The 71658-nt window shown below is 45.6% G+C and overlaps 4 protein-coding genes and 2 long non-coding RNA genes across 7 annotated transcripts; 4 read left to right on the forward strand and 2 right to left on the reverse strand.

Moving 5' to 3' along the window:
* Positions 1–19425: 19425 nt before the first annotated feature.
* On the reverse strand, positions 19426–20488 carry LOC123411848. Its single transcript, XR_006613340.1, has 3 exons — positions 20166–20488; positions 19907–20002; positions 19426–19828 (listed from the first exon to the last, which is right to left on the reverse strand). It is a non-coding gene; the product is annotated as an uncharacterized LOC123411848 (long non-coding RNA).
* A 1578-nt stretch (positions 20489–22066) lies between these two features.
* LOC123411846 lies at positions 22067–22989 on the forward strand. Its single transcript, XM_045104804.1, has one exon. The coding sequence runs from the start codon at positions 22152–22154 to the stop codon at positions 22851–22853; it is 702 nt and encodes a 233-aa protein (XP_044960739.1). The 5' UTR covers positions 22067–22151; the 3' UTR covers positions 22854–22989.
* Positions 22990–23766: 777 nt separating this feature from the next.
* On the reverse strand, positions 23767–25096 carry LOC123411847. The gene is made up of 3 exons (XR_006613339.1): positions 24616–25096; positions 24385–24464; positions 23767–24270 (listed from the first exon to the last, which is right to left on the reverse strand). It is a non-coding gene; the product is annotated as an uncharacterized LOC123411847 (long non-coding RNA).
* Positions 25097–25247: 151 nt separating this feature from the next.
* LOC123411843 lies at positions 25248–26530 on the forward strand. Its single transcript, XM_045104799.1, has one exon. It carries the CDS (start codon positions 25507–25509, stop codon positions 26374–26376), a length of 870 nt encoding a protein of 289 aa, XP_044960734.1. The 5' UTR covers positions 25248–25506; the 3' UTR covers positions 26377–26530.
* Positions 26531–27732: 1202 nt separating this feature from the next.
* LOC123411845 lies at positions 27733–31176 on the forward strand. Its single transcript, XM_045104803.1, has one exon. It carries the CDS (start codon positions 30331–30333, stop codon positions 31033–31035), a length of 705 nt encoding a protein of 234 aa, XP_044960738.1. The 5' UTR covers positions 27733–30330; the 3' UTR covers positions 31036–31176.
* A 181-nt stretch (positions 31177–31357) lies between these two features.
* On the forward strand, positions 31358–35560 carry LOC123411844. Of its 2 annotated transcripts, none has more exons than XM_045104801.1 (2): positions 31358–33452; positions 33550–35560. In XM_045104801.1, exon 2 carries the CDS (start codon positions 34708–34710, stop codon positions 35413–35415), a length of 708 nt encoding a protein of 235 aa, XP_044960736.1. In that variant the 5' UTR covers positions 31358–33452; positions 33550–34707; the 3' UTR covers positions 35416–35560. The 2 variants fall into 2 exon arrangements, with proteins under 2 accessions (XP_044960736.1, XP_044960737.1); XM_045104802.1 differs by having other exon boundaries at positions 33570–35560.
* The last annotated feature ends 36098 nt before the right edge of the window (positions 35561–71658 follow it).

Below are 71658 nucleotides of genomic sequence, written 5' to 3' on the forward strand. Positions count from 1 at the left end.
TGCAATCTTTGGGTCCTCAATAAAGTTTGTTTTCCTCCAACTACTTATCATTGTATTTTTGTATTTCTTTGCACTCATTTGCTCAGAAGTACACACTTTTTGGAGGACCACCAAATATATTGGCTTTCTAAACTTTTCGTCCATTTTGGCAATCGATGCCAATGGGGGAGAAGTTTAGAGAGTTTAGTTTACTTTGGTTATGTTTAGAGGGGTTTGCTTTTATTGCGTAAGCATAGTTTAGAGAGTTTAGTTTACTTTGGATATGTTTAGAGGGGTTTGCTTTTATTGCGTAAGCATTTACATCTTGCACGCATGCATTATTGTTTTGTATGTGTGCGGTTGGTTATGCTTATTTCCTTATATAAACTCTCTTGAAGTAGTTGTCATCAATTACCAAAATGGGGGAGATTGTTGGAGCATATATCTCCATATGTGGTTTTGGTACTTGATGACAATTCCTATGGACTAATGGTTGCCTTAGGTTACATTTATAGGATTTGTCCATAGGCACTTCTTGAAGTCCATCGGTTGGGTTCAAGGAGTTTATATGATGACCAAGATGGTATTCAAGGTATTATCCAAAGAATGGTCATAGAGACACATGGTTGATCAAGATCTCAGACAAAGAGTAAATCAAGATGATCGACACACAAAGCGTACAAGATGTACCGAGAGGGATCAAGTGATCCCATGGTATGGTAAGCATTGTCCATTACGTGTTTGTGTACTAACCCATGGTCTTCGTGAGAGTTCTATGTGGGGGTTAGGTGTGTTTCCATGGGCTTGCGTCAAAGGGAAGATCTCATACAACCCATGGAGTATGACGTCAAGTTGTGATCGTCATCAAGATTGCGATGTGCAAGTTCAAGTGGATCAGCACGAAGATAGCATGCTTGAAGCTTGTCGTACATTGTGGTGGCAATGGACTTGTGAAGATATGTTGAAGAGTGGCTCACCCATGGTGAGTATGGGGGAGAAATCAACTAGTCTTCATCAAGCCAACACAATCAAGAAAGGAGGTCCATCTTGAGGAAGCCAAGATCATCATCATCTAGCTCAAGAGGACGAGGTGCATGGTATAGGTTTGCCCTTGATAGGTTTTCTGGTTAGGATAGATTGTTGTTCTATCAAGGGGGCTCTCAAGTGAGTAGCTTGATCGTATCGTTCGTTGAGAGCTCAAACCATTTGCATCCTTGCATCATACTTCTTGGTTCTTGTTTGGTGTTTCTCTTTGTGAGTTTTAGAGCTTATGGTCATCTTCGTGACAAGCTCGAGTTCATCGAAAACGGAGTCCATATGCATCTACTATGATGTTTTCGATGTTGGAGTTTTTGCCGGTTCTTCATTCATAGAGATCTCACATCTCTAGATCTTTGGCATATTCATAACCGCATGGTCTTAAGATTTCCTTATTGATATGTTTATGACTTCCTTTTGGATATCTAGTTTGTTCCTTCTTGTAACCATTTCGTGTGTACATTCTTCTTTGTGGATATATATCATCATGATTGTCTTCTACTTAGAAGCTTTTACACATGAGAGAAGTTACATCTCTAATTGATATCCTCTTTTCTTTTACGTCCACCGTTGCATTTCCTTTTTCAGTTTTTGGTGGCTTCGTGAAAGGATTTGTCTTGAGTGCGTATCTTATTTTCCTACATCTTGATGCACTCTTTGGCCGTGAAGATAATTTTTCCTCATGCCTGTCTTGATGAGGGTTTTGCCATTTCGATTGGTATCCCTCCTCTCTTGACAAGATGCACTCTTTGGCCGTGAAGATAATTTTTCCTCATGCCTGTCTTGATGAGGGTTTTGCCATTTCTATTGGTATCCCTCCTCTCTTGACAAGGTTCTTATTTCCTATCTTCACCATGGGTTGTCACAAGCGTTGGTTCTTATTTTGTTTATTAGTAAGCTTGTGAACCCATTTTCTAGTAGGTGTGTGTGGGAATGATATGTCTTGCACTTTGTGTCTCATTTCATCAAGACTATGTTGATGAGTAATGTTCATCCTTATCTTAGTCTTCTCAAGTGCCTTGCCATGACTCACACACATTATTTTGGTTGAGCCTAATCTTAAGTTGCTTCTTTTACATATTGCTCAACCACTTGTTTTGTGCAAGAGATTTTCTTATTGTCTCATCTTTCTTCTTGCACCCGTTGTGTGTTTTTATTAATTTTGGGGGAGCAACGATCCTATTTTGTGCACTTGTATCATATACAAAAATCTCTTATTAGTGCACAAATCATGGGGAGCTTCTCTAGTTTTGATAAAAACACTCCGTTGCTTTTATCATAATATCTTTTATTCATGTGGTTCGAAGGACCATATGATTGTTTGTTCCATCTGGTATCTTTTGATTGCTTGCCTCTATTTTGGTATGTCCTTGTGGCATACGATTCCTTTATTTGCAATCTTTGGGTCCTCAATAAAGTTTGTTTTCCTCCAAGTACTTATCATTGTATTTTTGTATTTCTTTGCACTCATTTGCTCAGAAGTACACACTTTTTGGAGGACCACCAAATATATTGGCTTTCTAAACTTTTCGTCCATTTTGGCAATCGATGCCAATGGGGGAGAAGTTTAGAGAGTTTAGTTTACTTTGGTTATGTTTAGAGGGGTTTGCTTTTATTGCGTAAGCATAGTTTAGAGAGTTTAGTTTACTTTGGATATGTTTAGAGGGGTTTGCTTTTATTGCGTAAGCATTTACATCTTGCACGCATGCATTATTGTTTTGTATGTGTGCGGTTGGTTATGCTTATTTCCTTATATAAACTCTCTTGAAGTAGTTTTCAACAATTACCAAAATGGGGGAGATTGTTGGAGCATATATCTCCATATGTGGTTTCGGTACTTGAAGACAATTCCTATGGACTAATGGTTGCCTTAAGTTACATTTATAGGATTTGTCCATAGGCACTTCTTGAAGTCCCTCGGTTGGGTTCAAGGAGTTTATATGATGACCAAGATGGTATTCAAGGTATTATCCAAAGAATGGTCATAGAGAAACATGGTTGATCAAGATCTCAGACAAAGAGTAAATCAAGATGATCAACACACAAAGCGTACAAGATGTACCGAGAGGGATCAAGTGATCCCATGGTATGGTAAGCATTGTCCATTACGTGTTTGTGTACTAACCCATGGTCTTCGTGAGAGTTCTATGTGGGGGTTAGGTGTGTTTCCATGGGCTTGCGTCAAAGGGAAGATCTCATACAACCCATGAAGTATGACGTTAAGTTGTGATCGTCATCAAGATTGCGATGTGCAAGTTCAAGTGGATCAACATGAAGATAGCATGCTTGAAGCTTGTCGTCCATTGTGGTGGCAATGGACTTGTGAAGATATGCTGAAGAGTGGCTCACCCATAGTAAGTATGGGGGAGAAATCAACTAGTCTTCATCAAGCCAACACAATCAAGAAAGGAGGTCCATCTTGAGGAAGCCAAGATCATCATCATCTAGCTCAAGAGGACGAGGTGCAAGGTATAGGTTTTCCCTTGATAGGTTTTCTGGTTAGGATAGATTGTTGTTCTATCAAGGGGGGCTCTCAAGTGAGTAGCTTGATCGTATCGTTCGTTGAGAGCTCAAACCATTTGCATCCTTGCATCATACTTCTTGGTTCTTGTTTGGTGTTTCTCTTTGTGAGTTTTAGAGCTTATGGTCATCTTCGTGACAAGATCGAGTTCATCGAAAACGGAGTCCATATGCATCTACTATGATGTTTTCGATGTTGGAGTTTTTGCCGGTTCTTCATTCATAGAGATCTCACATCTCTATATCTTTGGCATATTCATAACCGCATGGTCTTAAGATTTCCTTATTGATATGTTTATGACTTCCTTTTGGATATCTAGTTTGTTCCTTCTTCTAACCATTTCGTGTGTACATTCTTCTTTGTGGATATATATCATCATGATTGTCTTCTACTTAGAAGCTTTTACACATGAGAGAAGTTACATCTCTAATTGATATCCTCTTTTCTTTTACGTCCACCGTTGCATTTCCTTTTTCAGTTTTTGGTGGCTTCGTGAAAGGATTTGTCTTGAGTGCGTATCTTATTTTCCTACATCTTGATGCACTCTTTGGCCGTGAAGATAATTTTTCCTCATGCCTGTCTTGATGAGGGTTTTGCCATTTCGATTGGTATCCCTCCTCTCTTGACAAGATGCACTCTTTGGCCGTGAAGATAATTTTTCCTCATGCCTGTCTTGATGAGGGTTTTGCCATTTCTATTGGTATCCCTCCTCTCTTGACAAGGTTCTTATTTCCTATCTTCACCATGGGTTGTCACAAGCGTTGGTTCTTATTTTGTTTATTAGTAAGCTTGTGAACCCATTTTCTAGTAGGTGTGTGTGGGAATGATATGTCTTGCACTTTGTGTCTCATTTCATCAAGACTATGTTGATGAGTAATGTTCATCCTTATCTTAGTCTTCTCAAGTGCCTTGCCATGACTCACACACATTATTTTGGTTGAGCCTAATCTTAAGTTGCTTCTTTTACATATTGCTCAACCACTTGTTTTGTGCAAGAGATTTTCTTATTGTCTCATCTTTCTTCTTGCACCCGTTGTGTGTTTTTATTAATTTTGGGGGAGCAACGATCCTATTTTGTGCACTTGTATCATATACAAAAATCTCTTATTAGTGCACAAATCATGGGGAGCTTCTCTAGTTTTGATAAAACACTCCGTTGCTTTTATCATAATATCTTTTATTCATGTGGTTCGAAGGACCATATGATTGTTTGTTCCATCTGGTATCTTTTGATTGCTTGCCTCTATTTTGGTATGTCCTTGTGGCATACGATTCCTTTATTTGCAATCTTTGGGTCCTCAATAAAGTTTGTTTTCCTCCAAGTACTTATCATTGTATTTTTGTATTTCTTTGCACTCATTTGCTCAGAAGTACACACTTTTTGGAGGACCACCAAATATATTGGCTTTCTAAACTTTTCGTCCATTTTGGCAATCGATGCCAATGGGGGAGAAGTTTAGAGAGTTTAGTTTACTTTGGTTATGTTTAGAGGGGTTTGCTTTTATTGCGTAAGCATAGTTTAGAGAGTTTAGTTTACTTTGGATATGTTTAGAGGGGTTTGCTTTTATTGCGTAAGCATTTACATCTTGCACGCATGCATTATTGTTTTGTATGTGTGCGGTTGGTTATGCTTATTTCCTTATATAAACTCTCTTGAAGTAGTTTTCAACAATTACAAAAATGGGGGAGATTGTTGGAGCATATATCTCCATATGTGGTTTCGGTACTTGATGACAATTCCTATGGACTAATGGTTGCCTTAAGTTACATTTATAGGATTTGTCCATAGGCACTTCTTGAAGTCCATCGGTTGGGTTCAAGGAGTTTATATGATGACCAAGATGGTATTCAAGGTATTATCCAAAGAATGGTCATAGAGAAACATGGTTGATCAAGATCTCAGACAAAGAGTAAATCAAGATGATCAACACACAAAGCGTACAAGATGTACCGAGAGGGATCAAGTGATCCCATGGTATGGTAAGCATTGTCCATTACGTGTTTGTGTACTAACCCATGGTCTTCGTGAGAGTTCTATGTGGGGGTTAGGTGTGTTTCCATGGGCTTGCGTCAAAGGGAAGATCTCATACAACCCATGAAGTATGACGTTAAGTTGTGATCGTCATCAAGATTGCGATGTGCAAGTTCAAGTGGATCAACATGAAGATAGCATGCTTGAAGCTTGTCGTCCATTGTGGTGGCAATGGACTTGTGAAGATATGCTGAAGAGTGGCTCACCCATAGTAAGTATGGGGGAGAAATCAACTAGTCTTCATCAAGCCAACACAATCAAGAAAGGAGGTCCATCTTGAGGAAGCCAAGATCATCATCATCTAGCTCAAGAGGACGAGGTGCAAGGTATAGGTTTTCCCTTGATAGGTTTTCTGGTTAGGATAGATTGTTGTTCTATCAAGGGGGGCTCTCAAGTGAGTAGCTTGATCGTATCGTTCGTTGAGAGCTCAAACCATTTGCATCCTTGCATCATACTTCTTGGTTCTTGTTTGGTGTTTCTCTTTGTGAGTTTTAGAGCTTATGGTCATCTTCGTGACAAGATCGAGTTCATCGAAAACGGAGTCCATATGCATCTACTATGATGTTTTCGATGTTGGAGTTTTTGCCGGTTCTTCATTCATAGAGATCTCACATCTCTATATCTTTGGCATATTCATAACCGCATGGTCTTAAGATTTCCTTATTGATATGTTTATGACTTCCTTTTGGATATCTAGTTTGTTCCTTCTTCTAACCATTTCGTGTGTACATTCTTCTTTGTGGATATATATCATCATGATTGTCTTCTACTTAGAAGCTTTTACACATGAGAGAAGTTACATCTCTAATTGATATCCTCTTTTCTTTTACGTCCACCGTTGCATTTCCTTTTTCAGTTTTTGGTGGCTTCGTGAAAGGATTTGTCTTGAGTGCGTATCTTATTTTCCTACATCTTGATGCACTCTTTGGCCCTGAAGATAATTTTTCCTCATGCCTGTCTTGATGAGGGTTTTGCCATTTCGATTGGTATCCCTCCTCTCTTGACAAGATGCACTCTTTGGCCGTGAAGATAATTTTTCCTCATGCCTGTCTTGATGAGGGTTTTGCCATTTCTATTGGTATCCCTCCTCTCTTGACAAGGTTCTTATTTCCTATCTTCACCATGGGTTGTCACAAGCGTTGGTTCTTATTTTGTTTATTAGTAAGCTTGTGAACCCATTTTCTAGTAGGTGTGTGTGGGAATGATATGTCTTGCACTTTGTGTCTCATTTCATCAAGACTATGTTGATGAGTAATGTTCATCCTTATCTTAGTCTTCTCAAGTGCCTTGCCATGACTCACACACATTATTTTGGTTGAGCCTAATCTTAAGTTGCTTCTTTTACATATTGCTCAACCACTTGTTTTGTGCAAGAGATTTGCTTATTGTCTCATCTTTCTTCTTGCACCCGTTGTGTGTTTTTATTAAGTTTGGGGGAGCAACGATCCTATTTTGTGCACTTGTATCATATACAAAAATCTCTTATTAGTGCACAAATCATGGGGAGCTTCTCTAGTTTTGATAAAACACTCCGTTGCTTTTATCATAATATCTTTTATTCATGTGGTTCGAAGGACCATATGATTGTTTGTTCCATCTGGTATCTTTTGATTGCTTGCCTCTATTTTGGTATGTTCTTGTGGCATACGATTCCTTTATTTGCAATCTTTGGGTCCTCAATATAGTTTGTTTTCCTCCAACTACTTGTCATTGTATTTTTGCATTTCTTTGCACTCATTTGCTCAGAAGTACACACTTTTTGGAGGACCGCCAGATATATTGGCTTTCTAAACTTTTCGTCCATTTTGGCAATCGATGCCAATGGGGGAGAAGTTTAGAGAGTTTGGTTTACTTTGGATATGTTTAGAGGGGTTTGCTTTTATTGCGTAAGCATAGTTTAGAGAGTTTAGTTTACTTTGGATATGTTTAGAGGGGTTTGCTTTTATTGCGTAAGCATTTACATCTTGCACGCATGCATTATTGTTTTGTATGTGTGCGGTTGGTTATGCTTATTTCCTTATATAAACTCTCTTAAAGTAGTTGTCATCAATTACCAAAATGGGGGAGACTGTTGGAGCATATATCTCCATATGTGGTTTTGGTACTTGATGACAATTCCTATGGACTAATGGTTGCCTTAAGTTACATTTATAGGATTTGTCCATAGGCACTTCTTGAAGTCCATCGGTTGGGTTCAAGGAGTTTATATGATGACCAAGATGGTATTCAAGGTATTATCCAAAGAATGGTCATAGAGACACATGGTTGATCAAGATCTCAGACAAAGAGTAAATCAAGATGATCAACACACAAAGCGTACAAGATGTACCGAGAGGGATCAAGTGATCCCATGGTATGGTAAGCATTGTCCATTACGTGTTTGTGTACTAACCCATGGTCTTCGTGAGAGTTCTATGTGGGGGTTAGGTGTGTTTCCATGGGCTTGCGTCAAAGGGAAGATCTCATACAACCCATGAAGTATGACGTTAAGTTGTGATCGTCATCAAGATTGCGATGTGCAAGTTCAAGTGGATCAGCACAAAGATAGCATGCTTGAAGCTTGCCGTCCATTGTGGTGGCAATGGACTTGTGAAGATATGCTGAAGAGTGGCTCACCCATAGTGAGTATGGGGGAGAAATCAACTAGTCTTCATCAAGCCAACACAATCAAGAAAGGAGGTCCATCTTGAGGAAGCCAAGATCATCATCATCTAGCTCAAGAGGACGAGGTGCAAGGTATAGGTTTGCCCTTGATAGGTTTTCTGGTTAGGATAGATTGCTGTTCTATCAAGGGGGCTCTCAAGTGAGTAGCTTGATCGTATCGTTCGTTGAGAGCTCAAACCATTTGCATCCTTGCATCATACTTCTTGGTTCTTGTTTGGTGTTTCTCTTTGTGAGTTTTAGAGCTTATGGTCATCTTCGTGACAAGATCGAGTTCATCGAAAACGGAGTCCATATGCATCTACTATGATGTTTTCGATGTTGGAGTTTTTGCCGGTTCTTCATTCATAGAGATCTCACATCTCTAGATCTTTGGCATATTCATAACCGCATGGTCTTAAGATTTCCTTATTGATATGTTTATGACTTCCTTTTGGATATCTAGTTTGTTCCTTCTTGTAACCATTTCGTGTGTACATTCTTCTTTGTGGATATATATCATCATGATTGTCTTCTACTTAGAAGCTTTTATACATGAGAGAAGTTACATCTCTAATTGATATCCTCTTTTCTTTTACGTCCACCGTTGCATTTCCTTTTTCAGTTTTTGGTGGCTACGTGAAAGGATTTGTCTTGAGTGCGTATCTTATTTTCCTACATCTTGATGCACTCTTCGGCCGTGAAGATAATTTGTCCTCATGCCTGTCTTGATGAGGGTTTTGCCATTTCGATTGGTATCCCTCCTCTCTTGACAAGATGCACTCTTTGGCCGTGAAGATAATTTTTCCTCATGGCTGTCTTGATGAGGGTTTTGCCATTTCGATTGGTATCCCTCCTCTCTTGACAAGGTTCTTATTTCCTATCTTCACCATGGGTTGTCACAAGCGTTGGTTCTTATTTTGTTTATTAGTAAGCTTGTGAACCCATTTTCTAGTAGGTGTGTGTGGGAATGATATGTCTTGCACTTTGTGTCTCATTTCATCAAGACTATGTTGATGAGTAATGTTCATCCTTATCTTAGTCTTCTCAAGTGCCTTGCCATGACTCACACACATTATTTTGGTTGAGCCTAATCTTAAGTTGCTTCTTTTACATATTGCTCAACCACTTGTTTTGTGCAAGAGATTTGCTTATTGTCTCATCTTTCTTCTTGCACCCGTTGTGTGTTTTTATTAATTTTGGGGGAGCAACGATCCTATTTTGTGCACTTGTATCATATACAAAAATCTCTTATTAGTGCACAAATCATGGGGAGCTTCTCTAGTTTTGATAAAACACTCCGTTCCTTTTATCATAATATCTTTTATTCATGTGGTTCGAAGGACCATATGATTGTTTGTTCCATCTGGTACCTTTTGATTGCTTGCCTCTATTTTGGTATGTCCTTGTGGCATACGATTCCTTTATTTGCAATCTTTGGGTCCTCAATATAGTTTGTTTTCCTCCAACTACTTATCATTGTATTTTTGTATTTCTTTGCACTCATTTGCTCAGAAGTACACACTTTTTGGAGGACCGCCAAATATATTGGCTTTCTAAACTTTTCGTCCATTTCGGCAATCGATGCCAATGGGGGAGAAGTTTAGAGAGTTTGGTTTACTTTGGATATGTTTAGAGGGGTTTGCTTTTATTGCGTAAGCATAGTTTAGAGAGTTTAGTTTACTTTGGATATGTTTAGAGGGGTTTGCTTTTATTGCGTAAGCATTTACATCTTGCACGCATGCATTATTGTTTTGTATGTGTGCGGTTGGTTATGCTTATTTCCTTATATAAACTCTCTTAAAGTAGTTGTCATCAATTACCAAAATGGGGGAGACTGTTGGAGCATATATCTCCACATGTGGTTTTGGTACTTGATGACAATTCCTATGGACTAATGGTTGCCTTAAGTTACATTTATAGGATTTGTCCATAGCACTTCTTGAAGTCCATCGGTTGGGTTCAAGGAGTTTATATGATGGCCAAGATGGTATTCAAGGTATTATCCAAAGAATGATCATAGAGACACATGGTTGATCAAGATCTCAGACAAAGAGTAAATCAAGATGATCAACACACAAAGCATACAAGATGTACCGAGAGGGATCAAGTGATCCCATGGTATGGTAAGCATTGTCCATTACGTGTTTGTGTACTAACCCATGGTCTTCGTGAGAGTTCTATGTGGGGGTTAGGTTTGTTTCCATGGGCTTGCGTCAAAGGGAAGATCTCATACAACCCATGGAGTATGACGTCAAGTTGTGATCGTCATCAAGATTGCGATGTGCAAGTTCAAGTGGATCAGCACGGAGATAGCATGCTTGAAGCTTGCCGTCCATTGTGGTGGCAATGTACTTGTGAAGATATGCTGAAGAGTGGCTCACCCATAGTGAGTATGGGGGAGAAATCAACTAGTCTTCATCAAGCCAACACAATCAAGAAAGGAGGTCCATCTTGAGGAAGCCAAGATCATCATCATCTAGCTCAAGAGGACGAGGTGCAAGGTATAGGTTTGCCCTTGATAGGTTTTCTGGTTAGGATAGATTGCTGTTCTATCAAGGGGGGCTCTCAAGTGAGTAGCTTGATCGTATCGTTCGTTGAGAGCTCAAACCATTTGCATCCTTGCATCATACTTCTTGGTTCTTGTTTGGTGTTTCTCTTTGTGAGTTTTAGAGCTTATGGTCATCTTCGTGACAAGCTCGAGTTCATCGAAAACGGAGTCCATATGCATCTACTATGATGTTTTCGATGTTGGAGTTTTTGCCGGTTCTTCATTCATAGAGATCTCACATCTCTAGATCTTTGGCATATTCATAACCGCATGGTCTTAAGATTTCCTTATTGATATGTTTATGACTTCCTTTTGGATATCTAGTTTGTTCCTTCTTGTAACCATTTCGTGTGTACATTCTTCTTTGTGGATATATATCATCATGATTGTCTTCTACTTAGAAGCTTTTACACATGAGAGGAGTTACATCTCTAATTAATATCCTCTTTTCTTTTACGTCCACCGTTGCATTTCCTTTTTCAGTTTTTGGTGGCTTCGTGAAAGGATTTGTCTTGAGTGCGTATCTTATTTTCCTACATCTTGATGCACTCTTTGGCCGTGAAGATAATTTTTCCTCATGCCTGTCTTGATGAGGGTTTTGCCATTTCGATTGGTATCCCTCCTCTCTTGACAAGATGCACTCTTTGGCCGTGAAGATAATTTTTCCTCATGCCTGTCTTGATGAGGGTTTTGCCATTTCGATTGGTATCCCTCCTCTCTTGACAAGGTTCTTATTTCCTATCTTCACCATGGGTTGTCACAAGCGTTGGTTCTTATTTTGTTTATTAGTAAGCTTGTGAACCCATTTTCTAGTAGGTGTGTGTGGGAATGATATGTCTTGCACTTTGTGTCTCATTTCATCAAGACTATGTTGATGAGTAATGTTCATCCTTATCTTAGTCTTCTCAAGTGCCTTGCCATGACTCACACACATTATTTTGGTTGAGCCTAATCTTAAGTTGCTTCTTTTACATATTGCTCAACCACTTGTTTTGTGCAAGAGATTTGCTTATTGTCTCATCTTTCTTCTTGCACCCGTTGTGTGTTTTTATTAATTTTGGGGGAGCAACGATCCTATTTTGTGCACTTGTATCATATACAAAAATCTCTTATTAGTGCACAAATCATGGGGAGCTTCTCTAGTTTTGATAAAACACTCCGTTGCTTTTATCATAATATCTTTTATTCATGTGGTTCGAAGGACCATATGATTGTTTGTTCCATCTGGTACCTTTTGATTGCTTGCCTCTATTTTGGTATGTCCTTGTGGCATACGATTCCTTTATTTGCAATCTTTGGGTCCTCAATATAGTTTGTTTTCCTCCAACTACTTATCATTGTATTTTTGTATTTCTTTGCACTCATTTGCTCAGAAGTACACACTTTTTGGAGGACCGCCAAATATATTGGCTTTCTAAACTTTTCGTCCATTTCGGCAATCGATGCCAATGGGGGAGAAGTTTAGAGAGTTTGGTTTACTTTGGATATGTTTAGAGGGGTTTGCTTTTATTGCGTAAGCATAGTTTAGAGAGTTTAGTTTACTTTGGATATGTTTAGAGGGGTTTGCTTTTATTGCGTAAGCATTTACATCTTGCACGCATGCATTATTGTTTTGTATGTGTGCGGTTGGTTATGCTTATTTCCTTATATAAACTCTCTTGAAGTAGTTGTCATCAATTACCAAAATGGGGGAGATTGTTGGAGCATATATCTCCATATGTGGTTTTGGTACTTGATGACAATTCCTATGGACTAATGGTTGCCTTAAGTTACATTTATAGGATTTGTCCATAGGCATTTCTTGAAGTCCATCGGTTGGGTTCAAGGAGTTTATATGATGACCAAGATGGTATTCAAGGTATTATCCAAAGAATGATCATAGAGACACATGGTTGATCAAGATCTCAGACAAAGAGTAAATCAAGATGATCAACACACAAAGCGTACAAGATGTACCGAGAGGGATCAAGTGATCCCATGGTATGCTAAGCATTGTCCATTACGTGTTTGTGTACTAACCCATGGTCTTCGTGAGAGTTCTATGTGGGGGTTAGGTTTGTTTCCATGGGCTTGCGTCAAAGGGAAGATCTCATACAACCCATGGAGTATGACGTCAAGTTGTGATCGTCATCAAGATTGCGATGTGCAAGTTCAAGTGGATCAGCACGGAGATAGCATGCTTGAAGCTTGCCGTCCATTGTGGTGGCAATGTACTTGTGAAGATATGCTGAAGAGTGGCTCACCCATGGTGAGTATGGGGGAGAAATCAACTAGTCTTCATCAAGCCAACACAATCAAGAAAGGAGGTCCATCTTGAGGAAGCCAAGATCATCATCATCTAGCTCAAGAGGACGAGGTGCAAGGTATAGGTTTGCCCCTGATAGGTTTTCTGGTTAGGATAGATTGCTGTTCTATCAAGGGGGGCTCTCAAGTGAGTAGCTTGATCGTATCGTTCGTTGAGAGCTCAAACCATTTGCATCCTTGCATCATACTTCTTGGTTCTTGTTTGGTGTTTCTCTTTGTGAGTTTTAGAGCTTATGGTCATCTTCGTGACAAGCTCGAGTTCATCGAAAACGGAGTCCATATGCATCTACTATGATGTTTTCGATGTTGGAGTTTTTGCCGGTTCTTCATTCATAGAGATCTCACATCTCTAGATCTTTGGCATATTCATAACCGCATGGTCTTAAGATTTCCTTATTGATATGTTTATGACTTCCTTTTGGATATCTAGTTTGTTCCTTCTTGTAACCATTTCGTGTGTACATTCTTCTTTGTGGATATATATCATCATGATTGTCTTCTACTTAGAAGCTTTTACACATGAGAGAAGTTACATCTCTAATTGATATCCTCTTTTCTTTTACGTCCACCGTTGCATTTCCTTTTTCAGTTTTTGGTGGCTTCGTGAAAGGATTTGTCTTGAGTGCGTATCTTATTTTCCTACATCTTGATGCACTCTTTGGCCGTGAAGATAATTTTTCCTCATGCCTGCCTTGATGAGGGTTTTGCCATTTCGATTGGTATCCCTCCTCTCTTGACAAGATGCACTCTTTGGCCGTGAAGATAATTTTTCCTCATGCCTGTCTTGATGAGGGTTTTGCCATTTCGATTGGTATCCCTCCTCTCTTGACAAGGTTCTTATTTCCTATCTTCACCATGGGTTGTCACAAGCGTTGGTTCTTATTTTGTTTATTAGTAAGCTTGTGAACCCATTTTCTAGTAGGTGTGTGTGGGAATGATATGTCTCGCACTTTGTGTCTCATTTCATCAAGACTATGTTGATGAGTAATGTTCATCCTTATCTTAGTCTTCTCAAGTGCCTTGCCATGACTCACACACATTATTTTGGTTGAGCCTAATCTTAAGTTGCTTCTTTTACATATTGCTCAACCACTTGTTTTGTGCAAGAGATTTGCTTATTGTCTCATCTTTCTTCTTGCACCCGTTGTGTGTTTTTATTAATTTTGGGGGAGCAACGATCCTATTTTGTGCACTTGTATCATATACAAAAATCTCTTATTAGTGCACAAATCATGGGGAGCTTCTCTAGTTTTGATAAAACACTCCGTTGCTTTTATCATAATATCTTTTATTCATGTGGTTCGAAGGACCATATGATTGTTTGTTCCATCTGGTACCTTTTGATTGCTTGCCTCTATTTTGGTATGTCCTTGTGGCATACGATTCCTTTATTTGCAATCTTTGGGTCCTCAATATAGTTTGTTTTCCTCCAACTACTTATCATTGTATTTTTGTATTTCTTTGCACTCATTTGCTCAGAAGTACACACTTTTTGGAGGACCGCCAAATATATTGGCTTTCTAAACTTTTCGTCCATTTTGGCAATCGATGCCAATGGGGGAGAAGTTTAGAGAGTTTGGTTTACTTTGGATATGTTTAGAGGGGTTTGCTTTTATTGCGTAAGCATAGTTTAGAGAGTTTAGTTTACTTTCGATATGTTTAGAGGGGTTTGCTTTTATTGCGTAAGCATTTACATCTTGCACGCATGCATTATTGTTTTGTATGTGTGCGGTTGGTTATGCTTATTTCCTTATATAAACTCTCTTGAAGTAGTTGTCGTCAATTACCAAAATGGGGGAGATTGTTGGAGCATATATCTCCATATGTGGTTTTGGTACTTGATGACAATTCCTATGGACTAATGGTTGCCTTAAGTTACATTTATAGGATTTTTCCATAGGCACTTCTTGAAGTCCATCGGTTGGGTTCAAGGAGTTTATATGATGACCAAGATGGTATTCAAGGTATTATCCAAAGAATGGTCATAGAGACACATGGTTGATCAAGATCTCAGACAAAGAGTAAATCAAGATGATCAACACACAAGGCGTACAAGATGTACCGAGAGGGATCAAGTGATCCCATGGTATGGTAAGCATTGTCCATTACGTGTTTGTGTACTAACCCATGGTCTTCGTGAGAGTTCTATGTGGGGGTTAGGTGTGTTTCCATGGGCTTGCGTCAAAGGGAAGATCTCATACAACCCATGGAGTATGACGTCAAGTTGTGATCGTCATCAAGATTGCGATGTGCAAGTTCAAGTGGATCAGCACGAAGATAGCATGCTTGAAGCTTGTCGTCCATTGTGGTGGCAATGGACTTGTGAAGATATGCTGAAGAGTGGCTCACCCATAGTGAGTATGGGGGAGAAATCAACTAGTCTCCATCAAGCCAACACAATCAAGAAAGGAGGTCCATCTTGAGGAAGCCAGGATCATCATCATCTAGCTCAAGAGGACGAGGTGCAAGGTATAGGTTTGCCCTTGATAGGTTTTCTGGTTAGGATAGATTGTTGTTCTATCAAGGGGGGCTCTCAAGTGAGTAGCTTGATCGTATCGTTCGTTGAGAGCTCAAACCATTTGCATCCTTGCATCATACTTCTCGGTTCTTGTTTGGTGTTTCTCTTTGTGAGTTTTAGAGCTTATGGTCATCTTCGTGACAAGCTCGAGTTCATCGAAAACGGAGTCCATATGCATCTACTATGATGTTTTCGATGTTGGAGTTTTTGCCGGTTCTTCATTCATAGAGATTCGTTGTTTGGATAGCCCTTGTCGTCCTGAATCCAACAAGCTTGGGTTTGCTCGATTCGGAGCTCGTATGCGAAAGTTATGGTTGTTTCAGTGGCGAGCGGTAGTACCGCTGGAGTTGGCGGTGGTACCGCTTGCCCTAGCGGTAGTACCGCCCCTGGTCAGCGGTAGTACCGCTCCAGGAGCTTAGTACCGCCTGCCTAGCGGTTGTTCGTGGACGGACCTTTTTGCGAAGACTTTCTTGGCGGTGGTAGTGCCGTTGCACTACCATGGGCCCAACGGTAGTACCGTTGGGGCCAGCGGTAGTACCGCTGCAGCCAGCGGTAGTACTGCTGGAGCTCGGGCAGAAAGTGGGGTTAACGGTCTGATTATTTCCCCCACTATATAAAGGGGGTCTTCTTCCCCCTTGCTCTTATCCATCTGTTGAGCTCTTGTTCTACCTCCATTGTTGACATTCTTAGAGCTTTATTACTCTCTATCCCTCCAATGATTCTTGCTTGTTCTTGAGGGAAAAGAGAGAGGAGATCTAGATCCACATCTCCACCAATCACTTTCTCCTCTATGTGAGGTGAACCCCTTGGATCTTGATCTTGGAGTTCTTTGTGAGCTCCTTGTTCTTCCTCTCATATTTCTCCATAGCTTTTGGTGTTGTGGAGGGATTTGAGTGTGAGGGACTTGACCACTTCGTGTGTTCTTGCCATTGCATTAGTTGCATCGGTTTGAGTTCTCCACGGTGATACGTGGAAGTGAGAAGTTGAGAAGCTTGCTACCTTTGGTACTTAGTACCCTTGATATTGTTCTTCGTGGATGCTTTGGCGTCCTAGAAGCTTGGTGGTGTCTCGGAGCTCAATCATTGTGGTGTGAAGCTCCGCGAAGCGTCGGGGTCTCCAATTAGGTTGTGGAGATTGCCCCGAGCAATTTGTACGGGTACCGGTAACCGCCCCCAAGGGTTGCCACGTGTACGGGTTCGGTGACCGCCCCCAAGGGTTGCCATTTGTACGGGTTCGGTGACCGCCCTCAAGGGTCCCTTAGTGGAATCACGGCACCTTGCATTGTGCAAGGGCGTGAGGAGATTACGGTGGCCTTAGTGGCATCTTGGGGAGCATTGTGCCTCCACACCGCTCTAACGGAGATTAGCATCCGCAAGGGTGTGAACTTCGGGATACATCATCGTCTCCCCGTGCCTCGGTTATCTCTTACCCGAACCATTTACTTATGCACTTTACTTTGTGATAGACATATTGTTTATTGTAATATATCTTGCTATCACTTAGTTGTTTATCTTGCTTAGCATAAGTTGTTGGTGCACATAGGTGAGCTTAGTTGTTTGTAGGTTTTGTGCTTGACATATTAAACATTAGTTTTATTCCGCATTTGTTCAAGCCTAAACCTTAACTATTTTAAAGCGCCTATTCACCCCCCCCTCTAGGCGACATCCACGTCCTTTTCACATGCGCCAACCCCCGGGATTTGTTGATCCTGCTCGCCCTCATTAGTTGTGCCGCCTGGTCAAGGCGCTCTATGGGCTGAAGCAGGCTCCTCGTGCATGGCATGCCAGGCTTGGCTCCGTTCTTCGGGCACTTGGTTTTGTTCCATCCACCACTGACACATTGCTCTTTCTACTGCATCGGCCTAAGGTGACAATGTATCTAGTGGTCTACGTTGATGACATTATCCTCATTAGCTCCTCCGATGTTGCTGCTAATCATCTGATCTCTGCGTTGAGTGGTGACTTTGCGGTCAAAGATTTAGGCACTTTGCATTACTTCCTTGGGCTGGAAGTTTCTCGCTCCTCCGTTGACTTGAGGCTCTCACAGCACAAGTACTCTTTGGTCTTGTTGCGACGGGCAGGTATGCTGAAGTGCAAACATGCTACAACTCCCATGTCTGCCACTGATCGTTTGTCCGCGTTTGTTAGAGATCCTCTTGCGTCCGATAATGCAACTGAGTATCATAGTGTTGTTGGTGGCCTGCAGTATCTCACTATCACTCGGCCTGACATCTCCTATGCAGTCAATTGTGTGTGTCAGTTCCTTCATGCTCCTCGGACTTCTCATTGGACAGCAGTCAAGCGCATTCTACGCTACGTTTGCCTTACTGCCTCATATGGTTTGCTTCTTCAGCCATCACCGTCCGCGGAGCTTTCGGCGTTCTCTCATGCAGACTCGGCTGGTAATCCAGATGGCAGGCGATCCATGGGGGGCATGTTGTCTTCTTTGGTCCTAATCTGATCGCTTGGACTGCTCGTAGACAAGCTACAATGTCTAGAAGTGGCACCGAAGCTGAGTACAAAGCAGTTGCGAATGCTACTGCTGAGATCATATGGGTACAGTCCTTATTGAGAGATTGCGAATGCTACGGCTGAGATCATATGGGTACAGTCCTTATTGAGAGAGTTGGGAGTTCCTCAAGCTCAGTCGTCTGTTCTTTGGTGTGATAACATCGGTGCCACCTATGTGTCATCTAATCCGGTGTTTCATGCTCGAACAAAACACATTGAAGTTGACTATCGCTTTGTATGGAAACGTGTTGCACAAAAGCTACTCCACATCAAGTTCATCTCCTCAAAAGATCAACTTGTCGACATCTTCATGAAGCCTCTACCACAACCTCAGTTTGTAGGGTGTAGGCGCAATCTTAACATACTTTGTACCTTGGGGCATAGTTAAGATTCAGGGAGGGTGTTAGACTGTATTTATACATAGCTCTTGTATATTATATTGTACACGTTTTGTGTACTCCTTTATATATATGAGATAGGCCACCTGCGTATGAGGTAAGATGCAGTTTCCCAAACCCTACGTTTTACAGGCTCAAGGCTTGGTCAAGTGTGGACTTCCCTATCCCAGGCTCGGCCTTCGGCTCTACCGAGGAGTGGTGGCTGTGGGCCAGGGAGAAGGTGCACAAGAATGCTAGAAGGAACTTTCACACGGCGGTTATTCTGGTGCACTGGAAGCTTTGGAAGGAGCGCAACGCCCGGATTTTTGACAACAAAGTTCCCTCGGCTGCCCAAGTCTTCCAATCTATCCAGGAGGGTATTCTCTCCTGGAAATTAGCCGATTTGATAACCGGTCTTGTTTAGCCGTTGATTGTTCTACTTTTGAGGTTTGCTCCTGTACTGTTCGGTTTAGATCGCATAGACTGTAAAACCGCTGCGACCCTTCGAAAAAAAAGAGATAGAACAAAACACTGGAGATAAACATATTCTTTATCAAAGAAAATCACAACACTGGGACTAGGAACCAGAGAATGCAGCTTACAGTGTGAACAAATGGAAATGATAGATATCTATCACCCTTTTGGGAGGATTGTTTCCAAGACTCAAACCCGTGACCGCAACAGATTTATCGTGCTGCACGAAGGCTCCTCACGGTCATAGTGATAGCATGCGTGCACAAAATCGAATCCAACTATTTATTTACTGATCTTGTCATCCCCCCCCCCCCCACCCCCCACCCCACCCACCCCACCCACCCACACACACAAAATCGAATCCAACTATTTACTTATTGATTTTGAATAATATTGCTGCAAGCAGCTATAACATAGCAACAGCGATAAGCTGAACTGGATGCGCGTGTGCAGCAAAAGAAATTGCACAACACCTGGCTCCTTTTCATGATCTTGATATGCATCATATTATAAAACTCAAATGAGATGCCAAATGTTACGGATACCTTACCAACCAGCCGTGCTGCACGAGTGGAATCAAATCCTGTCGCCAATACTTTAGACATGGCTACAGAAAGTAAACAAGAAAGGATCGGCTTGTCTTGCCCATGATCCACAAGATTCTTCTTGTCGTGAATTGTTTTTGTTATAAGTCGGGAGGAACCTACATAGGAGTTTCTCTGGTTCTCACAAGTCACCACTTCTTCTCTTCCAGCTCCACCAAGACAATGCAGGATGCTTTCGCTTCCATTCCAAGCATGGCTAGAGTGCTAGACTACCCATCTAGAGTCGGTGTCGGCAAACATTTGGCCGATGAAATCAGGGTAGAAGAATGGCCGCCGGACCTAAACATGGATGTCGCTTCAGTGTCTTCAACCATCGACGCAACACGATATTATCTGAGGTCGGTTGGAAATACGTACATCTGCATTATGAGATCATGGGGTTGTCTAGCAGCTAGGCCAGCTTTCCAGTCTCCACATACAAAGGCGATGATGCTGTGTGATGTTGCCCGATGTCTGCAGTTGCATGGAAGAAAGCAGTGAGTTGAAACATGAGTGATCAGGAGCTGCGCTTAGTTCTAAAGAGTGAACATGCATTATGCAACATCATCTGAAGCACGCTGACAAGAAGATAGATAACTGATGACAAGGAGGACTACAGAGTGGTGAGGTTACTTACCGGAGTAAGCTATCTGAAGAAAATTAAGAAGACAAGTACTTCAGAATTCTGGTTTGAAAGAATAATAAATAGAGTGACCAGTTACCTGCAAGAGTGAAGGAGGGAAATACTTTTGAACCAAAATTGCAGCTCGTGTCCAAGTAAACGAGGAAGAAAGCTTCTACCTTCTAGATACCCTTCTATGAATCTACCTGATTGGTGTCCACCTTTCAAGGTTACCACTGCCCCGTTCAAACGAATTTAGTCGTATAGAGAAGTGAAGATTGTTACACTATATGTGGATTGCCTAGCCCTTTCCATCAGTTCGGACTTTTGGTTGCCTTGGCTAATGCATGAAGCTTAACATGGTATCAGAGCTAAAGTCTTGAGTTCAAGTCCTGGCTTTCGCAATTTCTAGAAATTGCTGGTAGCCCCCCTTTGTGTTCACGTAGAGGCTTCTTGAGTCATACGTGAGCTTCGCGTGCCGTCGCTCTCTTCCGGTTGCATGTGTTGACTTGTCTTCCTCGTCACACGTGAGAGGGGGTGTTACACTATATGTGGATTGCCTAGCCCTTTCCATCAGTTCGGACTTTTTGTTGCGTTGGCTAGTGCATGAAGCTTAACAAAGATCTCCATCATAAAAACCAAGAATTTTTCACCTTTACGATCTCAGCTTCAACATCTAAGGATGCATGGGTGATATTCTTCTATGTCCCATTTTCGAGCAGATAGTTGATTTTGCATGCCACAGGAGCAATAGACTCAAAAAAGGAGTGGTTCAGTAGGATTAAGGTTTGCTCATATAAAAATTCACCAAGAGCCAGCGACCATTCACCACCTGCTACTGGCATGTCCCTTCGCGCGGCAAGCCTGGCACGAGGCCTTTTCCTGGCTGCGCTTACCAGCCCCCACGCCGGAGCAGGATATCTCCATTCAGGACTGGTGGATTAGGGCAAGAGATGCAACACCACCATCACTCCGCAAGGCGCTGAGGTCCACCACACTGCTAGTTCCATGGATGATCTGAAAACATAGGAATGTGTGTGTATTTGATCATGCCACTCCGTCGCTCTCTGAGCTCGCGGATGCGATCAAAGATGAGATGAGATGTTGGGCTAGAGCTGGGGACAAGGGGCTTAGGGTAGTCTTGCCCCCATCCTGGGATGTCCATTGAGCTACTTGTAATTTGTTGTAACCGTCTCCTCTGAGACTGACTTTCCCTCTTTTCAATACAAAGAAACGCACGTCTCTGCGTTTTCTCGAAAAAATTCACCAAAAATAAAGATAGTTCGTGTCTGAGATTCAATTCGTATGACTAAAAACACGATTGCGTAAGCAAAAGTGATGATGATAAGCACATCAAAAAATCGTTGACGTGGCATTTCGATTATAAAATGGTGATGCATCTCACACCGTAGGTAGCTCAATCTGAAAGAAAACGGGGGATAAAACGTTGAACCAATTGCAAACCCATGATCCTTGTCCAGTGGATCTTGTCTTCCGCTGCCTAAACATGTGAGCTCCAAAGCATGACCATTCAATTAGTGATTAGCAACACTTCCCACCAAAGAACAAACCTGCTTAAATTGAGAACACGGCAGTAGCCAGAATGGCACGCTCACAGCTAGATGTTGCGTTGGCATCCACTAAATAATGGCTTGAGGATGCAACAACACCGGACCACAATCACACCGCTGCTTCTTGCTGCCAATTTCTGACGATAATATGCTGCATCGTCTTGAGGACAGCGGACACACTAAAATATATGCACTAAACATGAGACAACTTTGCTGTAATATCGCTATGCTTCTGCCAGATCTCGATCCATGGCAGACAGCATCTTGCAAATGAAATGGCATGATTCTTTGTGTCTAATAGTCAAACACATTTGGTATGCCCATTTGGTATAAATAGGCATCAGAAGAACGGTAGACACATCAAACCAAAAGTCGCTCTTTCGTTCCCCTCTCTTCAACCACAATACAGAGAAAAGCTCCAAGATCAGAAATGGCCTTCCACCTAAGATCGATAAGTTTACCATCAAAGCCTCAGGCCAACGAGACCGAAGTCGAGCAAGAGTTGCTGAGCCTAGAGGCGAGCATCTCTTCTTCCACCACCACCATCGGCACCATGTGTGACGGTCTGAGGAGGCTCGGAGACATCTACAATGGTGTTGAAGATATTATTGGCCTACCAAGCAAACAGGTTGGCAAGATGTTGGATTCACAGATGGAAGGCTCTCTCGAGCTGCTAGATCTCTGCAACACCATGCAAGAGATCTTTGTCGAGATGAAGGCCATCATCCAAGAGCTACAAGTGGCTCTAAGAAAAGGTGATGATGCAACTGCTCAAGCCAAGATCCAGTCTTACGTTCGTTTGGTGAAGACGGCCAAGAAACATTTCAAGAAGAGCACGAAGAAGGCTAATGTCGCGTCCGCGGGTTGCAAGATGGCCATGCTATTGACCAAGGCTAGAGAGATTTCTGTGTCTCTTCTGGAGTACACAGTCCATCTCTTGTCAAAGGAAATCGGAATGCCAAAACAGTCTCTTGTCTCGAAGGCATTTCACAAGAAAAAGGCAGTCGTCTGCCAGGACGAGCAATTGCAGGAGTTAGAGTGTAGTATTGGAGATCTCGAGAATGGGGCGGGGCATCTGTTCAGGAAATTAGTCCAGATCAGAGTTTCTCTCCTGAACATTCTTAGCTCATAGATACTCCAAGTCATTCTACACCCTGTGATTGGCATCCGCCTTTTTGAGGATTAGCCGGTCTTCATACCATTTTGCCATATGTATACAGTACAAATGTACAGAAACTTATAGAAAGAAAAAGTGAAGTTTTGATCTATTTCATGTCGTGTGATCTCTACATACTTCCTTTCGATGTCATTGGATAGTGGATCATGTTCCTTGTGTGTCAGGTCAAAGAAGCGGTGCCTAAGGTTGTCATTAGCAGAAAAATAAATATAATTACTAAGGTTACCCACCACCACCACATGGCTGTACAGTTTGGCACAGCAATTAAAGTATTTATAGTTTTAGGATGGATATGTGCAACAATTTCCAAACTTTTGAACTGAAACTTAAAGATGCTCAAGCTCCATATTGTTTAAACATGTCATAGTACCCAAAATATTCCAAAAACATCTCAACTTCTGCTTGTGCTTGGGGACAATATAATATTAACATTAATTTGAGCTATATTTACTAGTGCAAATATGCCCTAGTGCAAAAAAATACTAACAATTGATGTTTTGAAAGCTAATATGATAGCTGTACGCTGCACATAGAACAGCAATCGGGACAACTTGTAAGAGAGTGCAGTTCGAGGCCTCATGGAGGAACCACGGAGAGCCACCGCGGCACTTGGGTTGCCACTCTGCTGCTTCAATCATCAATGTCTTCTCTTTTTTTACATTTTTTTTCCATTTCTTTGAGAAATTTCTCGATTTTGTGTATAGGTCTGGCTTACGCACTGGTCCAACTCATAGGCCTTGATGCATCGGCTCATATAAAAGCACATCTTGGCCCGGTCGAGGAATTGCAACCATTGACAGCAAGCGCACAAAATCAAATCGAACTGTTTATTGTCGATTTATACCAAAAAATATATTTTATCCATTCATTAAGTAACTCCCACTGTACTATTTGAATATTATTGCTGCAATAAGTTGTAACATAGCACAGCGATTAGCTGAACTGGATGCGCGTGTGTAGTAAAAAAAACTCTGCATAGCACATGGCTTCCTTCCAAGATGTCGATGTGCATTATACCCGTATTCTAAAATTCAGATGAGATGCCAAATGTTTTGGACACCTCACCAGCCAGTGATGCTGCACGAGGGGAATCAAATCTTGCCGCCAATACTCAAGACATGGCTACAGAAAGTAAACGAGGGCATCAACAGATTGTTTTTGTTATAAGTAGAGAGGAGCCTACATGGGAGTTTCTTTGGTTCTCTCACCAGTCACCACTTCTTCTCTTCCAGCTCCATCAAGACAACGGAGGAATGCTCTAGCTTCCAAGCATGGCTAGCCATCTAGAATCTTGAGTCGACAAACATCTGCCGGTGAAATTGGGGTCAAATAACGGCCGCGAAGCCAAACACGGCTGCCTCATCTTCAGTTTCTGCGACCATCGGTGCGAGATTGACTAAGGACAGTTGGAAATACTTACATTTGCATTTTTCGATAAAGGGCGTCTTTATTGACTCAAAATGCAGCATCAAGCGGATACACTTACATCTGCATTATGAGATAATGGGTTGTCTAGCAGCTAGGCCAGCTTTTCCAAGAGTCTCCACGTACAAAGGTGCTAGTGCTCTGAGCATGGAAAAACCAGTGAGTTGAAGCATGAATGTTCAAGATCTGCACTTGGTTCTCAAGAGTGGACATGATTATGCAACATCTGAAGCAAGTTGGGAAGATAGATAACTGATGACAAGGAGGACTACAGAGTGATTGGATAACTTACAGGAGCACGGGACCGTCTCGCTACTTCAACCAAATTGTATGCAGCTCCTGCCCAAGAAAATTGTAATGCCGAGTACAAATGGGTGGTTTCTAGTCTCCATGATATTGCAGAAGAGAACAAATGTACACACAGTACAGGTGAAGCAACTGCGCACATTAGAGAGCATAGGAGAGTCTGTTCAGAAATTGTTCTTGAAAGTATGTTACTCTTCAAAGTATACCAAGCTTCTAGCCTTCTAGGTACCCATCTCTGAAACTAATGACTGGAGTCATCCTTTTAAAGGATTTGCTAATCATACAAACATATTTTAGTTTACAAAAGTACAGATGCATATCAATGAAAAAATAAAACTGAGGCCTGCTTATTTACAACTACACCAAAAAAGGTGTCATAGATGTTTGAGGATCATTTAGTATTGATAAACAAGAGTATAAGATTGTACAGGAAGTATAAAAACAATATGGTGACCAGAGGCACACATCCGAACCTCATTTATGTTATGGTGTGATATGAAAATAGCCATGGTACCCCAAACTGAATGAAAAAAAATGGGCATGCATGGACGCTCCGACCCATCTTGTTTTCCATCACCTAAGCATGACAGCTTCAACCCACAAGGCTGCAACCTGTGGTTAGCATGAGTTCTCACCAATGATATGACATGATTAAATTAAATAATGGCTTGAGCATGCAATTATGCAAAGATCCACCATACACACGGCACCACACGGCTGGTTCTTGCTGCCAATTGCTGGAACATGATAATTGACGGCTCATCTCGGGGACAACGAACGCACTAAGAGATGTACTGAACATGAGACGACTTTGGCGTTTGTATCTATATGCTGCTGCCAGATCTCGAGCTATAGGGGACAGCATCTGGGAGATGAAATGGCACGATTCTTCATGTCTAGAAATCAAATACTCCTGGTTGTATACTTCTGTGTATATATAGGGCTCAGCAGAATGGTAGACGCATCAAACCAAAAGGCACTCTTTCTTCAGCTCCTTTCTTCACCCACAATACGGAGAAAAGCCTCAAGATCAGATATGGCTTTCCACCTAAGATCGATAAGTTTGCCTTCTAGGCCTCACATCAGTGAGACGGAAGTCCAACAAGAGCTGCTGAGCCTAGAGGCAAGCATCTCTTCCTCCATTACCATCGGCACAATGTGCGAGGGTCTTATGAGGCTTGGAAACATCTACAATGGCGTTGAAGAAATCATTGGCCTACCAAGCAACCAAGTTTGCTCCGCCCAGGAGAGGAAGGTGTTGGATGGAGAAATGGAAGGTTCTCTCCAGCTACTAGATCTCTGCAGCACCATGCAAGAGATCTTCGTCGAGATGAAAGCCATTATCCAAGAGCTGCAAGTGGCACTAAGAAAAGGAGATGAAGCAACTTCTCAAGCCAAGATCCAGTCTTACACTCTCTTGACAAAGAAGGCCAAGAAACATTTCAAGAAGACCGCGAAGAAGGCTACTTCTGAAGGTTGCAGGATGGTCATGCTATTGACCAAGGCTAGAGAGGTCTCTATCTCTCTGCTGGAATCCACAGTCCTCCTCTTGTCAAAGCAAATTCAAATGCGCAAACAGTCTCTTATCTCCAAGGCATTTCACAAGACGAAGAAGCCAGTTGTTTGTGAGGAGGAAGAATTGCAGGAGCTGGAGTGCAGCATTGGAGATCTTGAGAATGGAGCAGGACATCTGTTCAGGAAATTAGTCCAGAGCAGAGTTTCCCTCCTAAACATTCTTAGCTCATAGATACTCCACATCATTCTTTGTGAACTGTGATTGGCATCCGCCTTTTTGAGGATTAGCCAATCTTGATACAGTTTTCCAGTATGTATACCATATACAGTACAAATGTACAGAATATTACAGAGAGAAAAGGCAAAGTTTTGATCTATTTCATGTCTAATGTTCCCCCTATACTTTCTTTTGATATCGACCTCACTTAGTGGATCTTGCTAGCTCCTTGTACATTATTTATGCCAGGTCAAAGCTACAAGGGCTAAGGATGTGATTACCACAATTATCAATTAACTACTAAGATTCCCCCCACCACCAGTTGCGCAGTCTGGCAGTATACACAACCTCCCTCCATACCAAACATGTCATGGTGTACAGCACTGAAATTCATGCCGAAAAATATCAAATCCATCTCAAGTTACGGAGCTAGTGACGATCTGATGGCATGCCAGGCGTATGCTGGTTACGGAACCAAGAATTATGCTGACCCATCAGCTAATATCAAAACCAATCCTCGCTTGGCCCACGAACATCAACCAGACTGACAGCATGCATAGAATTAAATCCAACTATTTATTCATCTATTTAGCCTAAATTGAACCTATTTATTCATCTACAGGGTACTAAATATATCTATTTCAAGATTATTGCAGCATGTGCAACGTGTCAAAGGATAAGCTCAATGACTCAATGTAGGTGCGCGTAATGCGCTAATTTTTTCTACAGAGCACATGGCTTCTCTCGAGATCTGGCTATGCATCACATTAAAAAATTCAAATGAGATGCCAAGTGTTTCAGATACCTTGCAAGCCAGCTATGCTGCACGAACTGAATGGAATTTTGCTGCCTATACGTGAGACATGACAACAAAAAGTAAACAAGAGAGCATCAGCTTGTCTTGTGCATGATCCACAAGATTCATCTTGTCTCCAGGCAGATTATCTGTTATAAGTAGAGAGGGACCTACAAAGGAGCTGGTTCGCTAACCAGCCTCTTTTCCGCTCCAAGAATGACTTCCCGTCTAAAGTGGGAGCTGAAGAACATCTCACTGATAAAATCAGGATCGAAGATCAGCTATGCAGCTAAAACATGGCTGGCTCTTCACTTTCTGCAACAATCTACTCAGCATTTTTTTTTAGAAAAGGAGGATGACCCCCGGCCTCTGCATCTGGAAGATGCATACAGCCACTTTATTATTTATTCACAAAGATCTTACAAAGTAATACATCAATATGTCTGAAGTCCCCTCTTGGCAACATCTGTCGCTACTCCTATCCAATGATGAAGGGGTGCATAAAGTGTGAGCCACATACCCAGACCTCTCACCTAGCCTAACATCTAAAGCCGGAGGCCCCGACCGAGCCACATACCGGGTCAGGGGCACAAACCGGTCCAACGCACCCTCATAGGTCGTCGCCGCCGCTTTCCATCAATCCATCTTCAGAACAGTTACTGACGCATCGACCTTGCAAGGCCTGCCGTCGATGCCCCCACGGCGCCAGACAGCGCCTCCTCCCTACGTGCGCTCATCATCACGCATCCGTCGCCGAGACTTTGCTGCGCCTCGCCGCCGAGACTCCACGACGTCGATGTGTCACAGGGAATGCCGCTCCACCGTAGGTTGTGTGTACCTCCATGAATGACGCCCCCAAAAGGGAAACGACACCAGAGCGTCGCCGTCATCCGATCTACTGATCTAGGGTTTCCCCCGGAGGTAGCAGAGAGTGGCCTTGAACTACTCCTCGACGATGCCTTCAGGAAGGGAACGACGTAGACAACGCCGCCATCGTCGGCCTTGGCAGTAGCCAAAAGCAAGCTCTCACCCAGATCTGTTCGAAGAACCCATCTCTCCTGCACGGGCCACCACATCCTGCGACGTCCTCGGAAGCGGGATCCCAAGATCCGCCGCCACAAGGACCCACCACCTGGCCGTCATCCCTGACGAAGGGGATGGCGCCACCACCTTGTTCAGATCCAGCAGCACGCCAACGCCTCCTGCTACCCCCAATCACATCTGTGAAGGAGGACAGTCAACGCTTAGGGCCGTCGGACGGCGCCCGAGTCCAAGGAGGACCGATCTGGGATTGTGAACCCCAGATCCGTCGATGCCAGCACCCGCAGCGCCGTCGGGATCCCATCGGGCCGCTGCCCGAGCGTGCCAACTCCGCCTCCATGTCGTACGTCCAGGGGCACCGTCGCATTTCAGCCAGAGGATCCCCTCGTGAAGAAGGGAGGAAGGCCCGCTGTCCGCTGTCCGACGGCGGCGGGGAAGCAGGGGAGGAGGGAGGTCGAGGGCGGCGGCGGCTAGGGCGCCCGAGTCGCCCCCTGGAGGCGACGCGAGCGGTTTAGTTAGTATAACTTGTAAATCCTTTAAATGGGGAGAATTTTACTTCCCGGCCTCTGCACCAACTAGGGATGCATACAGCCATATTAGTACGAATACCAAGATAAACATGGTCTTCAGAATTTTTTTGAAATGAGTATCAAGATATTTCTTGATGAGTAGTTCCACCACACACCAAACTTGATCCTCAATAAATGGGGGAAAACCCCTGTGCATCACTCGGGTTGTTAGGCTGCACAACCGCATGCCCAACCACTGAGCCAAGGCTCTCTTTGCTAACAATCTACACAGCGTGAGATGGTCATGTTGTTTTTTGATCTGTGCAGTGCCGTACAAGAAAGCATTCAGCTGAAGATGACTATGCAAGAACTGCATTTAGTTCACAAGACATATATCTGACGACATGAACATCTGAAGCAAACTAAGAAGAAATATATATCTGACTACAAAGAGTACTATGGTACAGTCAGATTACTTGCAGAAATGAGAAAGACGGATGTCTCGCTACTTAAACAAAACCTCGTGCAACTCTTGTCCAAGTAAATTGCAATGCCAAGTGCAGGGAAGTGGCTTCTAGTCTCCATGACATTATGGAAGAGAACAATAGTATGCATTGGTCAGGCAAGTGTGCACATTAGAATTCAATATTGTAGATTTAGAAAGAGCGTCGGAGATCCTGTCCAGGAAATTGATACAGACAGAATGGTTCTTTCGGAGTATGTGTTCTGATTATTTCAACTGGTGTTTTCCTGTTCTGGAGGTAATGTTATTGTTAAGCATGTAGTTGTTTTACCAGTCACATAAGCAATAGCCAGAAGAAAAAATAAAATTTACATGGAAGGTTTGTTTACTTACAACTTCAGAAAAAAATAAAGACGGCTGATGTTTGATACTCAATAAGTATGATTAATGGGTAAAGGTTGTGTGAAAATCATAATACAAGTATATGTCCAGGGGCACACACCAAAGGCTCATTTCGGCAATGGTTTCATATGAAATGATCATGCTACTCACACGGTGGGTGGTTTGAACAAAGAAAATAGGGATAAAATATTGATCCAGTAACCAACCCATGATCCTTGTCAAGTGGATCATGTTTTCTATCACCATAGCATGCCAGCACCAGCGCACAAAGCTTCAGTTTGTGATTAGCAAGAGTTTACACCAAAGAAAATATCTGAACAGACGACAGGGTGGCAGCCAGCATTACACGCTTACAGTTAAATATGATCCGTTAGCAATCCATTAAAAAAATATCTTGAGCAAGAAATAATACCATGATCCACCATCAGACTTCACCACACTGCTGGTTCTTGCTGCTGATTGTTGGAACATGATAACAGGATGGCTCATCTCTAGGACAGTGGCCACACTAAAATATGTATTAAACATGAGACGACTTGGCTGTTGTAATCGAGATGCTGCTGCCAGATCTCAAGCCATAGCAGACAGCATCTGGGAGATGTAATGGCGTGATTCCTCATGTCTACCAGTGGACTGCTACTTCTTATACACTTCTTCTGTATATATAGGCCTCCGCCGAATGGTAACATCAAACCAGAAGTTGTTCTCCTGTTCTCCTCTCTTTCACAAAAATACATAGAAAAGCTTCCAGATCAGATATGGCTTTCCACGTGAGATCCATAAGTTTGCCTTCTAGGCCTCAGGCCAATGAGACTGAGGTCGAGCAAGAACTGCTGAGCATAGAGGCAAGCATCTCTTCTTCCATCACCATCGGCACGATGTGTGATGGTCTGAGGAGGCTTGGGGACATCTACAATGGTGTTGAAGAGATTATTTGCCTACCAAGCAATAGGGTTAGCTCCTCTCAGCAGAGGAAGATGTTGGATGGAGAGATGGAATGCTCTCTTGGGTTGTTGGACCTCTACAGTAACATGCAAGAGATCTTCGTCGAAATGAAGGCCATCATCCAAGAGCTGCAAGTGGCTCTGAGAAAAGGGGATGATGTAGCTGCTCGAGCCAAGATCCAATCTTACACCCGCTTGGCGAAGAAGGCCAAGAATCATTTCAAGAAGACCACGAAAAAGACTCCTGCAGATTGCAACATGATTATGCTATTGACCAAGGCCAGAGAGATATCTGTCTCTCTGCTGGAGTCCACACTCCATTTCTTGTCGAAGCAAATTGAAATGCCTAAACTGTCTCTTGTTTCCAAGGCATTTCACAAAAAGAAGGCAGTTGTCTGCAAGGAGGAGCAATTGCAGGAGCTAGAGTGCAGTATCGGAGATCTTGAGAGTGGAGCAGGACATCTGTTCAAGAAATTAGTCCAGAACCGAGTTTCTCTACTCAACATTCTTAGCTCGTAGATACTCCCAAGTCACTCTTGACGCCCTCTGGTTGGCATCCGCCTTTTAAGGAATGGCTGATCATCATACAATTTTCCCAGATGTATACACTAGTATAAATGTACAGGAAACTATAGAAAGAGAAACCAAAGTTTTGATCCATTCGACCATTTCATGCTTGAAGATGTGTTTGCGATCCCAGTATAATTTATTTTGATATCCTTGGTTAGTCGATCTTGCTCCTTTTGCATGAAACATGCCAGATCAAAGTCACAACGTCTCCACCACCACCACATGGCTGTGTAGTCTGGCACTACAAGTGAATATATTTCTTGCTTCAGAATGCAACAAAGTCCAAATTAGTGTACTCAAATTATAATATCGTCACCATATGTATCATTTATGCATTTAGGCCAAAAAATAGCACAAACATGTACACCCTGGAGCCACAACTCTGCTTTTGTCCTACAGGATTAACATAATTTGGGCACGACCTAATCCAAACTTGCCAGGACGCAAAGTTTGTGTTCCTTTCCATATAGTAATTCTCAGTATACAAACAACAACCGATGCTTTATATGCTTATTGGCACATATCAAAAGCGTGTTTATGTGCATACTTATCGGAGATCTTCAGAATGGAGCAGGACATCTGTTCAGGGAATTAATTCAGAATAGAGTTTCTCTCCTAAACATTCTTAGCTCATCGGTACTCCACGTCACTCTATGCCCTGTGATTGGCATCCGCCTTTTTGAGGATTAGCCGATCTTGATGCAGTTTTTCCATATGTATACAGTACAAATGTACAGAAATTAGTTATAAAGATAAACCAAATTTTGATCCGTTTCAAATTTTGTGATATCGATGTAATCTCTCTGGGTTTTTGTAATGGATATGCATGACAAAATGAAATGCATATGCTGTCAATCCATCAAGTATTTGTTTGCTTGTTAGTTAGGAACTAAGTGATTTGTTTTACAGGTTACATTTTTGCGGTAAATGATAACGTCAATGATGTTAGACCTACATGCAGGTTTTTTTCACAAGTTAACATTGCAAAGTTACCGGTTGCGTCATACCTGCCTTAAGATTCATGGTTAGCATGCAATCCTTATTTTGTAGATCTCACTGGTCATGCATGGGACATACCAGGCCGAAACCAACATGATTAATGGCTGTACTTAGCACATAAATCAACTAGCCAGATTTCCTTCTTAGTTGCAAATGCTGGCCATGGTATGCTCAGTTAATATTTTGGTATATATCTACATTGTTATTCAGTTCAGAGATAAAGCTTGCGTTGCTGATAAAATCATATAAATAACTACGATGTGATTGATCATACTATTTTTAATTGTGATCTGGCTAATTCACTCAGAATATTTTCGCTAATGACTGTCACGGAAGTAATCTGTATTTATTTCTTCAAGTTTATACCTGCAACACTTTGGTGTGAGTTAATGAGATGGTCATGCTAATTGCATGATATGCTCATCAAGACCTCAACAGGATGTAATACAAAGGATATTGCTCTCCTAGAAATAGCATGCCGAGTTAGCACTACATAATAACCAGCACAATTTGCTGATCAACCAGAATATACGCAGATGGGAAACTACTTGATTAGGTTTCTCAATTAACAAACTATTTGAGCATGCACGTATGACAAGAACAAGCAATAATTGAACAAACTGCCGCGCCTTTCCTTGCTGTCAGTAGCTTAAGACATGAGAACGTGTTAGGCCTAATTAGGAGCACCTAATGCACCCTTAGGTTGCAAAGGATCACATGAGGTAGTTAATAGCCCTAGTGGAAACATGCCAGTGATCCTCACCAGACAAACACATCGTGTTGCGTTGGAGCTCAAAGGTGAAGTCAACTGTTCCTTCACCACTAATGGGCAACAGCTAACTCTTTCTCTCCACTAGCTCACCAATCTCATGATTTCGATCTGGATCTGACATCAAAGTGGTTGCTCATGCAGATGAGTTTGCTGCCCATATAGTAGACATGACAAGGTGCTCATACGCTCAACCAGAGACGAATAGTTGGAGATGCTACTTACACTGATCAGACATACAAAAGAAAAATCAGCTTGTCATGGAGATGGGTGGCAGCGGCGCAGCACCCAACCAGCGACGAGATTCTTGCTGTCTACAATGCCAGCCATTGCATGGCTTGTGCTTATATAGAGAGGCAAACCATAGGGGTTAAGCACCATTGCAGCAAAATTTCTTTTCTCTGAATCTCTCTTCCGTTTCCAGATACATTTCCAGCCATGGCTACTCAGCAGAACTTCTTTTCTCTCAAGCCAAACCTCTCTTCACCTTCTGCTACCATTGAAACAATGTCCGATGGTTTCAGGAGGTGTGTACGTGAGCACAATAGCATCGAGGAGGTCATATGCAGTCAAATTATCCTTTGCCAGAGCAACAAAGGTAAGCTGTGGAGCTCGAGCTCGAGCACTCTCTTGCACTTATCGACATCTGCAAGGCCATACTAGAGAGCTTTTCTAAGCTCAAGACAACCACTCAGGAAATTGCATTGGCTGCCAGAAAAGGAGATGATGCACCTATTCAGGCCAAGATACAGTCCTTCATCCCCTGACCAAGATGGCAAAAAACAGTGGAAGAAGATCAAGAAGAAATCTCCTTCAGCTGACTGGCTGGAGCAAGAGAGGTCGTTGCTTCAATGCTTCAGTCATCCACACGACAGCCACTGAAGCAAATAGCGATGTCGAGTTACAACAAGTGGTATCTTGTCTCCAACAAGTTCCACAAGAAAAGACTTCCATGCAACAAGGAGCAATTATGGAAACTGGAGTTTCGTTGTTCTTGAGGGCAGTGCTTGGACTTTCTTGAGGAGATTGATCCAGAGCAGAGTTTCTTTTCCGAATGCTCTAAGCTTGTACATCGATGATGCATTGCCTATGGTTCACTGTGATTGGCACCCACCTTTTAGAGGATTTGTTTACTGTTTATGCTGCTAATAGCTTGGACAGCTACTTCAAGAAAAGAAAAAGAATTTGGAGCATTTTAACTAAGACAGGTCCAGAAAATACAATTACTCAGAAATACTCATCATTACTGGCTGTCATACAAGCTAATAGCAAACTGTTCAAACCGAGTTTTGACATATGTCACTGCAAGATGGCCATGTTATTCAGATGCCATGTGTGTTACTCAGCAACAAGCAAAGGATCCTTGTGCAGTGGATCTTGCTATCCATAGCTAAAGCAAGCCAGCTCCAACACTCCAAGTTGACCATGCAGGTAACATGCGTTGGGCACTACATAACACGTATGCAACTAAAATAAAAATATTTTTAACACGCAATTATGTCAAGATCCACCAATAGAGCAAACCATGCGGTTGATTCTTGTCGACAATTAATGGAACATGACAATGTGATATCTCATTGGAAGAATAGCTGCTGCACTAAAAAAATTGAACTACACATGGGCAAAGATACCAAATGTTGCACCAGATCTCACAAACTTGGTATACAAAACTGTGGAGATGAGTTGGCATGATTCCTTGTGTCTACCATTCGAATGGTGCTGTATCATACAGTTCCTCGGTATAAATAGGCCCCAGAAGAAGGCTAAACACATCAAACCGAAAGGTGCTCTCTCATTCTCATATCTTGAAACCTCAAGTACTCAACACAGAGGAAAGAGTCTTAGCAACAGATATGGCTTGCCATCTTAGATCAGTTAGTTTGCCTTCTAGGCCTCACACCAAGGTTGAAGAGGAGCTGCACAGCCTAGAGGCAAGCATCTCTTCACCCTCCATCACCATGGAGACAATCTCTGATGGTTTGAGGAGGCTTGGAGACATCTACAGCACCATTGAAGAGATCATGTGCCTTCCTAGCAACCAAATTTGCTCTTCCCAGCAAAGGAAGATGTTGGAAGGTGAAACCGAGTGCTCCCTTGAGCTGCTAGATCTCTGCAATGCCATGCATGAGGACTTCACCGAATTGAAGGCCATTATCCAAGATCTGCAAGTGGCAACCAGAAAAGGAGATGACACCGTTGTTCAAGTCAAGGTCCAGTCTTACACCCGCCTAATGAAGAAGGCGAAGAAACATTTCAAGAAGGCAGCGAAGAAGGTTACATCCGACAAAGAGGACTGCAGGATGGTCAGGCTGTTGAGAGAGGCTAGGGAGATCACCACCTCTCTCCTCGAGTCAACAGTACACCTCTTGTCCAAGCAAATCGCAGTGCCAAAATGGTCTCTCGTCTCCAAGGCATTCCAGAAGAAGAACTCAGTTGTTTGCAAGGAGGAGCAGTTGCAGGTCCTAGAGTGCAGTGTTGGAGATCTTGAGGCTGGAGCAGGAATTCTGTTCCGGAGATTGGTCCAGAGCAGAGTTACTCTCCTAAACATTCTTAGCTCATAGATACTCTTCAACAACTGCTACTCTAGCACCGTGCGATTGGCTTCCACCTTTTAAAGGATTGCTGATCTTTTCCAGCGGGTGTATATATGTAGAAATGTACAGAATACTCCATACAGAAAGGAAACAAAAGTTTTGATCGAACTCATACTCAACTCCTTGCATGCTTCTGAGATATCGCGCTGGTTCATAACTACCTGCCTGTTTGTACCTTGTATATTATTGTGGCCACGTTGCCTCACACCTCTGCTTAATCTCATCATTTTGTTTTAACATCTTTCGCTTACATGCCAGGTCCAAACTATAAGGCAAGCTTGCAGATGGATACCATGTTGGCCATATTTTCTTCACGGCCACACAACCTGGCCTGCTATTGCTTTGTTTTTATTTGCATCCAGCACTAAAAATACAATTACAGTGGAAGAGATAACAACTTCAATTTGTTTGTTGGCAAGGCTGTGTTGGCTGCAAAATAATTTGATTTTTTTTTGGAATCCTCGTGTACTTCTAATGATACAGACGGCGGGCCCATCGCGCAAAGTGGCGAGCACATGCGTGGAGGACGGCCCGGCCGTTCGCATTGGGACAGCTGGCGCTCCCCCGTTCGCTGCTCGGGGCCATGATGCGGCTGAGGCGTCGACGTCGCGCACGACCGAGGCAGATACGGACGGACCCACTTCTGCAGCAGCTGATCCTATGCCCTGTCGGGATCGTTGCCTGCTGCGCCTGGGCCCCGCCGAGCAGCGCGTGAGGTCGGCCGCTGCACCGCCTGCACCCCGGTCGGGGCAAATCTAGCCGCTTTCCTCCTTTGCTGCTGCTGCACCGCCAAAGACCCTCCTTGACCAACCTCCGCGGTTCATTTCGCGCGCCTTCGAGGAGAGGGCGGGATGCGCATCGCCCCCCCCCCCCCCCCCGCCAGCTTAGCTGACGCCACCCCGTCCCTACCAGCCAGCTCTCTGGATGCAGGGCCCGCGGCCGTCGTGACCGCTGTCACCGCACCAGCGCCCTCAGATGCCGATGGGATCGAGCCCTCTGGGGTGGTGGCTGACGCCGCTGTTGCTGGGACCCTGGCCGAGGATCCCCTGCCCGCTGGGGCCACGCCTGCACCTGCAGATGCGCACACGGCAGGAGAAATGCCCACGCCCGATGGTTCGCTTGTTGTTCGGTTTGTGTTGTCCTTGGACGCGCAACCACAGCAGGGGCCAGGCGTGGATCCGCCCCGCGGCCGCGGCCATATCTCCATCCTGCCGAGGCCTACATGCCAGTCGGACCCTGGGGCGTGTCCCGTCAGCAACAGGGCGCAGCCTCCAATGCCAGGGCGCTTCGCCTCGCCGCCGATTACCCTGCAGAGACGCCGACCCTGCGTAGCCACCGGGCAGACATGGACGCTGGGTGCCTTCTTGTCTGCAGCCACCAAGCAACTAGATGCGATGCTGCCATCCCCCGGGAAACGCCGGCGGTCCCCTCTCAACTTCAGTCCCAGGAGGGGACGCTCCGCCACCGTCGTCGCTCCGGCCTCCGCGCCCCTCACTACGGACAGAAGGGCTGTGGTTCAGATTCTCCGCACCCTCGGGATTGTCGGCGCGAATCAGCAGATCACCCCCGTCGAGATGAAAGCATATGACGACATGTTCGCCGCGCCGATCAAGCTTCCGGCGCTGCATGCCATCGCCGCTCTCGTAGACCGTACGATCCCTGCAGGCCTGTCACTGCCGGCTGGTGATGCCGTGGCATGCGCGCGCTAGGCTGGTGGTGCCTGTAGTCGACTTCGTGCTTATGTATCCAGGACCCCAGATAGTGGTTTGGAATGTCAGGGGCTTGAACTCGCGTGCTAGGCGTTGTGCTATCCGCTCGCTGATATGTACCACCCGTGCATCCATTGTATGCCTCCACGAAACTAAAATGGCGCTGGTCTGCTCGTCGATTGTGCTAGACACCCTTGGGTCCGAGTTTGATGGCTCTACCTATCTCCCAACCGACGGCACCCGCGGCGGTATCCTCATCACTTGGAAGAGTAGGGCTGTCACCATCTCCGACTCCCTATTCACCCAAAATGCGATCACGGTTAAAGTGTGCGCGCCCAGTGGTGCCCCGTGGTGGCTAACCACGGTGTATGGCCCCCAAAGTGACCCCGACAAGCTACTATTCCTGCAAGAGTTGCGGGACATCCGGGCTGCTTGCCCGGGTCCTTGGATGCTATGCGGCGATTTTAACCTCATCTACCGTGACGCGGACAAGAGCTCCGGTACCCTGAATCGCCGCATGATGGGAAGGTTCCGTCGCGCCATCAACGATCTTGCCCTGAAGGAGGTATACCTAAATGGGCGCCACTTCACATGGTCTAATGAGCAGTCTCCGCCGACGCTTGTGCACCTCGATCGTGTACTCTGCACCACGGATTGGGAGGATTACCACGGAGAGTGCCACCTCTGATGCCTTGCATCTGTCGTGTCTGATCATTGCCCCCTGCTGTTGGACTGCTCCCCCATGCCCACGGCCCACAGACGCTTCCGCTTCAAGGCTTTCTGGCTCCGCCTTGATGGATTTCACGACACGGTCGCCACGGCCTGGAGCTCCGTGCATGACCCCGACCCCTTCCAACGGTTGGTTCGGCGTCTACAAGCTACTGCCCGCGCCCTTACGAGCTGGAGTGCTAGGTCCACGGGCAATGTCCGGGACAAATTGGTCATATCCCGCGAGCTGATTGCCCGCTTCGACCACGCGATGGAGAGTCGCCTGCTCTCTCCGGCAGAGGACTGGTTGCGCAAGCAGCTCAAGGTGGCGTACCTTGGGCTGGCCTCCCTTGAGCGCACCATCGCGCGGCAGCGCGCCCGCATCTCCTTCCTGGCCGAGGGAGACGCCAACACGAGCTTCTTCCACAAGCAGTGTACGTTCAGGCGCCAGAAAAACCGCGTGCATAGCCTCCTAGTTGACGGGCATGTGCTATGCGATCATGAGGAGATGGCCCAAGCGGCGTTCGCGCACTTCGACGGGCTGCTGGGCACTGCCGTGGACCGAGAGCACACACTGGATCTCGAGCAGCTCGTCACGGCCGGTGACCTTGGCAGCCTGGATGCGCCCTTCACCCCCGAGGAGATATGGGCTGCGGTGCGGCGCATGCCGGCGCACAAGGCACCAGGGCCAGACGGGTTCTCTGCAAAGTTCTTGCGGGCCTGTTGGGGCATTATCAGGCAGGACATCCTGGATGTCTTCGAGCAGTTATTCCTGCTTCGTGGGAGAGGGTTTGGTAAGCTCAACCAAGCCCTCCTGACCCTGCTGCCAAAGCGCGCGGATGCACAAAAGCTGGGTGACTACCGGCCCATTTGCCTGATCCACATTATGGCCAAGTTATTCGCGAAGGTTCTGTCGTTGCGCATCGCCCCCAAGCTAGACAGCCTAGTCAGCCGCAACCAAAACGCATTCATTGCCGGACGCTCCCTCCACGACAACTTCATGCTCGTCCGGCAGTCTCTCTGGATGCTTCACCACTTGGGCGCCCCGTGCATCATGCTCAAGCTCGATCTCACGCGGGCTTTCGACTCCATATCTTGGCCGTTCCTCTTCGAGATGTTGCGCCAATATGGGTTTGGGGACAGGTTCAGGGAGTGGATAGCCATCCTCCTTTCCTCGTCCAGCACGCGGATCATACTCAATGGCGTGCCTGGCCCCCCGATTTGGCACTGTCGCGGGCTGCATCAAGGGGACTCCACATCACCACAGCTATTCGTTCTCGCTGTCGACGCGCTGGGCCACCTCATGCATCGGGCGCTCCAGGCCGGCATACTCCAGCGGCTGCACCCCCGCCGTACTGTTCCGGCCGTCTCACTATACGCCGACGACGTGATGCTGTTTTGCCATGCTGAGATGGATGAGGTGCTCGCGGTGAAGGGCATCCTAGGCATTTTCGAGGCCGCGTCGGGCTTGCAGGTCAACTATGGCAAGAGCTCGGCCACGACCCTGCATGGCGACGAGGATAGTGCTGCCTTGCTGGAGGCGTTGGGCTGCCAGGCGGCGAACTTGCCCATCACCTACCTGGGCATACCGCTCACCACCAGACGACCCACTGTGGCTCAGATGCAGCCGCTAGTCGATGCTGTGGCCGGCCGCCTCCCGACATGGAAATCATGGCTCATGAACAAAGCTGGGAGGTTGGCATTGGTCAAATCGGTCCTCAGCGCGATCCCAATCCACCAGATGCTCGCCCTGGCGCCCCCGAAGAAGACCCTGAAGCAACTAGAGAAGATCCAGCGCGGCTTCCTCTGGGCTGGCCGCGCGGCTGCTCAGGGAGGACACTGTCACGTTAACTGGCGCGCGGTCAGTCGGCCTCTCACGCTTGGAGGGTTGGGCATCCGAGATCTAGAGCGCACAGGGCTAGCGCTTCGACTGCGGTGGCTCTGGCTATCTAGGACGGACGCCAACAGAGCCTGGCAAGGCCTGGACCTGCAGTTCTCCGTGAGGAGCTCGGCCTCTTCTACGCCTCCACCTTCATGGTGCTAGGTGATGGCCACACGGCGCTGTTCTGGGAAGACCGATGGCTGCATGGGCAGTCGATTCGCGAGCTAGCACCCCTGTTGTACCTATGCATCCCCAAGAACAGGAGAAGGGTGCGGACGGTTGCGGAAGGCCTCGCCGGCAATGCGTGGGCCCGAGACATCCGCGGCGTCGTGGGGCTGCAAGAGATTGGCCAATACCTGACGACATGGCAGCGCGTCACGCACACCACCTTGTCCGCTGAGCCAGACAAGCTTGTCTGGAAATGGACTGCTAATGGAGAATACTCGGCGCGATCTTTCTATCAGGCAACCTTCCACGGATCCCTCACTTGCCATTCCTGGAAGTTAATCTGGAAGGGATGGGCTCCGCCGAAGGTCAAGTTCTTCCACTGGCTTGCGAACCTGGACCGATGCTGGACCGCGGACAGACTTGCTCGTCGCGGCCTCCCACATCACGCCCGATGCCTGCTTTGCGACCAAGAGCCAAAGACCATTCACCACCTGCTACTGGCCTGTCCCTTCGCGCGGCAAGCCTGGCACGAGGCTCTTTCCTGGCTGCGCTTACCAGCCCCCACGCCGGAGCAGGATATCTCCATTCAGGACTGGTGGACTAGGGCGAGAGATGCAACACCACCATCGCTCCGCAAGGCGCTGAGGTCCACCACACTGCTAGTTCCACGGATGATCTGGAAACATAGGAATGCGTGTGTATTTGATCATGCCACTCCGTCGCTCTCCGAGCTCGCGGATGGGATCAAAGATGAGATGAGGTGTTGGGCTAGAGCCAGGGACAAGGGGCTTAGGGTAGTCTTGCCCCCATCCTGGGATGTCCATTGAACTACTTGTAATCTGCTGTAACCGTCCCCTGTGGGACTGACTTTCCCTCTTTTCAATACAAAGAAGAGGGGACTGACTTTCCCTCTTCTCAATACAAAGAAACGCACATCTCGCTTCTTCTGAAAAAAAAAAAAACTGGCATCCATATCATTTGAGCACATACATGATAGTGTTTTGGCGTGGCTGCAAACTACCTTCATTACTGACACCAACCAAATAAGTTCAGTGAGTGAGAAACTACATGCAGAACACATGACTTTCAGACTGAACGAGGGGATTTGGGATAACCTGATAAGATGCGAATTTTGACGACTGAATAACTTTGCATCGGCTCATATAAATCACTCGTCAGCTCAGGCGGTACAGCCCAGCTAGGTCACAAGGCAATGGCAGCAGACAGAGAACTAAGAGCTAACTAGATGCATACCGCGGTTGGAGCTCTGGAGGTCTCGAGTTCTGCCGCTGGCCGTGCCATCCTGACATAAGCTTGGTTGGGGACAATGGAGGTCGGTGCCGATACGCCGGCGCTGTTTTTCTTCTGGACTCGGGTGGCAGGCGTCCCCCACCGCGCCGGCCGCGCGCCGCCTCGGGCCTTGTGCTGCCGGGGGGATGCGCCGGCATCTTCGCCAGATTCTGTGTCAGAGGAGGACTCCCTGAGGCGCGGATGGACATGCGCCCACCCTCGTCCCCTTGTTTCCTTGGGGTGGCGTGGTACTCCCGCTCGCCTGGGACCCCAAGGCCGGCGCTGGTGCTCGCTACGCCTCCAACGTCGAGCCTGGGGGTTGGCACGGCCTGCCTCGACTCTCCCATGGCCTGCACCGTGACCGGACTGGTCCCACACCTCGGCGATGTAGCCTCAGATCTTTCCCTAATAGTAAGGGGTGTTTGTCTCCGGTCACTTTTTATGTAGGGACTAAAAAAAATCAAAAAGTCCCATGTGAATAAATAGGAGGGACTTTTAGGAAAAAATGGGGTATTTTGGATTATTTGGAGAAGTCCCTGTGAAAGGGTTTTTTGGGACTTTTTTGGCACTTTTTTCAACAATGCCCCTACTTTTAGCATGTCATTTAATAACTAATACTACATTACTAAGGGTAACAGGGTCTTTTTGCATGTCATTTAATGACCTCTAGTTCATGTTTAGTCCCTGAAAACAAACGGATAGGGACCTGTGTTTTGAAATTCGGCTGGAAAAAATGGATTTCGGCCATCTCGGTCTGGGGCGAGATCTATCTTTCCGCCGAAATTGATCAAATTTGGTGAATTTTGGTCAAATTTTAATCAAACTTTGGTCAAATTTCGGCCGAAAAATTTGAAAATGGTCGAAATTCATCCATCTCGGCCTAGGGCGAAAAAATTGTCAAACCGAAAATCAAAATGCTGGTAGGAACTAGGGACTTTTAAGTTGGGACTAAAAAAGTCCCGGGACTTCTGAAACAAACAGGGTTTAAGTGTTGTCCGTCGTTGATCATTTTATAGAAAAGACCTCATAATTTTAGATAATCAACCTGCAGTCCAATTTTAAGTCATAGCAAACCGTTTTATTTTTATATAAACCCCCATAATATTTGCATTAAATAACCCACAGTTCATGTGAAATGGATTTTTTAAAACAATCATATATTTTAAACCTTAACTTCAATTTTAACATATTATATACTCCCTCCGTCCCAAAATAAGTGTCTTAAGCTTAGTACAACTTTATACTAGAGCAAGTGTAAAGTTGAGACAATTATTTTGGAACGGGGGAGTATGAAATTTGATTAAAAATGCGTAGAATCTGAATATGATGTATTTTCTATCTATTAACTATTTAAAAATAATATATTTAAGATGCAACATAAATCAATGATGCATGATTCGTCATTTCTTTCACATGGACCGGCATGCATCACTCAAATGAAGCAAAGAAAAATGCATGATGCAGGGAATTGAACACGCGGCTCCGCTTTATTATATTGGTATAAGGGAACTAGCTAGCGTGTGATTCCATTGTGCCAAAAGTTAGTGTTCACTCCTATTAACTAATAGTACCACATCGCTGCTTTACACGAAAGTACATCAGCTTATATAGGTCTGCAAGTACAAAAGGAACAAGCCTCACAAGAAATAAGGAGATGCCCGAATAAAGATGAAACATGTTGCGCTATAACAGGAGTAAAGAGGCAACTTTGCGACAAGGAGATCCGTCTAACCACCCACGATACATGTACCGTGGTATGCAAATGTATAGACTAAGAACATCTTTGTTTTGGCTGCAACTACGTATTATCAAATTCTAAACCATCAATTGTAAACTATAAAAGCGTGTGATATTTTTTCTCCCGTTGCAACGCACGGACCTTTTCGCTAGTTGAAGTTAATGGCAAAAAAACATCCACTTTAGGGCTTGTTGAGTTGCAAGGGATTGAACGGGATTGAAGTTGATCGGAGAGAATTAAATCTCCTACAAATCAAATTCTTCCTCAATCCCTTCCAAACCTCCTCAATGCTCTTCAGGGGAGGTTTAACCAAACAAGGCCTTAGGGTTGTAGACACTGGTGGACCTAGGGCTATGGGTCAGGATGGCTCAACTATGTAATTGTACATACTAGTATGTGTGCACGTGCAATGTACGTCAATATAAGCGGTTTTGGTGAAAGAAAAATACATTAAGCTATGCTGTAAAAAGGAGATGCAAAATAATATGCTTTATGTATGAATGCAATGAGTAATATTATTGTTGTAAAAAATAAAATATTAAAAGAGTGTAATTTCTATTGATTGTTGATAGAATTGTAAAACAAACAAAGGAGAATACCCAACGGGATCCATATGCATTAATTGTTTAATTTAGATCTCTTTTATCTCTCTCGTTCTCTTTCTAGACCCATCTGAAGCTACTCAGCACGTCCTACTGACCGCAGCATGGCCAAAGCGTGCACTTTTTGAAACGTGATAGTTCTAGAATACACTGGAAACTGGGTACTGTTCATACGAATCCCATTGCTTTCAACCGTTAGATTGAGCATACCAACGATCAGGATGATGCTCTGGACCCATTCAAAACTCATACACTATATAATGGTATAGATAATTCTAGTTTTTTATGTGTTTTAGAATTTTTTCTATGGTATCTACTAATTTCAGGGTGGGCCATGGACCACCCTGTCCACCCTCTACCTCTGCCACTGGTTGTAGAAACCGTAGTTTTACGAATTTGTGTCAAAACCCACTAATTCTGAGCTTAATTTTTTCAAAAAACACTAGTCGACGACTCAGGCCATTTTGATCACGATTATGATAGATGGTCCCGCTTTTGCTGACGTGGCATAACTATTCGTGCGAGAAGGCGTTAGATGTCGTTAGTCCTAAATTTACAAAACAGTCTGTAATATTTTATATAGAGACCCTTTAATCAAAAAATAAAAAAGCAATCAGCCTCATGTGCATGTACACGCGAGCGCGTGTCAACGTCGGTCCTGCTGCTGCTTGTGGCTCGGCAGGTGCTGCTGCTGCTTGTGACCTAGCCTAATGCCGGAGCCGATGCTGCTTGTGGCCTAGCCTAACGCCAGCGCTCCTGCTGCTCATGGCCCGACCGGCGCTGCTGCTACTCGTGGCATAGCCTAACGCCGACGCTGGTGGTGCTTCTCACGGCCCTGCCAAGTGCGGGCACTCCAAGCAAACCTTTGGCATCGAGTGGCAGGAGTGCCAAACGTGTTAGGGGATCGTCTGGAGAACCGATGGAGCAACCTACAAAGGTATCCAAGCCCAGTGGACTCAAACCTCGGAAGGCTCTGCCTAGAATGAGGATCGATGTGCGAGTCGCCTCTGTGTAAGTATTTAATCTTCCCATCTAATCCAAGTGAACTTTTCTGGTTGGTGATGACCTAGTGGAATTGCATTGACAGAGCTGCTACCTCTATGACGTCGCCGCCGCGGGGGGCGAAGACCCCATGGAGGTTGATACCGCGAACACAGCCACTTCACAGCTAGGTATTATTGATTTTTCACTCTGTGTTATTCCTCCATGTGTATGATTTTCTGGCTGTAACCTCTAGCGTTTCCGTCTGCTAGTCACGCCGCCTACAGAGGTCATCCAACTGGATGACGATGATCAAAGGCAGCCTGCTGCTGAGGTGGTACCTATTGTGTCTGAGGTGCCTGTGGCGGAGATGCCTGTGGTGAGTGCTCCGCCTGTCAGTTCGGTTGTTGTCAACACAACGCTGACTGGGTTACAGTCGGGCATTCCAGTTGTGTCTGCTGCAATCTCAGGGTTGTTGTCACCCACGACTGTTTACACCACGCGTCGTATCCCTGAGGACCACACCGGTGCCGCAAAGGAAGCTATGATCCAGGCGGAGCTGATGACACAACAAGCCAAAGGAGCCTATGACGCCATCGTCTCGATGTATAACAACAGCGTGGTGCTCCGAGAAAACATCTAAGTAAGTGCGACAATAAGTTTGAATTCCGACTCACACCTAGTGGGTGTTTGGTAGGAATGTCCTTGTGTTAGCTTTGTTCCAGTGGGGTCACTCCGAGTGAACCCACTGGGTGTAGTTGTTGGAAATATGCCCTAGAGGCAATAATAAATTAGTTATTATTATATTTCTTAGTTCATGATAATCGTTTATTATCCATGCTATAATTGTATTGATTGGAAACACGGTGCATGTGTGGATACATAGACAAAACAATGTCCCTAGTAAGCCTCTAGTTGACTAGCTCGTTGATCAAAGATGGTCAAGGTTTCCTAACCATAGGCAAGTGTTGTCACTTGATAACGGGATCACATCATTAGGAGAATCATGTGATGGACTAGACCCAAACTAATAGACGTAGCATGTTGATCGTGTCATTTTGTTGCTACTGTTTTCTGCGTGTCAAGTACTTGTTCCTATGACCATGAGATCATATAACTCACTAACACCGGAGGAATGCTTTGTGTGTATAAAACGTCGCAACGTAACTGGGTGACTATAAAGATGCTCTACAGGTATCTCCGAAGGTGTTTGTTGAGTTAGTATGGATCGAGACTGGGATTTGTCACTCCGTGTGACGGAGAGGTATCTCGGGGCCCACTCGGTAATACAACATCACACACAAGCCTTGCAAGCAATGTGACTTAGTGTAAGTTGCGGGATCTTGTATTACGGAACGAGTAAAGAGACTTGCCGGTAAACGAGATTGAAATAGGTATGCGGATACTGACGATCGAATCTCGGGCAAGTAACATATCGAAGGACAAAGGGAATGACATACGGGATTATACGAATCCTTGGCACTGAGGTTCAAACGATAAGATCTTCGTAGAATATGTAGGATCCAATATGGGCATCCAGGTCCCTCTATTGGATATTGACCGAGGAGTCTCTCGGGTCATGTCTACATAGTTCTCGAACCCGCAGGGTCTGCACACTTAAGGTTCGACGTTGTTTTATGCGTATTTGAGTTATATGGTTGGTTACCGAATGTTGTTCGGAGTCCCGGATGAGATCACGAACGTCACGAGGGTTTCCGGAATGGTCCGGAAACGAAGATTGATATATAGGATGACCTCATTTGATTACCGGAAGGTTTTCGGAGTTACCGGGAATGTACCGGGAATGACGAATGGGTTCCGGGAGTTCACCGGGAGGGGGCAACCCACCCCGGGGAAGCCCATAGGCCTTGGGGGAGACACACCAGCCCTTAGTGGGCTGGTGGGACAGCCCACAAGTGGTCTATGCGCCAAGAGAAGAAAAATCAAGAGAAAAGGAAAAAAAAGGGAGGAGGTGGGAAGGGAGGAGGACTCCCTCCCACCAAACCTAGTCCAACTCGGTTTGGGGGGGGAGAGTCCTCCCCCTTGGCTCGGCCGACCCCCTTGAGGGTCCTTGGACCCCAAGGCAAGGCCCCCTCCCTCCCACCTATATATATGGAGGTTTTAGGGCTGATTTGAGACGACTTTTCCACGGCAGCCCGACCACATACCTCCACGGTTTTTCCTCTAGATCGCGTTTCTGCGGAGCTCGGGCGGAGCCCTGCTGAGACAAGGTCATCACCAACCTCCGGAGCGCCGTCACGCTGCCGGAGAACTCTTCTACCTCTCCGTCTCTCTTGCTGGATCAAGAAGGCCGAGATCATCGTCGAGCCGTACGTGTGCTGAACGCGGAGGTGCCGTCCGTTCGGTACTAGATCGTGGGACTGATCGCGGGATTGTTCGCGGGGCGGATCGAGGGACGTGAGGACGTTCCACTACATCAACCGCGTTCTCTAACGCTTCTGCTGTACGGTCTACAAGGGTATGTAGATCACTCATCCCCTCTCGTAGATGGACATCACCATGATAGGTCTTCGTGCGCGTAGGAAAATTTTTGTTTCCCATGCGACGTTCCCCAACAGTGGCATCATGAGCTAGGTTCATGCGTAGATGTCTTCTCGAGTAGAACACAAAAGTTTTTGTGGGCGGTGATGTGCGCTTTGCTGCCCTCCTTAGTCTTTTCTTGATTCCGCGGTATTGTTGGATTGAAGCGGCTTGGACCGACATTACTCGTACGCTTACGAGAGACTGGTTTCATCGCTACGAGTAACCCCGTTGCTCAAAGATGACTGGCAAGTGTCGGTTTCTCCAACTTTAGTTGAATCGGATTTGACCGAGGAGGTCCTTGGATGAGGTTAAATAGCAACTCATATATCTCCGTTGTGGTGTTTGCGTAAGTAAGATGCGATCCTACTAGATACCCTTGGTCACCACGTAAAACATGCAACAACAAAATTAGAGGACGTCTAACTTGTTTTTGCAGGGTATGATTGTGATATGATATGGCCAACGATGTGATGTGATATATTGGATGTATGAGATGATCATGTTGTAATAGATAATATCGACTTGCACGTCGATGGTACGGGAACCGGCAGGAGCCATAGGGTTGTCTTTATAACTGACGTTTGTGCTTGCAGATGCGTTTACTATTTTGCTAGGACGTAGCTTTAGTAGTAATAGCATGAGTAGCACGACAACCCCGATGGCGACACGTTGATGGAGATCATGGTGTGACGCCGGTGACAAGAAGATCGTGCCGGTGCTTTGGTGATGGAGATCAAGAAGCACGTGATGATGGCCATATCATGTCACTTATAAATTGCATGTGATGTTAATCCTTTTATGCACCTTATTTTGCTTAGAACGACGGTAGCATTATGAGGTGATCTCTCACTAAAATTTCAAGACGAAATTGTGTTCTCCCCGACTGTGCACCGCTGCTACAGTTCGTCGTTTCGAGACACCACGTGATGATCGGGTGTGATAGACTCAACGTTCACATACAACGGGTGCAAAACAGTTGCGCACGCGGAACACTCGGGTTAAGCTTGACGAGCCTAGCATGTGCAGACATGGCCGCGGAACACATGAGACCGAAAGGTCGAGCATGAATCGTATAGTTGATATGATTAGCATAGAGATGCTTACCACTGAAACTATTCTCGACTCACGTGATGATCGGACTTGAGATAGTGGATTTGGATCATGTACCACTCAAATGACTAGAGAGATGTACTTTTTGAGTGGGAGTTCTTAAGTAATATGATTAATTGAACTAATTGTCATGAACATAGTCTAATGGTCTTTGTGAATTACGATGTAGCTTGTGCTATAGCTCTACTATTTTATATGTTCCTAGAGAAAATTTAGTTGAAAGTTGATAGTAGCAAACTTTGCAGACTAAGTGTGTAAAACCGAGGATTGTCCTTGTTGCTGCACATAAGGCTTATGTCCTTAATGCACCACTTGGTGTGCTGCATCTCGAGCGTCGTCTGTGGATGCTGCGAACATCCGACATACACATTTCTGATGACTACACGATAGTTTAGTGCAAAATACTTAATGGCTTAGAAGCAAGGCGCCGAAAACGTTTTGAAACGTCACGGAACATAAGTGATGTTCTAAAGAGATGAAATTGTGATTTCATGCTTGTGCCCTTGTTAAGAGGTACGAGACCTCCAACAAGATTCTTTGTCCACAAAGTAAAGGAGAAAAGCTCAATCGTTGAGCGTGTGCTCAGATTGTCTGAGTACGACAATCGCTTGAATCAAGTGGGAGTTAATCTTCCAGATGAGATAGTGATGGTTCTCCAAAGTCACTGCCACCAAGCTGTGAGAGCTTCGTGATGAACTATAACATATCAAGGATATATACAATGATCCTTGAGTGATTTGCGATGTTTGACACTGCGAAAGTAGAAATCAAGAAGGAGCATCAATAGTTGATGGTTAGTAAAACCACTAAGTTTCAAGAAAAGGCAAGGGCTAGAAGGGATACTTCGTGAAACGGCAAAACCGTTGCTGCACCAATGAAGAGACCCAAGATTAAACCCAAACCCGAGACTAAGTGCTTCTGTAATAAGGGGAACAGTTACTGAGGCGGAGCAACTCTAGATACTTGGTAGATAAGAAGGCTGGCAAAAGTCGAAAGAGGTATATTTGATATACATGATGTGTATTTTACTAGTACTCCTAGTAGCATGAGGGTATTGGATACCGGTTCGGTTGCTAAGTGATTAGTAAACGAAATGATAGCTACGGCATAAACGGAGACTAGCTAAAGGCGAGGTGACGATACGTGTTGGAAGTGTTTCCAAGATTGATATGATCAAAACGTCGCATGCTCCCTCTACCATCGAGATTGGTGTTAAACCTAAATAATTGTTATTTGGTGCTTGCGTTAAGCATGAACATGATTGGATCGTGTTTATTGCAATACGATCATTCATTTAAAGAGAATAATGGTTACTCTATTTGCTTGAATAATCACCTTCAATGGTTTATTGAATCTCGATCGTAGTCTTACACATGTTCATAATATTGGTGCCAAAAGATACGAGGTAATGATGATAGTACCACTTACTTGTGGCACTGCCGCTTGAGTCATGTTGGTATAAATTGCATGAAGAGGCTCCATACTGATGGATCTTTATACTCACTTGATTTTGAATCACTAGTGACATGCAAATCATACCACATGAGCAAGGCCTTGTTTTCATTGAGATGAAACAAGATAGTAACTTGTTGGAAGTGATACATTTTGATGTATGCAGTCCAATGGGTGCTGAGGCACGCAGTGGATATCATTATGTTCTTACTTCAATGACGATTTGAGTAGATACAAGAGTATTTACTTAATGAATCACAAGTCTGAAATATTGAAAAGTTCAATTCTGTTCGGAGTGAAGTTCGTCGTAACAAGAGGATAAACGGTCTACGATATGATCATAGAAATGAAAATCTGAGTTACGAGTTTTGGTACGCAGTTAAGACAATGTGGAAATTGTTTCGCAGTTCATGCCACCTGGAACATCATAGTGTGATGATGTGTCTGAACGTCATAGTCACGCACTATTTGGTATGGTGCATGCTATGATGTCTCTTATCGAATTACCACTATCGTTTATGGGTTATGCATTAGAGACAACCGCATTCACTTTAAATAGGGCACCGCGTATTTCCGTTGAGATGACACAGTATAGACTCAGGTTTAGAGAAATCTAAACTGTCGTTTCTTGAAAGTTTGGGGCTTTGACACTTATGTGAAAAAGTTTCAGTCTGATAAGCTCGAACCCAAAGCGGATAAATACGTCTTCATAGGATATCCAAAACAGTTGGGTACATCTCCTATCTCAGATCCGAAAGCAAAATGTTTGTTTTTAGAAACGGATCCTTTCTCGAGGAAAGGTTTCTCTCGAAAGAATTGAGTGGGAGGGTGGTAGAACTTGATGAGGTTATTGAACCATCACTTCAACCAGTGTGTAGCAGGGCGCATGAAGTTGTTCCTGTGGCGCCTACACCAATTGAAGTGAAAGCTGATGATGGTGATCATCGAGCATCGGATCAAGTTACTACAAACCTCGTAGGTTGACAAGGTCGCGTACTACTGCAGAGTGGTACGGTAACCCTGTCTTGGAGGTCATGTTGTTGAGCAACAGTGAACCTACGAGTTATGGAGAAAGCAATGGTGGGCCCGGATTCTGACAAATGGCTGGAAGCCATGAAATCCGAGAGGGGATCCATGTATGAAAACAAAGTGTGGACTTTGGAAGAACTACTTGATGGTCATAGGACTATTGAGTAAAGATGGATCTTTAAAAGGAAGACAGACGATGATGGTGATAAATCACTATTAAGAAAAGCTCGACTTGTCACAAAGATGTTTCCGACAAGATCAAACAGTTGACTATGATGAGACTTTCTCACGTGTAGCGATGCTAAAAGTCTGTTAGAATTATGTTAGTAGTTGCTGCATTATTTATGAAATATTGCACGTAGGATGTCAAAACATTGTTTCCTCGACGGTTTCCTTGAGCAAACATTGTATGTGATACAACCAGGAGGTTTTGTCGATCCTAAAGATACTAGCAAGTATGCAAGCTCCAGTGATCCTTCAATGGACTGGTGCAAGCATCTCGGAGTTGGAATATACACTTTGATGAGATGATCAAAGGTTTTGGGTTTGTACAAGGTTTATGAGAAACTTGTATTTCCAAAGAAGTGAGTGGGAGCACTATAGAATTTCTGATAAGTATATGTGGTTGAAATATTGTGGATCAGAAGTAATGTAGAATTTCTGTAAAGCATACAAGGTTGTTTGAAAGGAGTTTTCAAATGAATACCTGGATTGAGCTACTTGGACGTTGAGCATCAAAGATCTATGGAGATAGATCGAAAGCGCTTAATGGAAGTTTCAATAAGATGCATGCCTTGACAAGTTTTTGAAGGAGTTCAAAATAGATCAGCAAAGAAGGATTCTTGGTTGCGTTGTAAGGTGTGAATTTTAGTAAGACTCAAAACCCGACCACGGCAGAATAAAGAGAATAGACGAAGGTCGTCTTCTATGCCTTAGCCGTAGACTCTAAAGTATGCCATGCTAAGTACCGCACCTGATGTGTGCCTTGCAGCAAGTCTGTACACAGAGTGATCCAGGATTGAATCACTGATCAGCGGTCAAAGTTATCCTAAGTAACTAAATAGACTAAGGAATTTTTCTCGATTATGGAGGTGGTTAAAGAGTTCGTCGTAAAGGGTTACGTCGATGCAAGCTTTGACACTAATCCGAATAACTATGAGTAGTGAAACGGATTCGTATAGTAGAGTAGATATTTGGAGCATTTCCGAATAGCACGTAGTAGCAGCATCTACAAGATGACATAAAGATTTGTAAAGAACGCACGGATCTGAAAGTTTCAGAACCGTTGACTCAAACCTCTCTCACGAGCAAGACGTGACCAGATCCCGGAACTATATGGGTGTTGGATTCGTTGAAATCACATGGTGATGTGAACTAGATTATTGACTCTAGTGCAAGTGGGAGACTGTTGGAAATATGCCCTAGAGGCAATAATAAATTAGTTATTATTATATTTCTTAGTTCATGATAATCGTTTATTATCCATGCTATAATTGTATTGATTGGAAACACAATGCATGTGTGGATACATAGACAAAACAATGTCCCTAGTAAGCCTCTAGTTGACTAGCTCGTTGATCAAAGATGGTCAAGGTTTCCTAACCATAGGCAAGTGTTGTCACTTGATAACGGGATCACATCATTAGGAGAATCATGTGATGGACTAGACCCAAACTAATAGACGTAGCATGTTGATCGTGTCATTTTGTTGCTACTGTTTTCTGCGTGTCAAGTACTTGTTCCTATGACCATGAGATCATATAACTCACTAACACCGGAGGAATGCTTTGTGTGTATCAAACGTCGCAACGTAACTGGGTGACTATAAAGATGCTCTACACGTATCTCCGAAGGTGTTTGTTGAGTTAGTATGGATCGAGACTGGGATTTGTCACTCCGTGTGACGGAGAGGTATCTCGGGGCCCACTCGGTAATACAACATCACACACAAGCCTTGCAAGCAATGTGACTTAGTGTAAGTTGCGGGATCTTGTATTACGGAACGAGTAAAGAGACTTGCCAGTAAACGAGATTGAAATAGGTATGCGGATACTGACGATCGAATCTCGGGCAAGTAACATACCGAAGGACAAAGGGAATGACATACGGGATTATACGAATCCTTGGCACTGAGGTTCAAACGATAAGATCTTCGTAGAATATGTAGGATCCAATATGGGCATCCAGGTCCCGCTATTGGATATTGGCCGAGGAGTCTCTCGGGTCATGTCTACATAGTTCTCGAACCCGCAGGGTCTGCACACTTAAGGTTCGACGTTGTTTTATGCGTATTTGAGTTATATGGTTGGTTACCGAATGTTGTTCGGAGTCCCGGATGAGATCACGAACGTCACGAGGGTTTCCGGAATGGTCCGGAAACGAAGATTGATATATAGGATGACCTCATTTGATTACCGGAAGGTTTTCGGAGTTACCGGTAATGTACCGGGAATGACGAATGGGTTCCGGGAGTTCGCCGGGAGGGGGCAACCCACCCCGGGGAAGCCCATAGGCCTTGGGGGAGACACACCAGCCCTTAGTGGGCTGGTGGGACAGCCCACAAGTGGTCTATGCGCCAAGAGAAGAAAAATCAAGAGAAAGGGAAAAAAAAAAGGGAGGAGGTGGGAAGGGAGGAGGACTCCCTCCCACCAAACCTAGTCCAACTCGGTTTGGGGGGGAGAGTCCTCCCCCTTGGCTCGGCCGACCCCCTTGAGGGTCCTTGGACCCCAAGGCAAGGCCCCCTCCCTCTCACCTATATATACGGAGGTTTTAGGGCTGATTTGAGACGACTTTTCCACGGCAGCCCGACCACATACCTCCACGGTTTTTCCTTTGGATCGCGTTTCTGCGGAGCTCGGGCGGAGCCCTGCTGAGACAAGGTCATCACCAACCTCCGGAGTGCCGTCACGCTGCCGGAGAACTCTTCTACCTCTTCGTATCTCTTGCTGGATTAAGAAGGCCGAGATCATCGTCGAGCCGTACGTGTGCTGAACGCGGAGGTGCCGTCCGTTCGGTACTAGATCGTGGGACTGATCGCGGGATTGTTCGCGGGGCGGATCGAGGGACGTGAGGACGTTCCACTACATCAACCGTGTTCTCTAACGCTTCTGCTGTACGGTCTACAAGGGTATGTAGATCACTCATCCCCTCTCGTAGATGGACATCACCATGATAGGTCTTCGTGCACGTAGGAAATTTTTTGTTTCCCATGCGACGTTCCCCAACAGTAGTCCCCGAGACCACTGCCGAGTGCTTGCACTGGCAGGGGTCTTAATCAGTAGAGACATTCTTTTTTGTTGATTGCGGTCAGCCAGTGCGGATCTGGTTGAGTGTTGAATCCAGTGGGGGGCACGCTAAGTGCACCCACTGGGTGTAGTCCCCGAGACTATTATTAATCGCTAGTGAATGATAATAGTCTTAAGCACTTGAATGTATAATCTTTTTGGCTCATCAGGACACACCTGGTCGAGTGATAAACCAGTGGGGTCACACCGAGTGAACCCACTAGGTGTATTCCCCTAGACCACTGTCGAGTGCTTGCATCGGTAGGGGTCTGATCAGAATCATACATTTTTCTTCAATCGAATTAAGCCTTTATCACTTGGAAGTGAAATAATTTTGGCCATATATCACTCGGAAGTGAGTTAAGCGTCGACTCAACTGGCCGCGAACCTGGAGGTGGCTACGAATGATGTAGCTACTTTGAAGAAAACGCTGGAGGAGAAGGATAAGGCGTTGGTGGAGGCCCAGACAACCAGTAAGGGTTTGCATGCGGAGGTGGTGAAGATGCAGAAAGAGCAGTGCAAGTGGATGAACCAGTTGAAGGACATGAACAAGAGGGCGAATTCTCAAGAAAAATATGTGGGAGATTTTGCCACCAAGATGCTGGGGTTACTCACTGGTAAGTGTCTTGTCGAGTGAATGTTGTGGTTGATTGTTTGCTATTTCAATGTTGATCTTGAAATTTCTCCCTCACAGAGTTCTATGAGGACTCCGAGAAGGAAACTGAGGAGGTTGATCCCTCGCTTGACCCTATCAATACTCCACTCGGTGACGGCCCGGCTGTGGATATGTTTCGTGTGAACTCCCGACTGATGAAGGTGGAGAAGTACAGCACGCAACTGAGGGCGGCTGTAAGCAAGATCCACAAGGAGCTATGGCCAGGGGATGATCTCCAGCATGACCTGGACGCAATGATGACCCATATGGAGCAGATTCCTCAGCGGGTTCAAGCGTGGAAGAAGTCTTCCGCTTGGTCTGGGACTGACGTGGCTCTGTCACTCGTCAGGGTCCATTGTAAGGAGGCTCGGGAGGATAAGCTGAAGATGCTGCAGGTTGCAAACACAAAGAAGCATCGTTTTGAAGACTTCATGGAGACCTTCATTGATACTACAACGCGCATTGCCGACGTCATCGACCTCGACACCTTCATGGAACCGGACAGCCCAGGTGAGCCGTGAGGAAGACAAACATTCGTCAGAAAGACTTTGATTTGCCTCGGTATGCCGAGTGGTCCTGTAAACACTTTAAACTTCATTGGAGTACTAAACCCGAGTGCTTTTGTTCTGCGGGGATAACCTTGATCTGCCCTGGGTATCGTAAATTTGCTCGTCTCGACTAAATTTTAGTTTATTCTTGTCGACTGGATTTTTCTTTTTGGGAATGTTCTGGGCATACGCAAAGTCTCCCACCTAAGCGAAACTTGGTTCACAATAGGGTTGGGGCTAACTAGGCGAAGTCTGGTTCGCAGTTGGGCTGGGTTTTGTCACTTAGGTGAATCTGGTTCGCGGCTAAGCCTCCGAGTGAGATGGTTATTTGTCACGCCCAAGATGCGACCCTATCCTCAATTTGGCACGAGGGCCTCGTCAGGGATAGAAGCGGTAAAACTAGCATGACAATGATAGTAATGGTATCTGGGGAAATGGTCATCTTGCCTGAGATCCCGCTTGGAAGAAGAATGCCTCCGTGAAGCAGACGAACCGATGTAGTCGAACGGGTCCTCACAATCCGGCACGCTGCGGAACTCTATCGAGACAAAGCAAACCAGAAACACAAATCAACACACGGAATTTACCACAAGATGCACAACACATATGATGCATGAGCAGCTGAATACATGCAAGTCACGGCATGACAATTCCACACAATCAAAACTACACATTAAGTGAAGTTCAATATGCAACGAGATGCATATTGACGAAACTCCACGTTTAATTATTTAGTTCTATCCCGATTAGATACACGGTAATATTAATGTTGTCAAACATGCACGAGGTGAAGCGGAAATTAAACTACCTATCTAGACATTTTAAATGAGGTCAGAAATGACATATAGCATCTCCGAGACGACCTCACATGTTAATTTACAATTCTGTTCAGATCTGAATTAACGGATTTAATTAGTTGTTAAACAGCAAAACAAATAGGTTCACGTGATTCTACGTGTCGAGACAAGCAATTTACACATAGAGATCATCTCCAACGGAGCTACGGTTCAAAAGATACAAGCACCACAAGATATGATGGCATGAATGCAATATGTGTGCAACGACGGTCACGAGCACTTCAAAACCCACAACCAGCAAGAGAAAATGAAACTACACAAGAATCTAAGCAAGTTTCATGTAGGACACGATCAGATCGGAGCTACGGTTCAACAACTACGAGCAAAACAAGAAATCACTACAATCTGCCAAAATCAGCCACATAGCATTTTCTACGCCCCACAACTACGGCTACACAACTCCGATATGCTCAAGCAAGGCATAGCACGGACGAGGGCAAGAAGCACTACTACAAACAACTAACAACAACTAGCATGGCATCATGGATCACTAGGAAAAGAAGTCACAAAAAGGCATCCCACTCACTATTTCAGACTTAGTGAAAATTACACCTCATGAAAGTGCAGTTTTCGATCTGAAGCAATATTGACAGCAGCAAAACCTATAGACCTATAGCTAGAGGAATCCAAATGGCATGAAAATTTACAGCATGCTAGAGAAACACAAGGGCTACAACTAACTCCATTGGACCAACCTCAAAAGAGCTACAGATCACAAGATAGAAGCAAAACAAAACAGCAATAAAATATAACAGATTCCAGACTTAGAAATATTTCAGCTCCTCCAAATCAGCACTATTTCTAGCAACTTGAGGGCAATCAAACCACACCTAAACATGCATTTCTATTGCAACCAAAAATACCAGGAGCTAGATAAAACAACCAAGAACAACTTCCTAGTTGACAACTCCGTCAAACGAAGAACAGATTAAATCCTACAATTAAACAAAAGGGCATCACGGCAAAATATCGCGTGAACTAATTTACTCAAAAGCTAAAACTAATTGCACAGAAAAATCCAATGGACTTTTCTACCCCGAAAACATATATAATATGCGGGGTTGCGCAACAAAATAATGCCACACGAAAATGCGGGAAAGATAACCTATACACGGGAAAATAAACTACCGGCAATCCATACATGCAAAAATACCTATGACCGCTCTAAAATACATGGAACAATGGTCCCTAAAACATAGGCATTTTATCTAAGGTACTCGAGCAATCCGGACCGCAAGAAAAAATAAATACGGGACGAAACAATATAGGACAGCACGTTAAACAATACATGGTTTAAAAACTACGGCATATTAATATCTAACATTTTCTGAAATTGGATTAATTCGCAGGAACAATTAAAAAATGCCACGGGCCGAATCACACTATTGGGCTGAATCGGGCATGGGCGCAACTTAACAAAAGTGCGCTGGGGGCGGGGATTAGGGGCGGCTCACCAGAGTGGGCTCGTGTGACACCCTGATGCCGACGTTCCAGAAGATTCCCCCCTTTATTCCGTTTTCGTCGTGTGTCTATTTTATTTTGTCGCATCATCATCGCATCATTCACATCATCGGCATTGCATCGACATCTCCATTGCTACCAGTTTTCAAAACTTGCATTCGTTGTTAGTTGCCGGTTCTCGTCGTTGTCCGTTATGAGCCCGACAGCACTCGCACGCGCCCACGACATCGTTTAAATCTTGTTTTCAAAAGTGTGCATAAAACTTTCTCTGTTTGGGTTGAGATTTGACATGCGGTGTTATCTTAATATAGCTAGGCCGCCTGTTGAATTTCGTCGCGATCGGGGTTCGTCTGGTACCCGAACGGTCGACCGTAGCGGCACCGTATTCGGTCTACCGTCGGACGTGTTCCGGTGTTTTAAATTGCGTTGTCGCGCCGCCCGTTTTCCCTCTCGTCTCCGGATAACCACTCTACACAGCCCACTAGTTCCACCTAACCACTTCCTCCGTTTGTGGTCATCGGATCGCGATCGGACGAACGAGGTCCACCCCACCAGAGACCAACCCTATATAAGTAACACCCCCCCTAGAGAGACCCCTCTCACTTCACTAGGGTTTCCCCTAGTCATTTTTGCAGCCACCCCCCTCAAAAACTCCACCTGCTAGCCCTCACCCTTCTAAATCCCGCAGCCCAAACCCTCTGGACAAATCTGGCCATTGGATTCCCATCTAATGGCTCAGATTCGCCCAAAACCCCACCTACCGGACATGTCCGTGGTCAAATCGGACATGTGCGGGCTACCACAGCTTCTCCCGAGCCATCCCCGTGCAGTTCGAGCCTCCCATGGCTGCCTCATCGATCCGTGTGCCCGAGCCCGAGTTCCTCCTCCCCGCAGTCGGCCCCCGCAGCGGCTCGCCGGAGCACATCACCGGCCGGAGCCGCATCCGCCGTTCCCCAGCCTCTCCGCGGCCTCCCCGTCCCCATACAACGCCGGCAGCCCCAGTTCGGCCCCCGTCAAACCCTAGCAGGAGGAGCTGGCTGCTCTGCGCCGCCACGCCGGATCCCCGGGGCAACCGCCGCTAGCTGCACGTCAGGTGGTCGTCCCCGCGTTCGAGCCTCGCCCCGCCTCCTGCTCTCGTCCATGGGAGAGCGAACACCAGCACTGCCGGTTCCCCTGGTTCGAGGAGAACGACGGGAGGGCGACCGCCAGCCCTCCAGCGCAGCTGGGCCCTGCGCCAGCCGGCCCAGGTAGCCGCCGCAGCCGGCCCGACTCCAGAGCCACTTCGCCTCGGCCTCGGTCCAGCACCAGGTCGCCCCGCCTAGGCCTCCTCCCCTGCTGCTAGGGCCCATCTCGAGCCGGCCCAAGAGACCCCCATGGTGAGTTGAGATCTTCTCCTTCCCCTGTGCACATTTTTATTATGTTGCGCATGTTGTAGGCCCGTTAGTAATATAGATAATTTTCGGAATTATTTATATTCCAGAAAATAGGCATATAGTAGATCGATCGTATCTTTTAAACCGTAAATCGGATCGAGGCGTATTGTATATGGTTTTGGTGTAGAATTTCACGTAGAATTTGAATTTGCAACTTGCATAATTATTTGACGTCGTTTAGCGCATCGTATGCCTAGAAACACGTGCTATCCTAATATGTTTTGCCCGTAGATTATTTTTCGCGCGTGTCCGGTTTGCCCGAATGCCTTAGATAAAATGTCCATGTTTTAGGAACCTCTTTTCCATGTATTTTGGAGTAGCCGTTGGTACTTTTGCGCGTAGGGTTTTGCCGCTAGTTTATTTTCCGTGTATAGGTTATTATCTCGCATTTAAGTGTCGCGATATTTTGTGTTGCAACCCCACTTGTTTTACATGTTTTCGGGGTAGGATTTTTCTGTGCAATTAGTTTTAGCTTTTGAGCAAGTTAGTTCGCGCGATATTTTGCCATGTAGCCCTCTTGCCTTTTTCGTAGGATTTATTCCGTGCTTCGTTTGATTAAGTTGTCAACTAGAGAGTTATTCTTTGATGTTTAGTCTAGCCCCTGGTATTTTTGGTTGCAATAGAAATGCATGTTTAGGTGTGGTTTACTTTCTCTCAAGTTGCTAGAAATAGTGCTGATTTGGAGGAGCTGAAATATTTCTTAGTCTGGAATCTGTTATGTTTTGTTGATGTCTTGTCTTGCTTCTATCTTGTGATCTGTAGCTCTTTTGAGGTTGGTCCAATGGAGTTAGTTGTAGCCCTTGTGATTCCCTAGCATGCTATGAATTTTCATGCCATTTGGAGCCCTGTAGCTATAGGTTTTGCTGCTGTCAATATGCCTTCAGATCGAAAACTGCACTTTCATGAAGTGTAATTTTCACTAAGTCTGAAACTGTGTGTGAGAAGCCATTTTGTGACTTCTTTCCCTAGTGATCCATGATGCCATGCTAGTTGTTGTTAGTTGTTAGTTGTAGTGCTTCTTGCCCTCTTTCGTGCTGTGTCTTGGTTGAGTATATCAGAGTTGTGTAGCTCGTAGTTGTGGGGTGTAGGAAATGCTATGTGGCTGATTTTGGCAGATTGTAGTGATTTCTTGTTTTGCTCGTAGTTGTTGAACCGTAGCTCTGATTTGATCGTGTCCTACATGAAACTTGCTTAGAATCTCGTGTAGTTTTATTTTACCTTGCTGGTTGTATGGTTTGAAGTGCTTGTGACTGTCGTTGCACACATATTGCATTCATGTCATCACATCTTGCGGTGCTTGTAACTTTTGATCCGTAGCTCCGTTGGAGATGTTCTCTATGTGTAGATTGCTTGAAATGACGCGTAGAGTCACGTGAACCTATTTGTTTTGCTGTTTAAAAACTAATTAAATGTGTTAGTTCAGATCTGGACAGAATTGTAAATTAACATGTGAGGTCGTTTCGGAGGTGCTATATGTCATATCCGACCTCATTTAAAATGCTTAGATAGGTAGTTTAATTGCGCTTCACCTCTTGCCATGTTTAACCACGTTTAATATTGTCGTCTATCTAATCGGGATAGAACTAAATAATAAACGTGGAGTTTCGTCAATATGCAACTCGTTGCATATTGAACTTCACTTAATGCGTAGTGTCTGATTGTGTGAATTGTCATGCCGTGTCTTGCATGTATTCAGCTGCTCATGCATCATTTGTGTTGTGCATCGTGTGGTGAATTCCGTGTGTTGATTTGTGTTTCCGGTTTGCTTCGTCTCGTTAGAGTTCCGCAGCGTGCCGGATTGTGAGGACATGTTCAACTACGTCGGTTCGTCTGCTTCAAGGACGCATTCTTCTTCCAAGCGAGATCTCAGGCAAGATGATCATTTCCCCAGATACCATTACTATCATTGCTATGCTAGTTTTACCGTTGCTACCGTTTACGTCTCGTTGCCTACCACATGTTATATATGAGCCTCTCAACAATGCCATGAAATCTTCAACCTGTTCAACCTAGCAAACCACTGATTGGCTATGTTACTGCTTGCTTAACCTTGTGTTAGCGTTGCTAGTTGCAGGTACAGTTGCTTCCATGTGAAAACATGGGTTCCTTGTTCTGTCACCCTATTAAATGCTATTTAATTTAATGCACCTATATACTTGGTAAAAGGTGGAAGGTTCGGCCTTTCTAGCCTGGTGTTTTGTTCCACCTTTGCCCCCTTAGTTTTTGGCTACAGGTGTTATGTTCCATAATTGAGCGCTCCTAACACGATCGGGGTTGTTATGGGGACCCCCTTGATAATTCGTTTTAGATTAAAGCTGGTCTAGCAAGGCCCAACATTGGTACTACATTTGCCTAATAACCTAATAAAATTGCATAGGGACTTTCCGGACCTCGAGGATAATTTATTCAACCCCCCGGGCCAGTGCTCCGCATGAGTGTTGGTCCACCCACCTAGCAGTCGACGGTGCCACCTCGGGGCAACTTGAGGTTTGGCTACCGTCCACTATGCCTAGACGGTGTGTCCTGAGAACGAGATACGCGACTCCAATCGGGTTTGTCGACACACCGGGTGGCCTTGCTGGATTAGTTCTACCTTTGACGAGATATCTTGTGCATCGGGATTCCGGTGATGCTTTGGGTAATCTCAGAGTTGAGGTTTTCCACTAGGGAGTCCGACGAGATCGCGAGCTTCGTGATTGAGGATTTCTATGCGGCTTGTGGTAATTTGTGATGGACTAGTTGGAGCACCCCTACAGGGTTAAATCTTTCAGAAACCATGCCCGCGGTTATGTTGCAACATGGAAACTTTGTTTAGCACTGGTTCTAGATAACTTGAAGTTAACTTAATTAAAACTTGCCAACTGTGTGCGTAATTGTGATTGTCTCTTTCGTGAGTTCCTTCTCCGATCGAGGACACGGTGGGGTAATGTCTGACGTAGGTAGGTGTTCAGGATCATTTATTTGATCAACAGTAGTTCACGTCCGCTATGCGTAGATCTTCCCCCTCTTTATTTTTGTACTCGTAGTTTAGCCACCAAATATATGCTTAGCCGCTGCTGCAACCTCACCACTTAACCATACCTCACCCGTTAAGCTTTGATGGTCTTGATACCTTTGGAAATGAGATTGCTGAGTCCCCTGTGGCTCACAGATTACTACAACACCAGTTGCAGGTACAGGTAAAGGTTACTTGATGCGAGCGCGTTGATTGTTCATTTGGAGTTGCTTCTTCTTCTTCATCATCATCGATCTAGGATGGTTTCCAGGCCGGCTGCCTGGGATAGCAAGGATGGACGTCGTTCTTCTTTTCTCGTTTGTTTTCGTCCGTAGTTGGACCCTACTCTTCTTCAAGATGTTCATGTATTGTACTGCTGTGACTCTGATGTAGCTTGTGGCGAGTGTAAGCCAATTCTATTATATATCTCTTCTTTTCAGTACATGTACTTGTAATGATATCCATTCTTGCGACACGACGAGATGCGCTTCTATCCCTGACGAGGCCCTCATGCCAAATTGAGGATAGGGTCACATCTTGGGCGTGACAGCTCGGCCCAAGGAGGAGAGGAGGCAGGCTTGGGCCTCGGGCGCTGTGGCTGGCGAAGGGAGGCGAGTTGGGCCGCGGCTCGGGTGAGCGGCTGGTCGGCTCGGCCTCAGGGCACGTAGCCCAGGTGCTTGGTCAACGCACAGCGAAGGGATCTCGCGATCCGATCGGGTGGCCGCGTGACCTGGCCGGCTTGACGTGCGACGAGGGTGGCGCCACGTAATGGCAGGAGGGGCTGGAGGCGGCGAGAGTCCAGGCGGCCGGATCCAGGCCTCGTCAGATCTGGCCGGCCGGCGGGCTGCGGCAACGGCGAGGGACAGCGCTCCGGCGCGCGACTGCTGGCGGCGAGCTCGCAAGGCGGAGCACGATGACGGGTGCTGGAGGTGGCGGGGCACCGACGCGCTTTGGTCGGCGAGGAGCGGGGCTCCGGCAGCGGTTGGGGCCTCGGCTGGCCGGCGAGACCGGCCGGTGGCGCAACAGCTCCTGCTCAGGAGGAGCTGGGGATGCGCGGTTGGAGCTGGCTCCCAGGCGGCGGCGGCGCTGGGTGAGCTCACCCGGGCCCGATCTGGGCTCGGCGGGCCTGGCGCGCTGAGGAGGAGAGATAGGGCTGAGGCGGCGGCTAGGGTTTCGGGATGACACGATTTTCGAGGAGGAGGAGGGAGGAGATAGAATTGAAAGGTGGGGGCTGTTTAAATAGGGAAGGGGCTAGGTTTAGCAGTTTTTCGCCCCGGTTTCAACCGCGTGATCTAAATCAGACGGTTTCGCATGCGGGGACGGGTTAAGTGGCCGTGTAGAATGGTCAGCCAGAGATGAGAGGGAAAACGGCACCCGACAACGTGATTTAAAATACTGAGAAACATCCGATGACACACCGAATATGGTGCGACTACGGTCGACCGTTCGGGTACCAGACGGACTCTGATTGCGACGAAAATTGACAAGCGACCCACCTATAACTAAGTAAGACCGCGCGCCAAGTTTCAATCCAATCAGAAAAATTTTAAACACACTTTTAAAAACAAGGTTTTGACGATGTCGCGGGTGCGTGTGTGGTCGGGCTCAACACGGACAATGACGAACACAGAGAGAACCGACAACTAATAACGGATGCAAGTTTTGAAAATTGGCGGCAACGGAATGCCGATGCAATACAGATGATGCGCATGATGCGATGATGATGCGAGAAATAAAATAAACACACGACAACCACGGACTAAAGGGGAATCTTCTGGAACGTCGGTCTCGAGCTGCCACACTTTGAGAGTGTCGGCGTACATGATGTTCAAGCCACTCCCTCCGTCCATCAGCACCTTGCGGAGCCGAACGCCTTCAACCACTAGATCGAGAATGAGAGCCTGACATCCCGGGGTGGGTACATGGGGTGGGTGATCCGACTGGTCCAATCTGATGGCAGTCTGCGACCACTTGAGATATGTTGGGGCGGAAGGAGCTGCCATGTTGACTTCTCGGTTGACCACCTTTAGTCGACTCTTGCTTTCAACGTCAGCAAAGATCGTTAGAGTGGCATGGACTTCTAGGAAAGGGTCTTCTTGATCATCGTCTTCCTTCTCCGGGTCTTTCTCACTTGACTGACCCGCTCTGAATTTCTGCATCAACAGCCTACACTGTCGAGTGGTACGCTTTGGCACTATAGTGTTGCCTTCTTCATCTTTTTTCGTGTGGATTGCACACGGCAGATCAAGGACATCTGGTCCCGACTACCTTTTGAATTTCTTGGGAGGGAATTTACCCTTGGCCTTTCCCTTGAACTTTCCCGCCGCCAGAGCGGCTGCTTCTACCGACGGTGTGCGCTCCACCTTCTGCTTCTGCTTTCGGTTGGAATTGGCATCTCCGTCGACTGATTTGCCTTTGCCGCTGCGGAGGCGGTCTTCTTCTTCACCATTGGCATAGCAGGTTGCTATCTCCATCATCTTGCTCACGGACATGTGTCCCGTCCGACCAAACTTCAAGTACATCTCTCGGTACCTTACGCCTGCTTTGAAAGCGCAGACTTCCTGATGCTCGGTGACGTTTTCCACCGTGTGGTGGAGAGTGGTCGAGCGCTGGATAAAATCGCGCAAAGACTCACTCGGCTTCTAGATACAATGATGTAGCTCGGTGAGAGGAGGGCGCTTGCAAGTGCCCTCGAAGGTCTTGATGAACACTCGGGGCAAGTGTGCCTAGCAGTATATGCTTGAAGGAGCTAGTTGATTCAGCCAAGCATGGGCCGAACCATCCAGCATCAGGGGCAAGTGCTTCATTGCGATGTTGTCGTTGCCGCTGCCGATCTAAACTGCCACTCGGTAATCATCCAACCATGTTTACGGCTTGGATTCTCCCGTGAACTTGCTTATTCCAGCCGCCAACCTGAAGTTGGGGGGAATATCAGCAGAGCGGATTGCTCGGCTGAAACACTCGGGGCCGGAGATGACAGAGCCACTTCCACTCGAACGATCTTCGTCGTAACCATCATGGTGGGCTCGACCTCTATCAACCCTATTCTGAGCGCGATAGTCCCTTATATCACGCCTTTCGTCGTAGTGCCGGGGCACGTACGAACCACTCCGTGGAGGAGAGCGTGAACGATGGCGATCATCGCGATTGAACCGAGGGGGAAGCGGATTCCGCCCCTGGTCTGTGTAACGATCTTCTCGGCGATCCCCTCCTGTGCGATGCTGAGGAGAACCCGGGCTGTAAACTGACCGAACAGTATCTGCTCGGACAGAATTGCTGTGCAGTCTGTTGTGAGACTTAGAAACAGCAGAATTCTGCTGCTGCGCCATGTGCAACAACGCGCAAATCTGCTCCAAACGTCTGCCCGCTTCTGAATTCGTCGGCTGGATGGAGTCTACTATCCTTGCGGCCGCAACAAAGTTGAGGATGGGCGTGCGGAATACCTCAATGTTGTTCTGATGAGAACGTCGATCAGATGTTGGAGGGCGCTGATGAGGACGCGCGCTCGAAGTCTCTCCGGCTTCCCGCTTGCCCCGACTGGCCTTTGGCGGGCTCTCGTGTGAGCTGTCCATGAAGATCTCCGCCACAGGGCTGCAACTCTCACACTCGGAAGAAGATCCAGACGGGTTTGACATCGAGTGTGAGGCAGCACATGGAGGCGTAGCAGGCTCGATGGTCGCCACCTGCGGTGAAGATGCCTGACGCGCGAGTGCATGGCGCACCCAACGCTGGAGCCGCGAGCGACCAGATCGCTTGTTGTGACGCGCGATGGGGAGCGCAGTCGACGGCGGAGTCGACGGCTGGGGGAGAAGAACCCCGCAGGAACTAGCACAAAAGACTGTCGCTCCGCAAACTGGAAGCGCCTCGACATCGAGAGGCGCCTCTGGAAGCCATGCTGAATCGTCGGCGACGAAAACGAGTGTGCCGTGCACAAATTGCCGTCGGAAGACATGGTGAAGGAGAAAAAACACAAACTTGCCAGAAGTCGCCTAGACGCCAGCCCCATGGTGGGCGCCAACTGTCGTGGAAATAAGCATGACAGTAGATAAGTAGGGTACGAAAGTAGAGGGCAGAGTCCTAGCTACGACAAGGTTGTATGAGTTTAGGCCCCTCTACGGTGGAGGTAATAGCCCTACGTCTCAGTGCTCTGTAGCTTAGTGTCGAGTAGAATATAGGTGTTACAGAATACGAACCCTTGTGCCAGAGGGGAGGGTTGGCTTATATAGCGTGTGCTGCCCCTCATAAATGTCCAGCCTTCAAGGGTGCAATAGGTGAGAATAAATGCATACGTTACAGGTAACGCATGGTATTAATGAAAATAACTATAGTAGTCCAACTTATGCCCGTTGGCCTCCTTGGGGTGACTTCTGGTCTTCAATGTCGACTGGCTTCTGGTCATCACCGAGTGGAATCTAGTCGTCGTGTGTAAGATAATCCTCTGAGTGGTTCCTTACCGAGTGGACAAGCGGTTGTCTTAATCCAGTCGATAGATATCTTGTGATCTCCAAGCTAGTAATGAGGTGCCCTTGGGTAGGACTTATATGTTAGGCCTATGACCCTACCCTAGGGGTATAACCCCATTAGCCCCCGAGTGAGATGATTGCTCTTCACTCGGAGTATGATTTGTACTTAGGCGAAAACTGGTTCGCAGCTAAGCGTCCGAGTGAATAGTTTGTTATTCAGTCGGAAGGTTTTGTTAACTTAGGCGAATCATGTTCGCAGCTAAGCCCCCGAGTGAGAGGATTGCTATTCACTTGGAGTACGTTTTGAAATTAGGCGAAAACTGGTTCGCAGCTAAGCGTCTGAGTGAATAGTTTGTTATTAACTCGGAAGGTTTTTTTTAACTTAGGAGAGTCATGTTCGTAGCTAAGCCCCCGAGTGAGAGGATTGCTCTTCACTCGAAGTATGTTTTGTACTTAGGCAAAAACTGGTTTGCAGCTAAGTGTCCGAATGAATAGTTTGTTATTCACTCGGAAGGGTTTTTGAACTTAGGCGAATCATGTTCACAGCTAACCCCGCGAGTGAGAGGATTGCTCTTCACTCGGAGTATGTTTTGTACTTAGGTGAAAACTGGTTCACAGCTAAGCGTCCGAGTGAATAGTTTGTTATTCACTCGGAAGGTTTTTTTAACTTAGGCGAATCATGTTCGTAGTTAAGCCGCCGAATGAGAGGATTGCTCTTCACCCAGAGTACGTTTTGTACTTAGGCGAAAACTGGTTTGCAGCTAAGCGTCTGAGTGAATAGTTTATTATTCACTCGGAAAAGTTTTTTAACTTAGACGAATCATCTTCACAGCTAAGCCCCCGAGTGAGAGGATTGCTCTTCACTCGGAGTACGTTTTGTACTTAGGCGAAAACTGGTTCGTAGCTAAGCGTCCGAGTGAATAGTTTGTTATTAACTCGGAAGGGTTTTTGAACTTTGGCGAATCATGTTCGCAGCTAAGCCACCGAGTGAGAGGATTTCTCTTCACTCGGAGTACATTTTGTACTTAGGCGAAAACTGGTTCGCAACTAAGCGTCCGAGTGAATAGTTTGTTATTAACTCGGAAGGGTTTTTTAACTTAGGCAAATCATGTTCGAAGCTAAGCCCCCTAGTGAGAGGATTGCTCTCCACTTGGAGTACGTTTTGTACTTAGGCAAAAACTGGTTCGCAGCTAAGCATCCAAGTGAATAGTTTGTTATTCACTCGGAAGGTTTTTTTTAACTTAGGCGAATGATGTTCGCAGCTAAGCCCCCGAGTGAGAGGATTGCTCTTCACTCGGAGTATGTTTTGTACTTAGGCGAAAACTGGTTCGCAGTTAAGCGTCCGAGTGAATAGTTTGTTATTCACTCGGAAGGGTTTTTTAACTTAGGCGAATCATGTTCGCAGCTAAGCCCCTGAGTGAGAGGATTGCTCTTCACTCGGAGTACGTTTTGTACTTAGGCGAAAACTGGTTCGCAGCTAAGCATCCGAGTGAATAGTTTTTTATTGACTCGTAAGGGTTTTTAACATAGGCGAATCATGTTCGCAGCTAAGCCCCCGAGTGAGAGGATTGCTCTTCACTCAGAGTATGTTTTGGGTGAGAAGTTGCTCGATCGGAATCGACACAAATTGAAGAAGTTATGACTTCGACAAGTAACATTGTTCAGTAAACTTTCTTATTACATCACTCCGACCGGTTATCAAACGTAAAAACGTGGAAGCAGATCTGCATTCCAAGCTCGGGGTTCGTCGGTCCTCTTATTGAGGTTGTAGAGATGATACGCTCCGTTGTTCAATACCTTGGTGATGACGAACGGTCCCTCTCACGTAGAGGCTAACTTGTGAGGTCTTTGCTGATCTACTCGGAGCACTAGATTGCCTTCGTGGAACGCCCAACTCCTGACATGCCTCGCGTGGCAGCAATGAAGATCTTGGTGATATGAAGTCGACTAAAGCAAGGCCATCTCGCGCTCTTCCTCCAAGAGATCCACTCCATCTTGCCGCGACTGTTCAGCTTTAGCTTTTGAGTACAAATCCACACGAGGGGAGCTGTGAAGGATATCACTCGGCAGGAAAGCTTCAGCTCCATACACCAGGAAGAAGTGTGCGCGTCCAGTTGACCAGTTAGGGGTTGTTCTCAAGCCCCATAAGACAGAAGGCAGTTCGGTTACCCAGGCTCCAGCTGCATGTTCCAGGCCCCGCATGAGTCGCGGTTTCAAACCTTGAAGGATAAGGCCGTTTGCCTGCTCAGCTTCTCCATTGGTTTGGGGGTGTGCGACGGACGCATAATGCACCCGAGTGCCTTGACCAGAGCAAAAGCGCATGAACTCTTGTGAATCAAAATTGGAGCCATTATCTGTTATGATATTGTGAGGAACTCTGTACCAAAATGTTTTGTCTCTCATGAATTTGATGGCGGTACGTGAGTCCAGGTTCTTTATTGGTTTGGCTTCAATCCATTTGGTAAACTTGTCGACTGCAACAAGCAAGTGTGTAAATCCACTCTGACATGTTCGGAAAGGGTCGACCATATCCAGACCCCAAATAGCAAATGGCCAAACGAGTGGACTGGTCTTCAAGGAAGACGTAGGCTTGTGGGACAGATTGGAATAGAATTGGCAACCTTCACAGCGATCAACCATATCTTTGGCCATTTCATGGGCACGTGGCCAGAAGAACCCAGCTCAGTATGCTTTGACAACAATGGTCTGAGAGGACGCATGATGACCACAGGTTCCCGAGTGGATTTCTTCCAGGATCAGTTGGCCTTCCTCACGGGAGATGCACCGTTGAGCTATGCCGGTAGCACTTTCTCTGTACAGCTGATCGCCCATCACAGTAAAAGCTTTCGACCTTCGGACAATATGCTTGGCTTCGACTTCATCTTCAGGGAGTTCTCTTCTCAGGATATATGTGATGTACGGTACTGTCCACTCGGGTGTGATTACCAAGATTTCCATAACTAGATCAACCACTGCTGGGACATCAATCTCAGTCGGATTGGAGGTGCTCACTGGTTGTGGGGGCTCTTCAGTAAAAGGATCCTCTTGCAACGAAGGAGTATGCAAATGCTCCAGGAACACATTGCTGGGGATAGGTTTCCGAGTGGATCCAATCTTGGCCAATTCATCAACTGCTTGGTTTTTCAGTCGGGGAATATGGTGGAGCTCCACACCTTGAAACTTCTTTTCGAGTTTCCTTTACTGCATTGCAGTATCCAGTCATGGCAGGGTTCCTGACATCCCATTCCTTCATCACCTGATTAACCACCAAGTCTGAGTTGCCGTAAACCATCAGGCAACGGACGCCACGTGAGATGGCCATACGCAACCCGTAGAGGAGAGCTTCATACTCATCTTCATTGTTGGAGGAATCAAAGTGAATATGGAGGACATAATTAAGCTTGTCGCCTTTCAGAGACACCAACACCACACCAGCACTGGGCCCATTTAACATTTTGGAGCCATCGAAGAACATAGTCCAGTGTGTCGAGTGAATCTGAGCTGGCTGCTGTTGTTCCACCCACTCGGCCATAAAATCAGCAAGGGCCGTAGACTTGATTGTTGGAATTATGCCCTAGAGGCAATGATAAATAAGTTATTATTATAATTCCTGTATCAAGATAATCGTTTATTATCCATGCTATAATTGTATCGAATGAAGACTTAGATACATGTGTGGATACATAGACAAAACACTGTCCCTAGCAAGCCTCTACTTGGCTAGCTAGTTGATCAAGGATAGTCAGGGTCTTCTGACTATGTACAAGGTGTTGTTGCTTGATAACTGGATCACGTCATTGGGAGAATCATCTGATGGACTAGACCCAAACTAATAGACGTAGCATGTTGATCGTGTCATTTTGTTGCTACTGTTTTCTACGTGTCAAGTATTTATTCCTATGACCATGAGATCATATAACTCACTGACACCGGAGGAATGCTTTGTGTGTATCAAACGTCGCAACGTAACTGGGTGACTATAAAGATGCTCTACAGGTATCTCCGAAGGTGTTCGTTGAGTTAGTATGGATCAAGACTGGGATTTGTCACTCCGTGTGACGGAGAGGTATCTCGGGGCCCACTCGGTAATACAACATCACACACAAGCCTTGCTAGCAATGTGACCTAGTGTAAGTTGCGGGATCTTGTATTACGGAATGAGTAAAGAGACTTGCTAGTAAACGAGATTGAAATAGGTATGCGGATACTGACGATCGAATCTCGGGCAAGTAACATACCGAAGGACAAAGGGAATGACATACTGGATTATATGAATCCTTGGCATTGAGGTTCAAACGATAAGATCTTCGTAGAATATGTAGGATCCAATATGGGCATCAGGTCCTGCTATTGTATATTGACCGAGGAGTCCCTCAGGTCATGTCTACATAGTTCTCAAACCCGCAGGGTCTGCACACTTAAGGTTTGACGTTGTTTTATGCGTATTTGAGTTATATGGTTGGTTACCAAATGTTGTTGGAAATCCCGGATGAGATAACGGACGTCACGAGGGTTTCCGGAATGGTCCGGAGACGAAGATTGATATATAGGATGACCTCATTTGATTACTGGAAGGTTTTCGGAATAACCGGGAATGTACTGGGAATGACGAATGGGTTCCTGATGTTCACCGGGGGGGGGGGAGGGGAGCCCACCCCGGGGAAGCCCATAGGCCTTAGGGGTGCTGCACCAGCCCTTAGTGGGGTGGTGGGCAAGACCAAGAAGGCCCCTGCGCAGGACTAAAAGAAATCAAAGAGAAAAGAAAAAGAAAGGGGAAGTGGGAAGGAAGGGAAGGACTCCACCTTCCAATCCTAGTTGGACTTGGATTGGAGGAGGAATCCTCCTCCCCCCTTCAGCCGACCCCCTTGGGGCTCCTTGAGCCTCAAGGCAAGGCCCCTCCCCTCCCACCTATATATACGGAGGTTTTAGGGCTGATTTGAGACAACTTTTCCACGGCAGCCCGACCACATACCTCCACGGTTTTTCCTCTAGATCGCGTTTCTGCGAAGCTCGGGCGGAGCCCTGCTGAGATTAGATCACCACCAACCTTCGGAGCGCCGTCACGCTGCCGAAGAACTCATCTACCTCTCCATCTCTTTTGCTGGATCAAGAAGGCCAAGATCATCATCGAGGTGTACGTGCGCTGAACGCGGAGGTGCCATCCGTTCGGCACTAGATCGGAGCGGATCGTGGGACGGATCGCGGGATGGTTCATGGGACGGTTCGTGGGGAGGATCGAGGGATGTGAGGATGTTCCACTACATCAACCGCGTTTATTAACGCTTCTGTTGTGCGATCTAC

This window comes from Hordeum vulgare, chromosome 7H, assembly GCF_904849725.1.
Source record: "Hordeum vulgare subsp. vulgare chromosome 7H, MorexV3_pseudomolecules_assembly, whole genome shotgun sequence".
Lineage (NCBI taxonomy): Eukaryota > Viridiplantae > Streptophyta > Magnoliopsida > Poales > Poaceae > Hordeum > Hordeum vulgare.

Excerpts from the sequence above, each read along its gene's own strand:
- LOC123411843 (XM_045104799.1), top strand. The coding sequence starts at position 25,507 with ATGGCACGATTCTTCATGTCTAGAAATCAAATACTCCTGGTTGTATAC.
- LOC123411846 (XM_045104804.1), top strand. The coding sequence starts at position 22,152 with ATGGCCTTCCACCTAAGATCGATAAGTTTACCATCAAAGCCTCAGGCC.
- LOC123411844 (XM_045104801.1), top strand. The coding sequence starts at position 34,708 with ATGGCTTGCCATCTTAGATCAGTTAGTTTGCCTTCTAGGCCTCACACC.
- LOC123411845 (XM_045104803.1), top strand. The coding sequence starts at position 30,331 with ATGGCTTTCCACGTGAGATCCATAAGTTTGCCTTCTAGGCCTCAGGCC.